At 33.7% G+C, this 72,089-nt stretch overlaps 3 protein-coding genes and 3 non-coding genes across 10 annotated transcripts; 3 read left to right on the top strand and 3 right to left on the bottom strand.

The window, feature by feature from the left end:
• Nucleotides 1-583: 583 nt before the first annotated feature.
• Nucleotides 584-7,619, bottom strand: LOC133303736 (type I inositol polyphosphate 5-phosphatase 2-like). Its single transcript, XM_061503704.1, has 11 exons — nucleotides 7,451-7,619; nucleotides 7,244-7,349; nucleotides 7,057-7,140; nucleotides 6,732-6,825; nucleotides 6,374-6,478; nucleotides 4,508-5,303; nucleotides 3,803-3,987; nucleotides 3,549-3,657; nucleotides 3,152-3,300; nucleotides 2,774-3,032; nucleotides 584-2,414 (listed from the first exon to the last, which is right to left on the bottom strand). The coding sequence occupies exons 1-10, from the start codon at nucleotides 7,478-7,480 to the stop codon at nucleotides 2,819-2,821; spliced, it is 1,872 nt and encodes a 623-aa protein (XP_061359688.1). The 5' UTR covers nucleotides 7,481-7,619; the 3' UTR covers nucleotides 584-2,414; nucleotides 2,774-2,818.
• LOC133303827 (small nucleolar RNA U61) lies at nucleotides 791-882 on the top strand. The gene has a single exon (XR_009750521.1). It is a non-coding gene; the product is annotated as a small nucleolar RNA U61 (small nucleolar RNA).
• Nucleotides 1,016-1,100, top strand: LOC133303830 (small nucleolar RNA snoR14). Its single transcript, XR_009750522.1, has one exon. It is a non-coding gene; the product is annotated as a small nucleolar RNA snoR14 (small nucleolar RNA).
• On the top strand, nucleotides 1,262-1,356 carry LOC133303819 (small nucleolar RNA Z101). The gene has a single exon (XR_009750518.1). It is a non-coding gene; the product is annotated as a small nucleolar RNA Z101 (small nucleolar RNA).
• A 22,639-nt stretch (nucleotides 7,620-30,258) lies between the features above and the next one.
• Nucleotides 30,259-35,443, bottom strand: LOC133303778 (tobamovirus multiplication protein 2A-like). 3 transcript variants are annotated; one of them, XM_061503756.1, is made up of 7 exons: nucleotides 35,341-35,443; nucleotides 34,458-34,808; nucleotides 33,534-33,633; nucleotides 33,268-33,348; nucleotides 33,087-33,191; nucleotides 32,250-32,456; nucleotides 30,259-30,764 (listed from the first exon to the last, which is right to left on the bottom strand). In XM_061503756.1, exons 2-7 carry the CDS (start codon nucleotides 34,694-34,696, stop codon nucleotides 30,657-30,659), a joined length of 840 nt encoding a protein of 279 aa, XP_061359740.1. In that variant the 5' UTR covers nucleotides 34,697-34,808; nucleotides 35,341-35,443; the 3' UTR covers nucleotides 30,259-30,656. The 3 variants fall into 3 exon arrangements, with proteins under 3 accessions (XP_061359740.1, XP_061359746.1, XP_061359750.1); XM_061503762.1 differs by having other exon boundaries at nucleotides 34,458-34,708; XM_061503766.1 differs by having other exon boundaries at nucleotides 34,458-34,719; nucleotides 35,341-35,437.
• Nucleotides 35,444-51,051: 15,608 nt separating this feature from the next.
• On the bottom strand, nucleotides 51,052-59,047 carry LOC133303717 (two-component response regulator-like APRR2). Of its 3 annotated transcripts, none has more exons than XM_061503678.1 (12): nucleotides 58,908-59,047; nucleotides 58,080-58,284; nucleotides 56,167-56,246; nucleotides 55,785-55,851; nucleotides 55,305-55,351; nucleotides 54,899-54,976; nucleotides 54,269-54,811; nucleotides 53,463-53,603; nucleotides 53,033-53,302; nucleotides 52,840-52,908; nucleotides 52,611-52,691; nucleotides 51,052-51,662 (listed from the first exon to the last, which is right to left on the bottom strand). In XM_061503678.1, the coding sequence occupies exons 2-12, from the start codon at nucleotides 58,207-58,209 to the stop codon at nucleotides 51,507-51,509; spliced, it is 1,662 nt and encodes a 553-aa protein (XP_061359662.1). In that variant the 5' UTR covers nucleotides 58,210-58,284; nucleotides 58,908-59,047; the 3' UTR covers nucleotides 51,052-51,506. The 3 variants fall into 3 exon arrangements, with proteins under 3 accessions (XP_061359662.1, XP_061359671.1, XP_061359678.1); XM_061503687.1 differs by having other exon boundaries at nucleotides 52,611-52,688; XM_061503694.1 differs by lacking the exon at nucleotides 52,611-52,691.
• Nucleotides 59,048-72,089: the final 13,042 nt, after the last annotated feature.

Genomic DNA, 72,089 nt, shown 5'->3' with positions numbered 1-72,089 from the left:
AAACAATATTATTTTGTTGTTTCTTCATCAATATGATATAAATTCATATCCATCAACCTCAAAATTATATTGTTTTGGGGTTGGAAGAATTAATAAATGGTATTTTAACAATTTTAATTTAATTTGCGTTATATGCATTTTATCAAAGGGTTTTCGTTTTGTCCTTTAACATGACACAAAATTTTTTTCTACTCATACAACATTTTGTGGGGCCCGCACTTTTTAAAGCAAAAAAAAACTAAGGCACGCAAAACGAATCTCTATAATATTACACAATCACTTTTCCTACAACATAACTTTTATAAAACCCTTTATCAAAACACTCCTCATTAGTTTTTTTAATCCCCAAAAGACGTTATTTGGAGGTTAACGGAGATAACTTTATTTCATGTTGCCGGATAAACGATAAATCCTTTTTTATATGCAGATTTATTTATAAATATATTGCGGGCCTAATGGGCCATTTCCCAATCACCCTTAGGGTAATATAGTAGATAATGACTTATTGGGCCCCCAAAAGGTAAATTTAAATCCAACCGGGTCTCTAATCCTTGTTGCTGCTGAGCAGAACCCTAGTCGTGCCTAAGTTGATGGAACCCTAATTTTCACCTATAAAATTATAGCCAACTTCATCGTCGTCGATCAGAAAACCGCACAACTGCGGGCAATTCTACTTTATTGCTTTCGTTCCTTGCATGCATTTGTCCACTGAATTTGTTCAACGGTTTTTTTTTTCCCAAGAAAATTCTTTTCAAAACCAGTAGTTTGTAATGTTCATACGAAGATACTGAGTCTGTGATGAAGAAGTAACTGTGCCAGAGGCGAGTCATCTGTTGTGCTCGTCGCTGATGGCTCACTTATCCTCTAAGAAGTTCTGAGCTCAACATCGAAACTTTTTTATTTTATTTTTAATTTTCTAATTTTCTCAAATACCACTTGTTTTATTTTAGGTTAAGTTTCGCTTTTAATGGTAGCAATTATTTTATTGGTAATTGGGTTTGATTGAGAGGGAAAAGCGAAGTGATGATAGCAATTCATTCGTCTGTCAATCCGCTGATATTCGTGTGATGTATTCATGAATCCCGACAGGTTCTGATCGCTATCTTCATTCCCTCTTTTTTTCTTTTTTCTTTTTTGTAAATGTTGTTTTGGATCCCTTTTAATTTTTTGGTCACCAATGGAATGGAGTCTATTAATACACTTGATTGAAAGTTTTTAACATTATTTTTTTCACGGTTTGAAAATTGAAATCAAAATCGTGATTGGGCATGTGATGAATCTCATTATACAAATGGGTAATTTGCGTCTGAATTAATTACTTTGATGCTATATCACCTTGGAGAACTGATGCCCAAAACTTTTGCCAATTTTCATTGGGAATAATTAGTACCTTTTGTTTTGTTATGCTTCTCTGCATTGCATTGCATTGAATGGTTTCTTTTGGGGTTGATGATTCAGTTCCTCAAAAAAGAATTTGGAATAGAGAGATGAACTGAGCCCTTCTTCCATGTTTCAAAAGATTTATTAACAACATTCATTTGGCCCCTTAGGATTAGATAAACGCAGCTCCTTATCATGAAAGGGAATTATTGCTGCCCTACTCTTTGATGTTTAAAATTTTAATGCAGCTACTTTTCACTTGTGATGCCCTCAATGCTGTCCAGAAGGACCAAGGCCCTGTTTTTCAACAATGTAATAGTGATGAAATTGTCAATGCATAGACCTAGGGTCATGGTCATTATGTTCTTTTGATAGAGGTGAAAATTAAGAATTCCCATTACCCGGTCAGAAAATACACGACAAAGAAAAAATCTACAAAATAGAGAACTCAATCATTAAGAGTGTCAAGCTCCGTTGAAGTAAATGACGAAGAATGGGGAGTTGCCTAAAGTCTAGAACTGGACGAATACAGAACAAAGAGTGACAAACAGGCAGAAACCAAGCCAGACATGGAAAGATTCAAATTCTGTGTCTCCTGCCTCTCTAACTGATATATTGCATTTGAGTCAGACATGGAATGTTTCTAGGGTAAAAATGTTTATTAGTCAAAAGATAAAACAAAAACTATTTGGACATGGAATGTTTCTAGACTAAAAATGTTTATTAGTCAAAAGAGAAAATAAAAACTAATTGGACGCGCAACTTAGAAGACCAAAATTGGAAAATCGTTGTTTACCAAATATTAAACACAGCAAAAAAAGAGAGTCCCACACAATATATCCTATTGTTTTCCTATATACATCTGCCTGTTATAACTATCTCTTCCATGTAACTGATTCAGATTCGCCAAATGAATGACTCTCAAAATGTAGGCTTCGTGTAGTGTAATCTTGAGGTCTTGAAGCTCAGTTTATAAACAGATTACCAGTTGTCTCTCATTATCAACCTGACATCCAAGTGAAGATTTTAACACCCTGCGGGAGAACAAACCATGGTGAAAGTTGTCCTATTTGAAGGACAAAGTTGAATTGCAATGTGTCTCTAAAACAAGGCTGTGCTTAATGTCTCTAAAACAAGGGCACTTGAATATCATAATCATGAGGTCACCTGAAATTTTGGTGCTTAAAAAACATCAAGAGATGGGTTCTTTGACTTGTATCAAAAAGATTTTCAACGTTAAGTGAATTATTATCAACCACATAATTTATATAAAATGCACCTTCATGGAGTAATCGACTATTATTCTTTATCTGTATTATCCAAAAAGCATTTCCTAGATAACAGCTTATGAATTGGATTGCTGAAAAGAGAGACAAGGTGTAAATATAGTTACCAGTAATTGATACATTTGCAGATACCAATCTTTGGTGGATATCTATTATGATAACAGGTCCTCATCCTCTTTAAGGAAAACCTCCGGGTGTATTGCTGCATTTGTGAAAATTAGAGCTCGTTGTAGCTTGCGGTGGTCAAATACTTCAACATCAACCGAGAAGATTGAACTAACTGGTCGATGATCTGAAAGCTTATTTTCTGCACTGCTATATTGAAGTTGCTTTATCCCTTTTCCTAGCCACAATATACGATCACACCTGTATAGTATTAACTAGGATCACTTAATTGCATCTTACTTTTGCCTAATGAATAATAAAAGATCTAATGCATGGACTAACAAAACTTTCATTGCTTTGCAATCCAAACTTGCACTTACCAGGCTGGAGTTCTCTTCTTTTCCCCTTCTTTTGGGTTCTCACCGACATATTTATCAGAATTAAATTCATACTTGTAAGTAGGTGGGAAGTTTATCAACCCCTCTTTCCACCCATCAAATACATGCCCACAACGTAATTCATTGCTTAGCTGCAAATAAGATGAAGTAATTAGAAATTCTCATTGATAAAAATCATATGCAGATCAACAAGTGGATCCAAGTTTGGTGCCAACACTTCCGACCCCTTTTGCAACTTTATAGGTCTAGATTTTGTAGGTTGCAAATTTTGAAGAAGTGATCAACATTAACAACACATTTATCCCAAATTAATTGGGATCGGTGGTGGATGAATATTATTGTGGAGACCAATGGTATGTCTAAGTTTTATAATTCTCACCTGATCATGATTCATCAGTTCATCCCACTTCTTTAGAGCTACCAGCCTTCGAACTTCCACATCCAACATGTTGATACGATAATTCAAATCCCCAAACCAGAAAATCTGACTGTTAGCAGGAAGCAATCCATCAATGAATCCAAGATGTTCATTCATAACACAATGATGTGAACTCCCAAAAATCTACCACAAGCAATATATCCCATAATAAGGTGATTATAAAAGAAAAACTTTCAAACTAAAGAAAAACTTACTCGTGAGATGGGATTGTTTGTGGTTGATCTGCATCAAAGACAGACGAGAAACAAGTGCGTCTTAGAATTTCATGAACATCTGAGTTTCTTCTCTGTTCCGCCCCATCCTTATGTCCAGAAGTCAGATGGGAACAAACAAAGCACAGACGTGACTGATAGAGAGACATACTAACTGAAACAGAACCCTGCATCAGTGATAATTTGTTATCACGTCCACTCATGTTAGAATGAACAAGTTCTAACTGTAAATGCATATAAATCGTGAGTTTTCTTATGCTCTACGTTCAAATTTGCTCATAGCCTACCACTGATCACATTGCAACACAACATAATACGGAGGACACTACTTTTTGCCTCAAAAGCTGCAACAAAAGTGAACAAATAAGACATATGGTTCAGTTTAGTTTGGTTTTATATGAGGTGCAACATAAGTGAACAAATAAGACACTACTTTTTGCGAGTTACCCTACCACAACATTATGAGTTGCTATGTGATCAGTCTATAAACTCTTGTACTGACAGTACCAGTGATCATAAAATGCATACTAGACTCAGATATGCATGTATCACGTACTATGCTGTTGAAAAGTTTTATGCTGCCTTGTTAACACTTTAGTGAAATTTCTAATGTCTTGGAATAGATTAAATATACACTTATGGTATAATGATGTCAAATTCAGTGTGAAACTTGTATTATGCCATTACCTTGTTTCCCATGTAGCCCATGAGACCAACTCCAACAGGAGAAACTTTCAAATTGTTAATGTGCCTTCTCAACCTCCTTTGCACCCAAACAGACACATATATTCCTACCATCTGCTTGCTGACAATCCGAACATACTTATGATGTGATTTCATGGTTCCTATTCCATTATCATCTTTGTTATTTGGTAATTCAAAAAAATTATCATCTTCCTCATCAGACAACATGTCAGATAATTCAGCAAGTGAATCATCAATTACCTCAGGCATCACTTGTTGCTCTTTCCAGAACAAACCCAAATTTCCAGAACTATGGTGTGAACGTTTCAATCCATTGCTGTATATTAAAGTATTATCCGTCCAGTTAAAGGATGAACTGCTAAGTACTCTACGCAACTTTGGATTGGAATCAACATGAGGGATTGCATCTAATGGACGTTCAGGCCAGTCAAGTGTAGTATGAAGATCAATGCCATATATTCTCCTCAACCTTATATTCTTTCCTATACCAATTATGCTTTTCACTTCCTCCTGTTCTAGCTCGTTGTTGTCAAAGGTTCCTAAATAGTCCTCATTCATCATATCAAGTGGATTAACATCTACACTGTCTGCTAGGACATCATCAGAAGCAGAAGTTCTTAAGACAGGAGAAGGGGGAGCACTATAACTTTTGTGTTTACTTGCAGGTTCAGAAGTTTTGTTTAGAGTTCTTCGTATCACTGCCTCCCATTTTGCGATGGGTGTGTTATCCTCTGCTCCCAGTACATTTCCAGCATTCAATGGAACTACCTCTTGGAAACTGTTTAAAGCAGTGCATTAATATGGAAGCCAATGACATAGAAGCCATCAGAAGATAAATTTTACAACCACTGTAGAGAAGTAGACTCTTAATAATATACTCGTAATAAACTACATGAACCTACTGTTAGACTCTAAATATGGATTGCGCATTTGACAATAAATTCATAAGGAATGGAAGAGAAGTTTCTCATATCAATTGAGTTAAAAAGACTAGATTCATTCTCATAAACCATATTAATGAAAATTCACCATCCCATTCTATAATAACTTCACTTATAACATGATGCAAATAGGATTCTAGGCCATTTTTTTGGAGACTTGGAACAACCTTAAATATAGCTAATGGGTGGTTGCTGTATTTCTAAGAACATGATAGCTTTGTTTTCTTCCTAAAGGAAACAATTGTTTGGAAATAAGTAGGCATTTCCATCTACAAAACATGAACCTATGATCAATCAGAGCACTTACCTAATTATATATAAAAGGAAGGTATTGTCATGAGTGGCATATTGCACCAATAAATCTCTTTTTTGGACTTATTTGATAAAAAATTATCAGACTCGCACTCTGTAAATAAAACAAAGTAGATAAATAGGGGGGAAATAGGATCATGATAAATTAACGGGAGAAGTGTTTGTCATTTTAAATGACATAAAGTTATGTCATTTTTAATGAAACTACGTCGTTTTGGTATGTTTTTACATTCTCTCTCCTTCGCTTTCTTTTTCTTCCTAATTTTATAAAAAAAGAAAATGACAAAACACACAAAAACAACGTAGTTTCGTTAAAATGACAAATAGTTTTCCCTAAATTAATCAATACACTTAACAAAAATGAAACTACGTTAATTTTATCATAAACAAGATAACTGTAAAAGTAAAGGTATGTAACCTATCAGGTTATAATGAAATGTAATCCAATATTATAATGAGTATTGCCAAAAATATCCTGAGTGATCAAATTTTTTGTCAATATGTTGAAGAAGCAAACACAGAACACACATATGCACCCTAAACAAAGTAGAAATAGCAAAGCATTAGGAAACTCGAGAAAGTAGAAACTACTTACCCAATAATGTAAATATCTGCTGGCACTTTGGTACAAAGCCAGTCCTCGATTTCAAGATCCTTCAATGGAAGTCTTCCAGCAACATTCCAAGTTCCAATTGTTACCCTGCAAAATAACCATGCATTTCATTAATATCATTAAATTAAGAGAAATGTTTTTCTCATGTTGTATGAGATAAATTGTCTCATGCAACACACAAAAAAGTGAGTAAGATCCTGTAAGAAGAAAAGAGAGAAAAGAAAAAAGTGGATTATACCCATATTTTTGTGTGTTGCATGAGATAATTTATCTCATGCAACATGAGAAAAATATATCCCTTAAATTAATAACATGTTACATAACCAGATTACCACCATACCTCACTTCCTTGGTATTTATGTACTGAACACGCAAAGTTTCTGATTTCCCTCTTCTGTGTCTCATCTTGTATCCCTTGGTATTACGCGATGCATCTGAATTACAAATATCAAATCATATGTGATGATGAATTTAACACTCTCAACTCATCAGGGGCCAAAAACAGTCAATCATTTGAAGTTCACAATACTAGTCAAGCTATTGTTGGCTTTAAAAAGTTTCTTTAATTTTGTATACCTCATGGTTAGTAACATATTGAAATTTGTATAGTAATTAGTCAATCATTTTGTATATTTCTTGGTTACTGCAAAGGAATAAAGTATTGCCTGATGTTTGACATGGGAATATGGATTGTGTTCTAAGTGGATTATCTTCACGCACTCCCATTCTTGAATCCTTAAGAGAGCAAGCTGGAAGAGAATTGAAAAAACAAAGAAGGGAAAAAATGAAACGTGAAAGAAAAAGATCAAGTTAAACAAGAAAAAGAATATAGTATAATGTAAAGCATAATACCATCATCTTCACTCTCAGTTTCAGTGTCCACTTCATCTTCACTAAAATCATTTACTTTTGGCTTTATATTTAACCATTTCTTCATCATAATGGAGGGCCAAAAGGCCTGCAATGAAACGAAATTAGAAGTTTTCAAGAATCATAAGCTGATACTTAACCTCAAACACCAGCCATAATAAAGTTTATGAGGCATGTCACATAGCTTACCTCAGAGCGTTTTCCTCTCCTTGCTTTCATTGCCTACTCAAGCTAAAAAACTACTATAACTGAACCCAAAAGCACTTGTGTACTGTGCCAGACTTTCAAAGCTCAAGCTCTTAAGTATGAAAGCAGTCACTGGCATTTGTTAGGCACTACATGGCAGTTAATATTTAAATAAGATGTCTTCTCATTTTTGTAACAACTAATAAAACCAAGTTGGAGTTATTTGAATGCACAATTGAAGGGAGATCCTTATAGAAAACCAAATAGAAAAAGACAGAAAATGCATGACTATATCAACAAGACACAACTTGCATAATGGAAAAAAAAAAGAATACTACTGGTCCTCACTGCACTTAGCTATTATATGATAATAAAACAGGAAAACATGCTCACCTTAATTGAATTTTCAATAAAAACCCAAAAGGAAGTCCAACAATGCCAAATGTCACTTTCAATAGATCATATATATATATATATAACTAACTATTTCTGAAAGATAAATCACTGAGCCAGTACCAACAAACAAAATTGTTGTATGAATAGTATTCAATGGGGAGTAGGAATGACAAATTACATAAAGTTATTTCTTTATATTAGTTTTTCATATTTAATCAAGCAACTAGTCAATAACAAAAACTAGCCCATACCATTAAAAAATCCAAAAGGGTATTTTAATTATTATTAGTGCAATAATGCCCATGATAGTATATACTAGGAAAAATGCAGAATTACCACAGCCACAAAATGCAGAAGGTACTTACATCAGCAGACACCAAAATTGATGCCGACTGAAACCGAAAAAGCAAGGATACATACAAATCAAGTGAAATATCACCACCTAAGATTTGCCAATAATCCCACAAAAGGATAATAAGGTTCATATAACGAGGAATGATCATATAATAATAATAATAATAATAATAAATATATATGCTTAATTAGCTCAAATAACTAACTAGACTAGAGTGTAAACTAATTAGGATTCATTATGTTAACTACAGCTGTAAACTCATTGGTTAGCCAGTCCACCATATTATATTATATTCTCTTAATCTTTTTTTTATTTTTTATTTGTTCCTCTTCCATGCAAAAACAGGTTTAGATAATTGACAACATTAGCATAGAAAATAAATAAATAAAAATAGAAATTGACTGACAAAACTGAAAGATAAGGCCCAGAGCGCACTATCTGTGAAGGTAACAGTTTTGAGTTTTCAACTGTAAAATCATCCATCTAATCTAATTTATGTCAAATGGACATGCAAGTTGGTGGGGAATAATAGATTGACAAGAAGATACTTCTCTCATTCGTGGGTTTGAACTTTCAATGACGTCGGTTGTTAACTTAACTGAACAAATTAAATAACCTTAGAAACTTTTGATAAAAAGTGGATTTAGTGAGATGTGGGGGGCACCAATAAATGGAGGATTAACAACTGACTAATCAAATCTTATAACTAATGAATGATTCCTTAATTATGTGATTTGATCATTGGATTCAATCGAATTTTTATTTCGTTGGAGGTTTTGTTTTGTTTTGTTTTGTTTGTATTTGATACCTCTGTAATACTTTTTGTAATGTAAAAAGCACAAACCCAACAATCTCTCACTTGCTCTTTTGGATACAAACTCGAGTTGAAAACCTAAGACCATGTAACCCACAAGTTATTATCTATCTGAAAAAAACACCACATCCCTTGTCTCAAGCTAGCTTGGGGATCTACCATCTGTTATTAATCAAGGCTCCTGATAATCAACGAATGATTATCTAATTCGGTGTTACTCCACTAAAAGCCTGAACTTGAACTTCAAGATTAACAACACTTATAACATGAATATGCATCGCCCCTTTGTAGAATGTCTATAATTGATTGATAAGTTTTTTGTAACTCAATCAATTATTTATTGGGTTTTATAAGAGTTATGTTGTAGGAAAAGTGATTGTGTAATGTTATAGAGATTCGTTTTGCGTGCCATAGTTTTTTTTTTGCTTTAAAAAGTGTGGGCCCTACAAAATGTTGTGTGTGTAGGAAAGTTTTTCTGGTCATGTTAAAGGACAAACTAAAACCCCTTATTTATTTCGTTGACTATGATAGTTTCTCTAATGGATTACATACACTGGCCAGTATCTTTAATATCCAAGTACCGAAACATACCAAGGGGACATATCCTACAAATTCCATATTGTTTATCTCATAAATATCGATAATCAAATAATCTCACTCACAAAATACCGAGTTATTGGCCGTCAATAGATCGAACATCACCCATTGGTAAATCAAAGAATGAAAACTATTTGATTACCTATTTATAATAAACTCAGGATTAAGAGTAATTACATAACTATAGTTAACTGGAGATTTGATACCTTATGACGGAAAAACAACCTTAATCAAATCTCTCCTTGATCCTTTCAATATGAATGTTAATTCACACCAATATTTTACAATGATTCGGACAAAACCATTTCATAAAATATTGCAGCTTAAATAAAGTGCCCAACTTTATTTAACAGTTATTGTGAATCTATTCATCAATTGTGAGAACCTATGATCATGTCCTCCATGAACGTATCCACATGATCATATACTCCACAATTGATCTGGACCTTGATGTTTGTAAATAGTGTGCAAAATAAATAAATAAAACCTTATTTATGAAATTCAGAAAATGATTTCACTGTTTCATTGTCTTACTCCAAGATGACAATGAAACCAATAACTCTCACGTGCTTAATGCAAGTCTGGGATCCTCCTAAGACCCAAAGAAGTAACATGCCTCTTGAACACAAGTTCAGGCAAACTCTTAGTAACTGGGTCTACAAGATCCACCTCTATTCCTATCCTAGTTGAGTAAAACTCATAGCTCTAGGTTGATTTTCTTGAGTCAATATCCACTTGAAATAACTGAATTTGTGAAAACTCAGCTTTTCAAGACTCCCACTAGAATATACCAGCATATAATCTCTCATTCTCCAAAGATACTTGAGTACATGCTTAACAATAATCTTAGTGTTCCTCTATATTCAGAATGCTACCGTCTCACTACTCCCACTGCGTGACAGATGTTTGGTTTAACGCCCAACATGATATGCATGAGACTACCTTTGCCAAAGCATAAGATATCCTTCTCATGCATTCTTCCTTCTCAGGAGTCTTTGGTTGCTCCTTAGGAAGATGAATTCCACATCTGAGAATTATAATTCTTCTCTTAGAATTCTCATGTTGAGTTTTGGCAAGAGTTTTGTCAATGTAAGTAGCCTAAGGTGATGTCAACAACTTATTCTTCCGATCTCATAAGAGTTTTATACCAAAAATATAATTGGATTCCCCAGTACTTCCATACCTAAACACTAACTTAGCCAACTCTTTATGCTTGATATTACCTCCACATTATTTCCAACAAGGAGCATATCATCTACATAAAGTACCAGAAAAGCTATTGTCTTCCGTTGGATCCTTTACATACAAATACACATCATTCATCAAGGTTCTCTCAAAATCAAAATTTTGATAACCTAATCAAAACTGATGTTTCAAGACCTGGATGATTGCTTAAGTTTATAAAATAAACTTTCACAACTTGCATACCATGTGTTTCTGCCCATTTGCTATAAACCATTTTGGTTTTTGTATGCAGATATCCTAACATCCAACTCCCAAAATTAAATCTCAAGAGTTATAGCAGCAACTAAGAGAATCTGGATAGACTCAAGCATGGCGTCTTGCAAAAATTGCCTCCAAGCTATTTTTGAAGGTTTTCACCTTCCTGTCTATCCTCTCTTTGCATTTATAGGTCCACATGCACCTAGTGGGTCTTACCCCTCTTGATGCCTTTACTAGGTACCTAACAGAGTTGAAATACAAGTATTTCATCTCATGGTTTATAGCTTGAGCAACACTTGATCAATAACATCTTCTAGTGCATTATCGTAACTAGTAGGATCAATGTTACTCAACAAGAGACAACTTGAGAGTTAACAAGGTTTTCTCCTACTACGAATGTATTGCACTAGACCTTGTGTATTTATAGATAAATCAAAGATTGGGTCAAATGGTGGATCTCCAATTTCTTGAGGATCCATTTATTCTTGATATTGTTCTTCTACATGTGATACTAATATTTCTACTAGTTTCATTTATATATTATCATGTTGAATTTCCAATTACTGTCCCCTTGTTTGTTCACCTAGAGATATATCTTTCCATTCTTGAACAATCAAGGGAACAGTGGATGAAGCTTCTAGATATTCTGAAAATTCTTGATCTGAGATGAATCTCATCAAGAATAATCTTACTTAAGAGCTTATAATTTCTCATCTAGTCCTCCTTTAAGCAAATCACGTGAGTGCTCACTTAGATTATCTTGTCCTTAAGACTAAATAAGAAATCATCCTTGGTTCTCTTAGGGTAGCCAAAAAATATGCACTCTTTCGTACAAGATTCCATCTTATTTGAGAAATAAGAAATCATCCTTGGTTCTCTTAGGGTAGCCAAAAAATATGCACTCTTTCGTACAAGATTCCATCTTATTTGACTGCTATTGTAGGACGTGTGCCGTAGCACCCTAAATCCGAATACGGTTTTATATGGGCTTGCACCCTTTCCATAATTCTTTAGGTGTCTTTACAACAAACTTTGTCGGAACCAAGTTAAGAAGGTACATCTCCTTCTCTTAGGCATCTCCCTAGAATGTTATTAGTAAGGATGAATAACTGAACACAGACTTCACAAAGTCTAGAAATATTTGATTTCTGCATACTGCAACTTATCCAACTAACGCGTTCCTAGAGTTGACAGTTATAAAACTATCCCCTCTTAAATCATGTAAGACCTGAACTTACCAGACATGTAGCCAACACTTTAGTCAGACCAAAGTGTTTTGATTTGAACACCTACATGTTATTCTGCCTCAGACTTAAACCTCTTGGAAATTTCCAAAAGCTTTAGACTTATGGCTCAGTAGGTTCATCTGTCCAAATCCAGAGTAACCACTCATATAATGAAGTACTCACCATCTCTTCTGGCTTGAACACTAATTGATCCACATACATTAGTATGTACCAATTCTAGTTGAATATATGTGCAAATTCCTTTGACCTTATAAGATTAGCCATTTTACCTTCCAAATAGGATTTACATGTAGCTTTTAGTTCAAAGACTATGGAACTTTTAGTCTCTCTTTTATCTAAAACATGTTTCCTACTTGAGGTAATGTGACTCAATCACAAAGGTCAAAGTTATGTTTCATTTGAAACTTTTATTTCTTAAGTGAATGTTCTTGTTCATCATCCTTTCCATTCAACATAATAAATTTAGGGGGGTATAGGACATAGGTAATAAAGACTATTTAAACAATGTATCAGAACAAATAAGACGAAGATGAACTTCAAAATGTAACTGAGAAATCAATTGCATTGTCATACCATGTTTTAACCAAAACAACTAACAATAATTGAATTCCGCTTGAAATTCGAAACAAATAAACAGTCACCTAAAACCATAGTCTTTTAAATAACTTGTCCTACTGCAAATGTAGACACAAGTTCCCATTTTCAAGCTTAAAATATCTATGTCCACTGCTGACAGGTATACCATGTTTGAACTACTGCAAAAAGTAATAAACATAATCAGTGATTCCTGAATCAATGATTCATTCACTGATCAGGCCTTAATATGCCCATGTCTGGTTCTTTTCATCACCTTTGGGAAAGTTTTTCTTTCAGTGTCCCTTCAGTCTGCACTTGAAGCACTTGCCTTGCGGCTTCTTCATAGCAACTGGTTTGACAACTGATAACCAAGTTATTTTGTTCTTGTTACCACCCTTGAGTTTTCCCTTGAATTTAACAAGACTTTTAGCAAAACCTGCGTTGACTGCATTATGTCTAGCAGAGCTGCTAGACACAACAAACATGTCATTAAGAGTCTGAAGCATCTCTACTCCACTCTTAACCATGTACATTTGCTTATGCAAGTGTTTGAAAAGACTGACAATAACATAATAGATAACTATCATATTTGTCATTTTCCAATCTGAGTATTGCGTCTTTGTTTCCTTAGACGCATCCTCTGCAGGTTGCTATGGCCCTTGTACTGTCAGGATAAATTTTAGCTTTCATGTTTTAGAACAATATCAAAAATTTATTTTCCACTTGGTTGGTACCATCCAGAGGTTTTTGACTCAAAATCATTTCTAAGATATTTTCTAAAAAACATATAAAGCACACAATTACAAACAAATAATGCAATAAATAAACGAAGTACAAGTAGATTCTCATAATTACTCTTGTTTATTGTTAATAATTCTTTAGGTTATCTTTACAAGGCTTACGACGGGCAAGATACTTGTAAAACTAAAATTGTTATTTGGGCCTTTGGTGCCATTATCAGAGCCTCGACGAGAGGGTTAATAACTTTACCAAACTTGAATGTAATTAACCATTGTTTAATTTCAAAATTGTCTTTAGTTTCTAAACATTGACGACGACGGGCCGTACAACATCTAACTAAAATTTTGAAACTATTAAGGTCCAATCGAATAAAATTCGATCATGCTTATCCGACGGGGCTTCACATGACCATTTTAATAATGGACCCACAAATAGAGCCCGCAGGTTTTAAAATTAAATACTTAATTTAAAACCTTCACCCATTCAATATTTTTATTTGAGAATTTTTATAAGCTCTGTTGAATTCATTGTTTAATTTCAAAATTATTTTTAATAACTTAGTATTGTCGACGTTGGGTCGTACAAAACTTTATTAAAATTTTAAAATTATTAAGGCCCAATAGATAGGCTCACAATGCGCCTGAAAGTTAAATTAATTTCTTAATTTAAATCTCCTTCCATTCAACATAAGCAAATTTTTCAATTTCCAAGAATTGTTTAAATGAGAGTAACCTTTGTTTGATTTCAAAAACTATGTAAGCAAGAGCGCCGATGAACGTGCATCACTTAGCTTATCTGAATTTTGAAATCATTAAGGTCCAAAAAATTCGGTCATGATAGGTAGCGTGTGCTTCACACAATCATGATATATGATTGTTGTATGCAGTGTGTGTTTAACACATAACCATTTTAGAAGACCCACAAATTACTCGCAAAATAAACTATTCTCTTAGGAAATTTTCTTAATTATTTTTCTAGATTTAAATCATCCAAATAGCTGATTTAATTATTAATTTAGATTGCACCAATCATAATAATTATCATTTATGAGGATAATTTGAAATCAAAATAATTTCCATAACGATAATTAAATTATTAAATTCGTTATGTACATATTTCAAAATTATTTTTCTAGATTTAAATCATCCAAATAATTGATTTAATTATTAACCTAGATTTCAAAAATCATAATAATTATCATTTATGAGGATAATTTGAAATCAAAATAATTACTATAACGATTATTTGTCTTGATGTTAATTATCCAAAATTAATTAATTCAATTATTAATCTAGATTTTTAACAAAAATCATAATAATTATTAATTAATTTTTCAGGATAATTTAAAATCAAAATAATCACATAATAACTATCATACTAGTCGCTGAAGACATAATAGCTACTATGCTCATGTAATTATACAAGTTATGCAACAATATGGCCTACTCTATATGGCATGTTATCGCAATAAAGCATGTTATCAATCATATAATTCATCCATTCAAACAAATAAAGCAATTAATTATAATAAAAACCTTAACCCATGATTTCCTAAAAAAATAAAATTACAGACTAATCAAATATGAAACATTGTGGCTGATTTGCTCCTTTCCTTATAGTTCAAAGGTTATGTTTCAAGCCTCTTTATGGTAACCATGGGCCCAAATGTCCAAAATACCAAATTTTGGCGAGAAACTCTAAGTCAACTTTCAGGAACCCTAGCTGTCACGTCTACTGCACCGTCACCCGATCTCATCTCAGCATGAAACTCCAGGGGAAGGATCGCCTTGAAGAGACGAATACGCCACCGGAACCACCGTAATCGGAGCTGCCACGCGCCTCCACACTCCGGTTTTGCACCGGCGAGTGAGACCCACGCGCAGTCACTTCAGGCGGCGCGTGAGGGCGCGTCCAGCCTCCCTTCGCGGTGCTCCGACCACCGTTGTGCTCGTCCTTCTGTCCCCTTTCATGTGATGTGGTTGGTTGCTGAAATCCGCCATCGGAAGGTCACAAACATGTCAAAACAGTGACGAACGCGCTTCTCTGTTCATCTTCTTGATCTTCTTTTATTACAATTTTGGAAGACAAATAGAAAAAGATACAAAATTGAAATAAAAATTCAAAGAGGAAATCTAATCGTATGGGATTAGCCTCCTTGTTACAACCCAAGAAAATACAAGAAAATTTCTACCACGGATTAAAGTCAAAACCATATTAAAGAATAGATTTTTAATAAAAAGAATTATAATGATACTCATGCAAATATTTGAATAACAAATATAGAACCCTAGGTGCCATATTTTACGAAGCAAAACAAATTACATGACAAATGTAAAATAAAACTAGATCCACATCCAAAAACATAATCCTGATATGATACCAATTGTAGGAGCAATTGCATCTGCTGAAGCGATTAAGATCATTGTGATTTGGATGTAAAGGATCATCATGGTTTTATAATTACCTCTTGTTGGCGCAGATCTCTCATGATGCTCCACACTCCTTGTTCCTTTGTGTGACAGTGCGAACTCACGAACTGCTGCGTCATAGCACGAACAGGTGTTTTGACAAACCTTTCAAACTATCTCTCGAGGAGGAAGGGGAAGCGTGTGAGCATTAATCAGATCTGAGCTTGATGACTTAAGTGATAGTATCTATATGGGTTCCAAGAAACTCTAGCTATAAGCTGATTGGGCTCTAAGTTTTTTGAGCTCTTCTCATACTAATAACTCATTTGAGCTTTAGTAAAAGAGAAAAACCCAACAGTCGGTTGTTAACTTAACTGAACAAATTAAATAACCTTAGAAACTTTTGATAAAAAGTGGATTTAGTGAGATGTGGGGGGCACCAATAAATGGAGGATTAACAACTGACTAATCAAATCTTATAACTAATGAATGATTCCTTAATTATGTGATTTGATCATTGGATTCAATCGAATTTTTATTTCGTTGGAGGTTTTGTTTTGTTTGGTTTGTATTTGATACCTCTGTAATACTTTTTGTACTGTAATTTAATCATGTTTACCTTTAAAAGAAAATAATTATGATAACAAGTAATTGAAAAAATAAATACTTTAATAATAAAAATAACATATTATTAGTAAATTAAAATTAAATTCAATAGAACTGAACAAATGGAGATTTCTCATGATTTTATTTTTTTTTAAAAATCAATTCGATATTTTTTTAAAATTATTTTTGATGAGGGAGCACCTTTCGGGCAGCACACTCCTTTTAAAATTTGTTAATAAACATGAAATTTCAAATTAAACTATTATATTCTGATTCCATTTCGCTTGGTGGCTGTTACAATGTGGATGTTAGGGATTAGGGATTTGAGTGATGGATGTAACATTTAGGGAGGAAAACATAATTGAAAAGGAAGATCAGATTAATCGATGTCATTTCAAATCTGGAAAGTAAAAGGGATACGAGCCACATATATGTTTTTTGTTTTTTGCTTTTTTGGTAAAAATATTTTTTGTTATTTTTAACTCATGCCAATTAACGAATAGGCAAACTTGGTAGTTCTTTCAAGAATTAATTTAACTATATATTTACTCTTAACATTACTTCGGAGCAGAAAAATTTGTATAAGAAGTCTATTTTACTCTTGTTTTTGTATCTATCTTTAGGCACTTGTAACTACTGAGTCCTGAATTTTTTTCTTTTAATTAATTTTTTTTTTAGGAACAGTTACTTTATGGAATGGGGTAATAACTAATAACACAATACAAAGATACACACGGTGATCCAATGTGTAAGGGGCAGAATAGAGTTTCCCGATGAAATAAAAATACGATCGGCTGAGAAAGATTTTTAAAGATTATATGTGAAAGAAAATTCCCACTTGAGCAAACTACCAAATTGACTATGAGAGAATGATGTTGGAAATTTTGGCTTGGAGGAAAAAAAAAAGTAATGACACCTACATGCATTATTTTTTGTTTTTCGTTTTTCTATTTAAATTTTGACTTTAATGTTTCTACGGTGAATGTAGATAATATCTACATTCACTCTTAAAATAATATTGTTTTTTGAGTTAAAAAATTAAAAAATTATAATGAGAAAGATTATTATAAACCTGAAATAAATTATAATTACAAAAATATCTTGATTTCTGTTACAAAACGATATCGTTTTGAGCTCAATGTAAATAAATTATATACATTGACTGCAGAAAAAATAAACCTTTAAATTTTTAGATTGAAATAATTTATGTAGTTTGTGCATCAATTAATTAGCGAGAGAAAACAGTTTTAAAATATCTAAATATTAAATGGTGCATGGGATTTCATTATACCGATACATCATTGGTCTTATTTCTTAGCTGGTATTTGAGTTTGAAAATGTTTTTGGACCAAAGTCATGGATCTTACATCATCTACTAATAATAACCTCCTAATAAATTAGGATAAGCAAATAACTGGCTTGACCCGATCGATCAGATTGGTAGAATCGAGAACCGGACCCTTAACTGGTCATGTTTTTTGTTTGAATCGGGTTTTTGAAAAGGGTTTTATTTTTCTTATGTTGCATGAGACAAGTTGTCTCATGCAACACACAAAAAGTGGGTGGGACTCGTTTTTTTATTTTCTCTCTCTTCTTTTTTAGTGGGTCCCATTCACTTTTTGTGTGTTGCATGAGACAACTTGTCTCATGCAACATAAGAAAAATAAAACCCTTTTGAAAATTGTAACAATATATTTCACACACTCTTTGAATTTGAACTTGGCATCTAAAGGAACGGGTGTAACATGCTAATTAATAAGTCAAATTATTTGGTTATCGTATTACTTCTATTTATATATTTATTATATATTTTTATATAAATTTAATTTAAATGGTTGAACCAGTGACTTATTAATCTGATATCCCGATCGAGTCGATGATTGGTTCAGACTTAATAACATTGGCCCAAATGTTAGGTATAAGATCTATCACCTTATTACTCAATTGATTGACTCTCATTAAGACTATATATCTACAGATAATCTCATATATAAATAACATGTTAAGTCTCTCAAGTATGCATATATTCTAAACCCTACTTTCTTAGTTGTCATTATGCACACACACGTTCTTGGCTTTGAACCTTTTGTTAGAGAAATACATTATAAAATCATTAATGTAACCTCACCTAAAACTTTTAGGTTGAATAATTTTTATTATAGTATCAGAGCTTATGTGACCACTTATCAAGTGATCAAATAAGTGATCACAAGTTTGATCGTCACCGCTCCTATTCTATTAAAAATAATAATTAAATATTGTAGAGTTTTTACGTATAGGTAATATTTGATGACATTATCCACCCTTCAAGCACAATAAACTCTTGTGTGAAAGGTGTGTTAGAAAAATATAATATAAAAATCATGATTTGATCTTGATATAATAACTTAAACTTTTGAATTGAAACAATTCTTTTCACCTCTTAACCTAAATGGTAAAAATATTTCATAAGATATTTATAAAGAAAAGGACTAGAAACCTAAATAAAGACACAACAAAAATTATTTGACCGTGCCCTTTTATTTTAAGGCATGATTATTTGAAGGATGATTTAAGAACGATAGTTACAAAATTTAAAACAAACATTGCTTATGACGTGAGACAACATAAATATTGACAGTTTAGGAGTCCAAAACAATCATTAGTTCTAAATTGAAAAGGTTTCGTAAATGTTATAAAAAAAAAAAAAAAAAAGGTTTCGTAAAGAGAGTCGTCCGAAATATGAGACTTAATGATGTTATTAATGAAAGAGATGCATATACATGCTGTCTGCAAAAGAATTTGAAAATTTTAACTTGGTCATTGATCCGATTGGGTATGTGTATCTTTATTATTTGGTCGTAATTACTTGCGGTTGTCATTTGGCATCGTAGCTGCTGTCTAGATCAATCACTGAAATTCACTGACTGAATAAGCATTACGTTACGGATATGCGTTAATATTGTGCTTCCCATTCTTTTGCAATTTTTTCCTTTTCGTGGTGCATTGAAGCTGTTCATTGCTGACCTGTATTAATTAGAAAAAAACGTACAGATTCAATTCAAATATTCAACTACAAATGTGACGCGCAACTACAGTGACACATCTCCCACTGACCAAAAAAATTCTTAAACGCTCCACTGTTGAAAGTGAAAGTTGTTGACTTGCTGCCATGGGTTTGGTTCAATGAATTAGATAAGAGGGATAATAAACTTAAGCCTATAGTTTGTCAAAATCTAATTCAAATTTTGATTCCTAATGATGTAAAATTCAATTGTGGATAAGTCTTCGACACATTCTCTTCATAACAATTGTGTAGAAGAGGGTAAGATACCGTATAAGTTATACTCTCTTATAAGCTAACAAATCGCGTTTTTATTTAAAAAAAAAATAACAATATTAAATTAGAGTAAACACCCTTTTTAGTCCCTGCCAATATCTACGAAGTCCTTTTCAGTCCCTGGCAATAAAAAAGGACTAAATTGGTCCCTGAAAGTACAAGAAAATGGTCACTCTACATATTTGGGAATTTACATAAGGACTAACATGGTCCTTTTTTGTAATTTCAGGAACCAATTTGGTCCTTTTTTATTGCCAAGGACTTCGTAGATATTGACGGGGACTAAAAATGGTGTTTACTTATTAAATTATTTGTACACATGACATGTTATGTGTATAGGATGTTATTTTTAGAAGACACCGTCTGAACGCGCCACTTCTTTAAAAACAATAATATTGGACCAACTTCCACACTTGATAATTGGTGAAATTCAAATTTGGTTGAGAAAACAATTTCTTTAGATAGATAAATAGAGTTTCATATAAATTTTCTCAAATAATGGGTGAATTATTTGGTATATGCTACACGCCTACAAATAAAAATTTAATTTATTAAGTGAAAAGTGAATAAATAAAAATATTTTAAACGCCTTTATTGAAGTCTGCAGAGCAAGTTAAACAAATTAAAGTTTGGGAAATGGGTTCTTTAGAGGATCTGGCGAGTGTAATAAAACTAATAAATCCAACTTATGCATTGTTGCATGCTATGGAGGTTTGTAATGGAATTCTTATCACCCACACCTTCATGATCACCTCAATTCAATAGATGGGATTAAATCGAACCAAAAGTTATAAAGTTTCTAAGAATCCACAACACAAACATGTACCTTTAGAAAAGAACCAATGAACTGCTATATTCTCCAACTAAAACAGAAAGAAAGATAGATTTCTTTCTTCATGCATGCCAACAGAGTCATAGAAGAAAAGGACATGCACTTCTGTGATGAAATGGGTACACTCGTAGCACTCATTGACAATTTGAGATATTTAATAGTATGTACGTATAAAAAGGGGTAGAAATCATTCAAATTGATTTGTCTGATCCCTCTATATATTAATCTTTTCTTTATTTACTATGAGAAATGTTTGTTGCACATACTTTTTATCCAAAAATTTATTTGCCTCAACTATCAACGTGTACGTAAGATACGCGTAAGGTATGTGAAATAAACAAATAAAAAAATCAGTGCAACTAACATGTCTCATTTTGTTTAAAAATTCCTTCACTTGTTTACGTTTTTGGATGCTAGCAACCCACATCTTGACAGGAATTGGACAGTGACAAGCAAAAGGGAATCAATCACTTAGATTTAGTTCGCAGCTTTGTGCCCAAAAGAAACAAGCATATAAAAATGGGTTTTAGGTTTATCATGTAACATAACATAACTTCACTTTCCTACACATATATTAAAGAGGTGGGGTCCACATTTTTTCTTTCATTATTCCATTTTCTATCTCCCTTTTGTTGTGTGTGTTGGAAACAAAACTTAAATTATATAGCATAACATTAATAAAACCCAATAAAAATAAGGGAAAAGTTATTATGTTTACGTTTTTTTCATGTCTACCTTATCGATTATTCTTCAATATTGTTATATCATAAATATAAAGGAGAAAAAAATATTAGTTGAGATTCTGATCTAATGATGTTGAAAAATCATAAATAAAATAATTAGAAAGGTATGAAAAAAAGCTGATAGAATGACCTATCGTTAAAAATAAAAATAAAATAAATGGAAGACGATCCATATACTCAACATAATCCAAAATAAAGAGAACGAAGAGAGGGGCGCGGTAGATGGGGGTGGAAGGATACATCATCATTATATAAGACACAAATCGTAAGCTAGGAAGCAAACTATCCTGTTAATTGACCATTTTGCCCTTATTTTTTTAAAAAAATTATCTTCTTATCCTCTTATCAAATTATATATCAATTTATTCTTGTTTGACCACGTTGACTGCTAGTTACTCGAGTAAACCACGCAAGTGGCCATCTTAAATTTGGATCAACTAATATTTTTTATCGAAATCGAGTTCTAATGTTTTGTACACGTACAAATGGCCTTTGAATGCATGTTTGTTGATCTTTTACAATTGAGGACAGCCCTCGTTCAATTCAAAGTGTCAAAATATGATTTTCAGTATGACTTGTTAAATTGGATTATTATTTTTATTAATCCATACTTATTATATCATGCACACATATATTTGGACTTTATATATATATATAGATTTGAGGATCTGAAACAATTGAGGATAATTTTCATCCAAGCTCTTTATAACCTAAACTAAATTTACTAAACTAAATTTTATGTGCATATTTATGTTCATGTGACATTACTTCCCAAAATCCATGAAGGGGGCATTTTTTTAGAAATTTTTTTGACCAAATCCCTTCTGCGAATTCTCCATTGCATAGATATCAAAAAGTTACATAAAAAAACACCTAATTTGAACAACCGAACCCAAGGTTATGCCTTTCCAAAGTTTGCACAATTTTAGTGTATAAAGAGCTTGGATGAAGATTTTCCTCAATTGTTTTGGACCACCAAATACTCATCCCAAGTACATTTATACATATACAAGACATTATAACTTAATTTAAATAAAAAATATTTGATCCAAATTTGAGTTGTCCACTTGCCTGGTTTATTCAAGTAATTATTCGAGTAACTGGCTCAATTACTCTAATAAGTAATAACTGGCGGTCAATGTGGATAATCAGGTGAAGATTAATATATAGTTTTGATAAAAGGTTAGAATTAATATATTGTTTAAGAAGGGGACAAAATGGTGAAAAAAATTAAATACAGGGGCACACTGGTCAATCATCCCGAACTAACCCCCTTCTAACCTAAAAAAAAGGATATATGCATCTGAAAATTTCTACAATAACTTGATTAAGGTAAAAAAAAAAAAAATGATGTTTAGATACACCTAAAAATAAACACCTTACGATTATACGATTTGTAGCTTGAGTTGCTTTCTCTTCTCAAGCATGGACTGTTATTTGTTTTTTTTTTTTTTTTTTGGATAATATGAAAGGTATTACTGTTCGGAGTGAGTTCAGATTAAGGTTTTAAACTCATTTTAAATATGACACTGAGAATGATCTAACATATGCTCTCATCCCACCGGATATTGGCCAATATTCATTTACCTTACTTACCATCAACCATATGACATTACACTAGACTAGGGGTGAAAGTGGGTCAAGCCGACCTATAGGGGTCTACGGCCTAGCCAATATCAGGCCGCTCTTAGCCTATTATACATAGTCAAATAGAACAAGTCCGAGCTTTTAAAAAAATTGATTTAGAAAATAGGTGATAGGCTTTTTTTTACATACCGGACCTATAAGCCTACCGACCGGCATATATCATTTATTTATTTTAAATAAAATAAAATAATATTATTCATAGTAGTACCAAATGGTGATAGTTCAGTTGGTACAAGGGAGCTAAGTAGGTGGTGGAAGGACTTAGGTTTGTTCCCTCATCAATACTATCTTTGAGAGTGGCATAAGATTTGTACTAATCTCTACAATACCATCAGAATCAACATTTATCCAAGCTTTAATATACAACAGATATTGGCTACATAATAGATATGACTTCAAGAAAAAATAAAAGGTATAAATTTAATCAATTGAAATTATTTTATAATTTAATTATATTCGATTAAATATTAATAGAAATTTGACTTTATTTTTTACGTAGAAGGAACCAAAATCTCAGCATGTGAGATTGCTTATACGAATCTATTAAAATATTTTTTGTTTCTTAATCTTATTTTTTTTGTTTTTATTCTTTATTATTGTTTTTTGTCTTCTACATTTACAAATTGTTTGCCAACTTATGTAATCTTGGAATTGTATTTGTAGCGGAGAAAAGATGAAGTGAAGTTTTTGGCTACTGCAAGCATCATGATGTGTTTGTTGGATTCATGTAGTTATTTTAATTTACATAGTATAGATTTGTTTGTTGGATCTGATGAGATATATGTTATTTAGTTTGAGCATTTTGCTTTTGAAAGTGACTTAAATGTAGATTGTGATGAGTTTTGTTGTGATTCATGGTTCTGTTTGGACGTTGAAATTGTTATTTTTGTTTTAGCAACAAAATTTGAGTATTTTGTGAAGTTGATTCATGATTCTGCATGGAAGTTAAAAATTAACAAACTAACGGGCCAAGACAAGACAATCCATTTGTTTTTTTATAAACGGGCAAGCCAGGATAACAGTTAGACTTGTACTAGGCTCGGACTAGACTAAATTAAATTTTTTTGACATAAGCTTGGACTTTTCGAGGCAAAACTCGGCTCAATCCAGCCCACTTTCACCCCTACACTAGACAATGTTGGAAGAGTGACCATTTTGCCACACTTGGCAAAAAAAATTTACCAAACTGTCACGCCAACAGTATATTTTACCAAAATGTCACGCTGCACCCTTAGCCGTCGTTGAAGAAGTCTGAAAATAATTAAGAGAAGATAATGCGAATTAGTTATATTTTCAGACTTCTTCAACGACGGCAAAGGGTGCAGCGTGGCATTTTGACAAAATTTACTATTGACGTGGCAGTCTGATAAATTTTTTTGTCAAGTGTAACAAAATGGTCACTCTTCCGACAATGTTTGTGGTGACTTTTTGGTAACCGCAAAAGTAATGTGGCAGAGCCTTTCATCCACCTTTAAAAGAAGCAGCAATTTTTCCCTGCCCATCAAGGCCGGTTTGCTTCTGGCAGAATTCAAAATAAACACACATTTAGTATTATTTAGTTTAGATTTTGATAAAATTGATTTTTAAATAGCTATTATTAAAATAATTGATGTTAAAATATTTAATGTCTTTAAAAATAATATTTTGAAAGTGTTTATAAAAATTAAATTTTTTTTGGATGGTGTATTGGACTAGTATTGGACGCTCAAATATAAGCGCCGTGCAACCCATCAAGCTCCATAGTGCACAAATTGTTATCACTAACAAAGTAAAGTATAGTATAAATTGTCTATAAAAAAAAGTATAGTATAATTTAAGGATTCGTTTTTTCGCAATCAACGTAGATAAATTATCTATATTAAGTCCAAAATGATATTGTTTCAGGCGAAAATTAAGATATTTTTATAATTATAATTTATTTTTGGGTTATAATAGTCTTTCTCATTATAATTTTTCAACCCAAAATGACGTCGTTTTGAGAGTGAATATAGATAACTTATCTACATTCACTATAGAAACATTAAAGCCATAAACTAAATAATAGCTATTTAACATATAAGGGCATATTTGGTGCATAGTATAGGATAAGATCGGATAGTATAAGACCTGACAGTATAAGATCCGATTAAATTTTAATACTATCTATCTAACGTTTGACATAATATTGTATAAGATAATGTATTGTATAAAATAATATCATTATGTGTTTGGTAATGCACTTTATAATACTAGATAGAATAAAAATAAATATTTTTGACAAAAATACCCTTTAATCAAAAATTTATATAATTCTTCCAAATATGTCATATGATATTTTTATAAGAATCTATTAGTGTATCTAAAAGATATATTAATTTTTATAAAAATAAAAATTTCTAATATTTTAAAAATTAATATATTGAAATAATATATTAATTCTTGATAATTACACTCATTAGCGATGTTAATACATCAACCCCTTATCAGGCCTAATCTCACACCTCTTTAGCTTTTTAGGCCGGATTAGGTTATACATGTAGTAAGGGATTTTACTGTATAAACTCATACTATACATAGTCACCCAAATAACTAAAAATACCATAATGTATAGTTAAATTTATACGATTAGACCTTATACATCACACCAAAAAAGCTCTTATATCACCCTAAGGAATACTAGTCACGCACAAAGATTGCGCCATACTCACATCCATTTTCAATGTAAAAAGGGTCAGCGCCTACATGATCACCATTCACCACCACATTTGTTAACCAATAGCGAGACGACATAGAGCTAGTTCCAACACAACTTATGACCAATAACAATAATAGGAATCCTAAAGACAACCCTAGCATCCCAAAAACCTCTTAACAAGAAGATCAGAGGCCATAAATGTTAAGGTGTTGACACCTACTCACTCAAAGCAAGTAACTCATGCTCTGAAGTAGGCATCTCTGATACTGTAAATATAAGGGTTCAATAATCAAGTGCACATCGTATTCCATATACAAAAACCTACTTGCTCGAATATTAATTTGAGCGTCAAAGTGTCTTGCAGATATGAGTGACAATTTTTAAATGACCACTAACACAACACAAGAAATTCTTGTTTCGGTCAACTCATTTTTAAATTTGTATCGTGTTCGTGTTGACGAAACTTAACACATTTAAAAATTTGTGTTGTGTTGTGTTGCATGTCAACATTCAGACACGACACTCAGTGGCGGACTCAGAAAATGTTATTTATATCTGCACACTTAATGTGGAGTTAAGAGGCAATGCCTCCAGAAAAATATTTTATTTTTATTTTTTAAATGCATAAAAAAATAATATAAACAAGAAATCGACTCTTCATCTTGTCTTTCGCCTTCGTGGCGGCTTTTAAACTTTGTTCCTTTGTTTTGTTGGTAATAAGTTATCTGTAGTTAATATTGTTGCAATGGTCATTAGCTAATATTTTTTATCCATCTTTTGCATTTGATACTTTTTTATTTGTTGCGAAAATACATTTAAAAAATAATGTTATTTTGTTGGGGAAATGAAACTTTTCTAACTTATTGTTTATGGGTGTGTCTTTTTAAGTACTGATGATATTAATATTAATTATTTTTTGAGAGGTAAGCTAAGCCATGTAAAGTACTTGAGTAATGTGTGTTATGATCTACGTCATTTGTTCCATTTGATAAAACTATTCTCTGTCATTTTATACACTTGCAGGGCATGAGGGCTCTCAACATAGTTTTTTGTTGTAAACAACCAATCTACACTTGCTCATATTAATATTAATCATAAGAGTTTATGACTGCACTTGCACACACTTGCACAAAGCTAGGTCCGCCGATGACGACACTAACCCACATTAGTCTTCTTTGGTCATTCATATTGTGTCGTGTCAATATGACATTGTGAAAGTAACATTTAGTATACATATTGTTTGTATTATGTAGTTTCATGTCAACCTGCATAATAAGCAGGATACTTTGAGGTTGACGATTTATTTGTGTCATATCATATCAATCGGCAAAATAAACGTGTCATATTCGTGTTAAAATCTTTGAACCAATCTTTATTTGTATTCTTGTCAAACCTTGACCCAACACAAACATAACCTCTTGTCTCGTACGAATTGTCACCGCTACTTGCAAGTATCCTCCCCTTCCAGTTTTCTAGAAACTATGAAGAAACACATTGTACAACTAGGGTTGTAAATAAGCTGAGTTGGGCTCGACTTTGCATTAAATAGGTCAGACCTGTATAAAATGCTTTAGGTCTGACCTAATCTATATTAAAAAATTAAAGTATTGACCTAGGTCTGTTAGCCTGTTTAATCCTATTAGGTATTTAACAATTAAAAAAATAATTAAAATAATATTACTTAATTATTCAAAATTATAATTTATTTATTTTATTTAAAATAAATAATATGATATAAGCTGACATATAGACTTATAACCCCGGTATGTAAAAGAAAGCATATGGCCTGGTTTCTAAATAATTTTTTTTGAAGTCTGAACCCATTCTATTTGACTATATATAATAGGTCGAGTCTGCCCTGATATAGGTCGAGTCATAGGCCCCTGTTAAGCTGACTGACCCATTTACACCTACAACATTGAAGGCAACATCTTCGACCACCTTGGATCAATTCAAAACTCGTGCTGGGCACAAAATTAATTATGTGTGACTAGCCTAGATTTACTAGTCGGATCAGATGGTAAAGTAAAAGATTACTTTTAAGTATAAATATAGATATATTTTGAAAAGTTTTATGATTCTCATCTATGTTACACCGACATTGACATAGGACACAACAAAAAACGACACTCCGACACGTTAATTCTAAAAAATGTTAGATTTCGACACGTTAGGACACGTTCTGATATTAAATAATATTTTTAATTTATGTAGTGTATATTATTTTTAATATTCAATAATTTAGCAAAAAAATATGAAACTAAAGTTATAATACACATCAATTTTGCAAAGAAGAATAAGATGTAAATATTTGCTATTATATTTTTAAATTGAAAATCTCTTATATACTCCAGTGAGATTTATTCGATATCTATTTTAAATTTTTTTTCATCAGTTTGTTAAAACACCGATCAATTTTTTTATGATATGTAATGAAATTTCAAATATTATAGATGTCAGAGCGTGTCACAGTGTCGGGAGTATCAGGGTGTTACACGTCAGATTTTTTGAAGTGTCGGTGCAATATAAATTCTCACATTTAAAATCAATTGTATGAGTATTTTTCTTATAGAATTGATTTTATTTTTTTGGACATTAAATGGGAATCGAACTCCAAACCTAATACTTACTAAACACACCCAATATCACTAGGCTAACCCTAGTGGTGCAATTGATTTTAAGATGTTACTTTTCTAACCAAACAACATTATTCTAGCCAAACAACATTAATTACTGTGCAATCTGAGTTTGGAGACCACAAACATGATTTTCCTTCAAAACAAACAAGGCATTAGTTGGTTGCTTCCGTCAATAAGACAAACAACGCAAAAATAAAGAGATACTCCTTGAAAGTGCCACCCCACTTACCATGCAATTTTATTTTATTTTATCTATCGCCACAACCGTCCTAGTTACCATAACCACTATTATCACTCAAATTTATTGTTATTATCCGGTCTTTTTTTATTTTATATAATGGTGGTATTGGACATATAAACTACTCAAACTCTTCACTATTGTATCAATCCTAGTGACTTGTTATCATCCAGTCTTGCTCAAATTGATTTTTACCCATTTTTTAGTTAATTGGATTACGTATTTTATCCAAACATTAACGTAAGGATCTAAGCGAGCTTATTGGTTGCAAAATCAGTATTGTATCAACTCTATCAAACATGCCACTAGCATTAGGGATAAAAAAAAAATCAAATAAACTGAATTGAACAGTGAGTCGATTCGAATCACACTAAAAAAATTATATTATTTTCGATCCAGTTTAATATGTTTTTAAAATCTACTCGGTAAAATTAAAGTGTATAATACACAAGTCCAACAAACTCGATAATATTTATTTGATCAGCAATTATATACATTCACTGTTCAGAATTATGTATAAAGTTTATATAATAATGACAAATATCATATTCAAGAGCCATATTAGACATGTTTAATATAACTCGTGACGTGATCTTAATATTTGTTTAAAACGAATTTGCTCATCTTGATCTTCCAGGATGTCCTGTATCCCAAACCACCTCATATTATTTTATGGGGTTTGTTTTTCTCAGAGAAAACAAACTCTTTCGATAGACATTATAAAAAGGTGTCCATACTTTTTTTGTTTTTTATTTTTTTTTTAAATAGATGAGTCTCATATTTATTGTATCTATGTCATGAGATTAGAAATTTTTTACAACATGAGATTTCTTTTTTCCTTATTTTATTTGCCATTTTCTGGTAATCTTTCAATGTCATCTAAGGAAACACGCGGTTTGTTACACTTCAATCCAACTCAAAAGACATCGATAGCTTCAGAAAGAAGCAGTAAAATTAAATAAAAGAGTACACCTATTTTCCACAATTAAATATGAAATTCCACAGTTTTAAACTGGATGTAAGTTCCATATCCCTGAAAAGAAGAGTGTGATTATTTTATATTTTTTACGTTATGGTGCGTCATAGAAATATTGTATTACCAAAGCATTTACAGCATTTATTGCAAATAATAATAAAAATACTTGCATTTAGGAATTTACAATAAAAAACAAACCCCACGAAATATCTAATTTTTAACTTATTTAATATATTTTAACTTATTCTCCAAATATCATAAATGCCTTATTATCACAATAAGTACTAAACAGCCGCAAAATACACAACTGTACCACAAAGCTGAATTAGAATTTTATGAGGCTCTATAGTTATGATCGTCCAATAACACCAGAATTTACAGGAAAAAAATTGAATCTTTATTACAAAGAATGTTAAATCACTTTTTTGATCAAGCAATTCACGATTTTACATCTCACACTAAACCAGTTTATTGCCTCTAGTCTTGCACACTGAAAATAAACACCTGGATGCAGGTGGCACATTTTAATTTGTGTGCAAATAGGCGGCATCTCATAGACATACACACGACATAACCAATTAGCGATGACTTCAAAATAAGGGTGATAGAAAGCACATGTTTGTTTTCAAAACAAAACAAAACAAAACAAAAAAAACATGTTTGGAGCCAAGAATATTGACATCATCACGAATGACAATTAATGACTTCATTTACCCCCTAAACTGTGAACATGAGCAACAACACAATAAATTCTGATGTCTCACTCAGCAGAATGTTACACAACAAAATAAAGATGATGTTGCCATGTCATGGGAAAAAAGTGATGGACATCCAGTGCAAGTGATACACAAACTTGGCGAAAGAAAAAGATTTTTCTGACAAACTTCTAGCCTCAACGTCATTAACCACTAAAACAATACTTGAAATTCAACTTGCTGTGGTTTTGTAGCAATAGTGATCACATGATAGTGCAACGGCTCCTTTCTTCAGTTGGCTGTGAGTTTACTTGCTGGAACCTGTTTGACTCGGATGGGTTGTATGTAAATTCCGAAGTATCCAGCCCATACTGCATAAGGAGCACCATTAGCGTCAAACAGCCACATACAATGCCATAATCATTTTATAAAACAAAACCAATAATGCGATGCTTTCGATCATCTCTTTTGATACAATCAAAGATGGTCCGAAACAAGCCAATGGGTTAGTGGTGAGGGACTTAGATAGTTTGCATGTGGTTATAGATTCAAAGCCCAGTGTCATTATTGTATAAAAAAATTGTATAACAAAAGTTTTGTCCAAAACAGAACTAAGTAAACCTAGACTACAGATGTCAAAATGGCAGAGTAATTGCAAAATGCCTATGCAAAAAGGATATGTTGCTGCAGTGGCAGAACCAGCCTCCCAAGCCAGCTAATTTAACTGGTGCCAAACACTAAAATATGGAAGGTTATTTAGCACGTTGAAAACGTGGCTAATTGTCGAATTTTTAGCTAGGGCCAGAGCTCCCCCTACGCCTAATGTGGCTCTGCCACTGTGCTACTGCCTGCTATGCGTGACACCAGAGAAACATAAGAGTAAGACAATCAGGTTTAGCCATTCACGAAGACATTAAAATTCAACAGAATGATCTTAAATACTTCATGATGTCTTCACATGAAATCGCTGTCCTTGAAATAATGCTATTACAGTACGTGCAGGAAAATGCAAAATCTCATTATGATCAACAAACTTGTCAAAATGCTCTAAAATTCATAGATGGAAGAAGATTGTAGACCATCAAACTAATGAAAACAATTTGCTTTAAATTCGAAAGTGCAATAAACAATTGGAAATTTAATTACATCAACGTCAACATCACTTTCATCCCAATCTAGTTGCGGTGATGGGTTGATGGTCGATGAATCCAAATTCCAAATAACAAACAAGAAAAGAATGAAAGAATTTGGAAGTTTAAATGCGAAGGAAAAAAGAAAATTAGGAAATAGGATATCATTTAAGGATTTAATTTTGATCTACATGGTGCCAAGAAGCTGATAAAAACAAGTAGTAAGCTAAAAATGGATAAAGCTTAAACTTTTTAAAGCTCGGTGTTTTAAGAAAAATATCTTTTTTTAGTATATTATATTACTTCTAAATATAATTTAATTTTAGTTTAACATGAAAACATTAAATGCCAAATACTTACATGCATGCAAACTTTATCCAATTTTTTTTTTTTATTTGGTTTAACTTGATCTAGAAGTAAAAAGTTGAAGATTACTAAACATGAAAGCAAATTAATAGAGTAGTCAAAATATTGCTAGTGAGTGCCCATTGCCCAAGTTGAAAAACGCTATCGAGGAGGTGAGCCTGCTAACAGCTGGGGTATCTTTGGGGGAAGGAGGGCATACATAATTATACTTGTTATGGAAGAAGACAAGTGAACAATGAACCCCCTTGGTCCCAAGAGGCCTCCGCCACTGGTTACAAGAGCACAGTAAAACAAACAAATGAAAAATTCCCCATCACAAGAATAATAGATAATGTGAACTGCAGAGATAGAAGATTTCACCTTCTCCCTCATCCGTGCACTCCATGCATCAGTTCTGCCTGGACGCTGATCAATTGTGCCAGCAACTGGTACACCAGTTGCAGGACCTGCTGGTCTGTTGAGCAAAGGCTGACGGACTTGCTGCCTTGGAACGAACTCTTCATCACTATCATAATCTGCTGGCCTATTTGCAGCCCTAACAATAAGGGCTAACACGAAAAGAAGAGCCTGCAATTCCATAAACATAACCATTGGCACATCACATTCACAATGTTGGTCTCTCCTCACTCCTGGTAGTAGTATATTGGGTACAGTGGGAGGAGACTTTTCCAATACAGTACTCAAGTACAATTTAAAACGAGAAGTTATACCACATTAGACCAACAGATATGGTAAGGCATCTCACCGGCACTGTAATTCCAAAATTTAAGATTACTGAATTAGTCAAATTTGCTTATTCTAACCTTATCTATATTCCATTTCCTCTCCCTCTTTTCTTCTTGTTTTTTCTTTCTCCTAGCATAGTTTAATATTACAACTGCTTTTTCTGGTTTAAAAACCAAGTCCCTAAAGAATTATATCCCTAGAAGTCCATTGTTAATCAATAAATAAATATTCTAAAAATTTGGCCAAAAAATTCATATTTTCATATTTGGCCAAATAAACCAGTGTATTTTACTGATTGAGAATTGAAACATATCCAAAATAAGGTATTACTTCCTAACATCCGTTCTAAAAATGATTGTTTGGCTGTAGTGCTTGCACCTATTCTCTGCGAGTGCATGCACAAGGACACATGCATGTTCACAAAACAATATTGCTTTATTTTAAATGCCAATCATAACAGTTCTAGCTTACCTCAAAGATCACAATTCCAAGAGCGACCCATTTCACAATATTCCAGTTCCCTCTCAGAAATTGATATATCATATCAAAATCTCCAGTTTTGTCCGTTGGAATTTCCTGAAAGAAATATAACTATAAGATGACAAATATAATTTCTTGAATCTCATGTCATAAATTGCCAGCGACAACTTACTTCTTTCCAGCTTTTATCAAAAAATATAAAGGCTGCACATCCCAGCTCAACCAAGATCAACAATACCACCAAAACTGAATACTTTGTTGGCTTAAGGAAACTAATAACAATTCCTTTTAGATGAATACAAGCACACAATACACACACACGCAGAGAGAGAAAGAGGGTGGAAGAGATGCTTCAACTCAAGCTTTTGTATACAAGTGGAAAATTTATGATCCCATTAAATATGTTTGGCTATAGCATAAGGCATTCTAGAAGGATACAAAGCTCAAGCAGCACCCATTCCTTGTCACAGCTCCAATACAACCAAAACAAGAAATGACAAAGAGAATTACCCCAATGCCAATGAATAAGTAAATAAACCTGCCAAACATGAAATACACAATCAGTTTAAGACAGTATGAAGAAAATATAGATTGAGCTTTGTCAAATTATCATAAAAGTAACAATGTATATGTGACAATAATTTCATCAGGGTGAATACAGACAGAGACTATCAAGGACAAAATATTGCAGGTGGTCTTTTCTCGGTAATTGTTTTTGTCAAACAAATACATAGATGTCACCAGTCAGTATAAAAATCACTACATGTGGAAGAAACAAGGGTTATTTCAAATTCACAATTTCACATCTGGTGTAATAATGCAGAAAGTGAATAGAGCAAGTTCATTTGAAGTTTTTCTTCTTCAACACTGGAAAGTGGCAACAATAAGTAATGCACCAATTACACCAAATAACGATGCATACTTAGCCCTTCTAAAGCTCGAAATCTTACAGAACCACAATCAATTGGAGAGCCATTATAAAAGCTCCACATCTCACTGAACTTGACCAAATAGAAACCTTAAGACATAAGCCATGTCACTGAATCTAATTGAAGAAGTTTGGTTCCTTTGACCTAAGTAACTGATCAATTAAGAATAACCCTTTGTTTTTCTGAAGCAAGTTGGAATGAGGACTTTTATGTTAGAGGTACAATGCTAAAGAAAATTAAAACCCCCCACCCCCCAAAACAACAACAAAATTTCAGTATAAATTACTTCAGTAGTTAAAACTTTGCAGCAGCAAAATATAACCAAAGTCCAAAACAAAAGCATTCTTATTTCCTGTATACCCTACAAGTAATCAACACACATTACTCAATTTAAACGCTCGAAAAAATGGCAGGAGAGAAGCAGCATTCATACCAAGCCTTAGGCAAATCATCAAAAATATTGTCAGACAGAGACGCAGCCATCAGCATTGGTCGGCCAAGTTGAACTAGAGTTTGATCATCACCGACAGTAGAAACAGTCAAAGTACTATCCGAAACTTTACTGTATGCAACCAGCAGATAAATCCCGTAGCCCACCATGGCAAGACCAGCAAGGGTCATTAAGAAGTTCAAAAGCTTCAAAAGGCACTCCCAGCAACCCCTACAAGCCATCCTCTCCTCTACCTATAATTTCACTTCAATCCCTCAACCAGAATTCAAAAGGGTGGCCAATGACCAATATGGTTTCAGTAACAACTAGAAAATATCACAGCAACAATAAGACCTGAAATTCAGGTTCAACTTTAAGAGAGATACTAAACTTATGCTTCATGCACTACCTTCATAAAAGGCTGAAAAACAATAACAATAACAATAACTTAGTCTTTTGATTTACACATGAATTTAACAGCAGGGGTTCCAAAATAACAATAACAAATGGTCAGGTCAATTGCGCTGGCATATTCGACTCCCTAACCTTATTTTCGTCGAGCTTCGTTCAAAAACCCAATAAAAATGTTCTGTTACTGAGAGAAATAACTCTTGTTAATGTTCAATACAAATTATCTGCCCCAAATTTTTTTTATTTTTTTATTTTTGAAAAAAATGATCATGTTGCTCAGAATGCAATTGACCAAAACTTCCAACAAAATCTAGCTCAGAAAATCAAGTTAGGATTCATTCAACCAAAAATAAATTGATTAACTGGAAAAAAAAAAAAAAAGGAAAAAAAAGAGTAAACGGCGAAGGTTTTAAGCATGGAAGAAAATCGAAAATGTCGACGAAAGGTGTGATGCATAGAAGCTGTAATTACTCACAGATAGAATCGATGCTTTCTACAGTTATCGATTTACGAATAGCGCAGTTGCCCTTTTTCTGAGCCTCTTGGAATCACCAATTCACACAAAACCAAAACAGAAACAGAAAGGAAAAAGAAATGGTGACTGAAATATGAACATCACCGAACAAAAAAGGAAAGACTGAATTAAATGACATTAATGCCCTTTTCAGTCAAAACGACGTTGTTTTTGCATATAATTTCTTTTTTGGTACAAGCGTATAGTTCTTATGCACATTTGAATTTGAAAGTCGCTCATAATTTCAATTGACAAAGCAAAGCATGGTCATTATTTTCAGCAATGCATTTTAGAGTTGGTCTATTAGAAATAGTCGAAGTAATTTTTTCTTTAATATATTTAAATAAGTAATAATTCGAAATTTAGTAGATTATAATTAAATCGCTGTTCAAATAAAGCAACAGTTTTGATTGTAATTTGCTTCATAAAAATTTAAAAATATAAATTTAAAATTATTAAATAAATTACTTATAACCAATAATCATTATCTTTAGATATTTTTCTTATTTTTAAAATATATATTTAACTTTAGAAATAAAAGAGAACGTGAAGTAATGATAAGATTGTCCTCACACTATCGTGGCTAGTTGGGGTCTCTCAACTTTCTTTTTAAACTCTTTTCTATAAGCTCTCGTCATCATTCACCATTCACCGTTATATAAAAACTGCCGTTGATGGTTTTTAAAATACAGCGATGAGCGTAATGATGGTGTCGCATTGACACAATACCAAACCCCTTATAATATTAGCTTATTAGTAGTAGCTGATTGAATTATCGCTTTTTTGCAACACAAACCTGTTGTAATTTTGTTTTTGATTTCATCGTTATGACACTTTCATGATTATTTTTATTATTATTATTTTTGGGAAGGATATATTTATCACCAAAAAAGTTTACTATCTTTACAACCAATTTAATCACCATTGATTTTTGTCAATCTAATGATTATAATTTATTGAAAATAATAATTAATTAATAAATGCGACCCAATAATTTTCAATAAACTATAACGGTTAAATTGACGAAAATCAACAATAATTAAATTGTTGTAAAGATGATAATTTTTTTGGATAATAAGTATATCTGCATTCTGCACCTATTATTATTGTATCTTTGACGTATATTCAAACTCTGATCGTTATCCATACTCCACAGTAAAACATTTATTTATGGAAAAAATATTTATCCTTTTAAATGACACAACTTATATTCTTTCACTTTCACAAAAAGGTAGGACCCGTACCTTTATTTTTTTTGTCAACTCTATCTCCTCAGTTATCTATATCTTTCTCTTTCTTAAAATAACATAACTTTACGTCCTTAAAATGATAGAAACTTGTTATCAAAAAAAAATGATAGAAACTTTTCCCTTTATTTATTTGTATCATATAAAATCATGTTGCGAAGAAGCATTGGGCAGCACGATTTAAGAAAACCCTGTGGGCGGTGGGTTTTGATATTTTCCCGGATATGACATATGGCTTTGTTCCAACCTTTTTTTTTTTTTTAAGTGATGTGGTTCATATTTGTTTGGAAGGTCAAACTTTGCACCGTACAATTAGAAATTATCTATGATATTACTGTTGTACTATTTACTTAATGTATTTATCTAATAAAAAATAAGAAATGACTGTCATGCTTATCTGGAAATGAGAGAAAAATATTTTTCTATCCAAGATTTCAAGAATCATTTGTTAAATGACAGATATATCTATTACATATATACAGAAGATGATCTCGTCCAATTGAACATCGTATAGCGTAGAAATCATAAAATTCGTTATTTGTATTACTTTTGCTTTTTTATCAATTCATAGAATGTTTGGGTATTGTATTCAAAATCAAGATCAATAAACGGCTGCTTTTTAAATATTTTATTACATAAATTGGAATTGGATCTTCTCATATTACATGGACAAAGTAAATAGGAAGAAGATTGAAAAAATATTGGATTACAAAATAAAAGATACAATCATAAATTATTATAGAAAAAGGGCTTCGTGTTGATATGAGATTAATTCTAAATGATAATTATCCGGCTCTAATCCTTAAACATTCTCTAATCGTTACTTTTTGGCATTAAGATTATCTTACATGATGCTATCAAATACCCATAAGATAATCCAATAGAAGTATAACACTGTTATCGGGTTATGCAACGGCGTAATCAATAAGTCAATCAAAATTTACCCCACTAAAACGTCGTCAACGGCCTAATCCATTCACATTGCTAGGGCCCATTGTCTCAGCCGAAAGGTCCAACCCAATTCAAACGGTTGTCTAGGCAAAATCACTTTTCATATTGTTGCAAGTGATAAATTTTTACAACAATCAATTACAATTATATTTTTAGAATGTAATCGAGAGATAAAAAAAATTTAATATTACAAGTATATAACTACATACTACTCCTTGTAATTGATTGCATACAAGAAAAAAATTTGCAACAACATAAAAAGTCGGGGACTCGATATGATAATAGCAAATCAAAGTAATAACGAACGCTAAAAGTTTTATTCAAGTGATTATGGTATGAGTTCGCTTTTTATGCAGTTACTATAGATAAGTTATCTGCAATAAGTCTAATATGACATCGTTTTGCACGGAAATTATGTTATTTTTGTAATTTTAATTTATTTTAAGATTATAATAATCTTTATATTTATAATTTTTTAAAATTTTAATACCAAAATGACGTCGTTTTGGGAATAAATGCAAGTAACTTATCTGCATTAATTGCAGAAATATTTTTCCTTATGTTATATTACAAATTATTTTTACAAAATATTTTTGGAGACACTGAGCATACACAGCCTTTTAAAAAGAGTAATGTCATGTGACAGCATAATGAATTTCCACATTAAGATCATGCATTAACCTTTGATCCATAAGGATCAAATAAGATAATATTATTTATGAGAATAATGTTTATCATGTTGTAAAAGATAATTTTATTTTTTACACATATATAAAAATATATAGGCTCTATATTTTTTTCTCTTTTTTCTTTTCATATGAGCTCCATATATTTTTTATGTATATATAGGACATAAAATTATTTCATATAACATGAGACACATTACTCTCATTATTTATATGCAATCTTCATTTTTTTTATTTAAGATAAAAAGTATATGAAGTGTTTTTTTAACTTTATTATTATAAAAAAATAATAATAATTGATATAAAAAATAACTCTTTGTTAGCCAATTTTTCATATTATAGAATTATCCCCTCGAAACATGTCAGAATTGTTTGACTTGGAAAATAAGTTATAAATAACAAATAGCTGGTGACATAGGGCCTAGGAGTGTAGGTAAGTAAGCACGTGAGAATATATGGTGGGAGATTGTACCACTTTTCAACCTACTCCGACTGAAGTATATGGTTTATTGAATACAGTAAATTTAAACTTTCATATTGTTAATTAATCAAATAATTATACATTTAAACCGGATTTTTTCAGCGAAGTAACCATCTAAATATGAAAAAAAATTTAATCCCCATATAATGTCGAAAAATCAGTGCTATATTCATTTAAATTATAACACAAACTAAACTACTTATATTAGTTTTTGATAGCACATAAGAGAGATGTCATAAAAATAATGATCTATATATGAGTTCGTTTTTTCTGTAGTTACTGCAGATAAGTTATCTGTAGTAAGTCTAATATGACATCGTTTTGGGACGAAAATCATGGTATTTTTATAATTTTAATTTATTTCAGGGTTATTATAGTCTTTATAATTATAATTTTTTAACATTTCAATCTCAAACGACGTCATTTTGAAAGTAAATATAAATAACTTATCTGCTTGCAGAAATATTTTATTTATATATCATAGTTTAAGTGTTTTTGATCAAAGAGGATCATGATTAATATAATATTTGACATTAGCAATATATATATATATATATATATATATATATGGAAAAATGTTTGTCATTTTAAATAACATAAAGTTATGTCATTTTAAGAGAGAGATATACAAAAAAAAATATTTTTTATTTAAATTTTAAATTAAAAAAAATCACTCACTTTCTCTCTCCCATGATTTCTATTTTCTGTGTCTATCTCTCTCTTAAAATGACATAATTTATGTCATTTAAAATGACAAATACTAATCCTATATATATATATATATATATATATATATAATATCTGATATCTGATAATCAGTTGTGTCCACGAAAGAGACAATCACAAATTATTATATGCAAGAAAGGCTAGAAGGCAAGAAAACATGGCGTATGTGCATATTAAGGGTGTGCATGACAACCTTCCCGGAATGAGTTTTTTTATTATTTTTATTCCCGGAAACAAAAATGGATGAGAATTGCATTTGATTAAACCGGTTTACTTTTTTGTTCCCGGGATAAATCGGATTTTTGTGTGTGTTGGGAAACAAAAAAAAAGAATCAAAAAATTTCTGCTTCTCTGTTCCAAGGCACAGAAACAGAATCAGTTTTGTCTCGCACTCTCACAACTTCATTCCCGCTCACACGCGCCCACAACGAACGATCACGGGCTTCAACCGTATCATCATCACCCATCCCTTTAGTTCTTCGTCTCCTTCTCTTGTGTTCCCAGTTGCACGTCTCTCTCTTCACACAAGAACAACATGTATGCTCCTCACCTCTTTGTCTTGAATGAATCTCGGGTTAATGGTAGGATTAAATGCTTGTTTTGTAATTTAACTTTTCTTCTTTTATGACCTGCGATCAGAATTTGTAGTTGCAAATTTTGGGATTTTTGAAATTGGGGTTAGGGCTCTTGAAAGACTTTTGCAAATTTTGAGATTTTTGAAATTGGGGATATAAACCTCATGATTTCACAACGTTGAAGGGGCTCCAACCTTGACGTTCAGTACCAAACCAATGCTATCAATTATCAACTTTCGAGGAGTTCTGGGTTTGAGAAAAATACTTATAAGACATTTTGTTGTTGATGTGCACATAATCTCTTGGATTGTAATGACACTATTTATGAAATGGGGGAGATATAAATGGTTTTTGAGGGATAGGTTATTATTTTTTCTAAGTGTTTAACCATTTATCTTAAAAATTATAATAGCAATGGCATTGTGATACATGGTGATAGATTTGGACCCTTGTGTCTTAATGGAAGTTGTAGATCCTTTTCTTAGCTTTCCATAGAGACCAAGATTGGGTAATTTGGATGAGTACAACTCAAGTTATGGGTAGAATACCATAGGAGGTCAGATTGCCCTGTTTTGGGTGCTTGCTCCAGAACAGCCACGCTATGAGCGTGAGATTCACGCTCTAAGCGCCAAACTCCCAGACTGCCCACGCTATGAGCGTGATATTCACGCTATGGGCGTGGGTGTCCTGGAAAATTCAGCACCTATTTTCTTAGAAAATGCGTAACTGGGGCTACGGTGCTCCGATTTGAGTGCGGTTTGAACCCATGCGTAGCTAATAAAAAATCCTATAATATATTGGACAAATGGAGACCATAAGAATAGTATAGTAAAATTCTCAGATGAATAAAGAGTGTGTATGTTTAGCGTTTAAGAACAATAAAAGTGAGCTTTAAGCCTTGGTGGTCTAAGGGGATCACTTGGCAAACTATGGTAGTAATGTATGGCGTAAGTAAGACTTACAATAAGAATTCCACATGTAGTTTAAGTTATAATCACATTGTGGGAATTGTTTTAAGCACGGAGTTGGTTCCAATTAAAAACGTTTACAAATAATAAGGAAAAAGTTTATCCGTATTTAATTCAATTTTGTGATTGTAACTGCGCTTAATGTCGTACGTAATGATAACAAACCGGTTCTAGAACGGGTGTTACACTGGCTAGAGGGGTGCTCACTGTTTTGGCTTTGTCCATGCTGAATCTCTTCAGAATCTTCTCAATATACTTCTTTTGACTCAGCCACATTAGCTTCTTGTGTCTATCTCGGATGATCTTGATTCTGAGAATCTGCTTTGCAGGGCCGAGGTCCTTCATTGCGAAGGATGAGCTCAACGTCTTCTTCAGAGCGGCTATCCTCGATTTGTATTTCTCTACAATAAGCATGTCATCAACATATAACAACAAAATCAGAAGATCTCCGGCCTCATACCTCTTCACAAATACGCAGTGGTCGGCCTCAGTCTTCATAAACTTGTGATCAGTCATGAAAGATTCAAATTTCGTGTACCACTGTCGAGGTGCTTGCTTTAAGCCGTAGAGGCTCTTCTTCAACCGACATACTAACTCTTCTTGTCCTAGAGCTTGGAACCCTTCAGGTTGCTCCATATATATCTCTTCTTCTAAATCACCATGAAGAAATGTCGTCTTCACGTTCATTTGTTCTACCTCGAGGTCCATCGAAGCCGCCATGGCTAACACAGTTCAGACCGATGTCATTTTTACCACAGGAGAAAAAATCTCCTCAAAGTCTATTTCTTTCTTCTGATTGCAGCCTTTCACCACAATTCTGGCTTTGTATCTCGGCTTATGGCCGTTCTCTTCATTCTTAATTTTGTAGACCCATTTATTTTTCAGAGCTCGTCTTCCTTCAGGAAACTCGGTTAGCTCATAAGTCTGATTTTCATGCAGAGACTTCATCCCGTCTTGCATTACCTTTTTCCATTCTTCATTGTCTAAGCTCGTCACAACCTCATCATAACTCTGAGGCTCACCGTCTTCAGCAACAACGGTGTATTCATCATGTGGGTACCTTGCAGAGGGTCTTCTTTCTCGAGTTGGATATCTCGGCTGTTCTTCAGCTTGAGAATCCAGTTCATCATTCTCATCCCGGATCTCATCATCAACTCGGACCTCGGTATCTTGGTCATCATCAACTTGTTGCTGGTCATAATTTTCTTCATTCTCTTGATTTTCTCCCCCTACTTCAGCTCGGACAAGAGGGATGGGTTCTTCACGTCTGACAGAAACCCGAACTTTAGGCTTTGAGATGTCATGAATGGTCTCATCTTCATGAAATATCACATCTCAGCTTCTCACTATCTTCTTGTTGATTGGATCCCAAAGTCGAAAATCAAACTCGAATTTTGGTGAACCGAGATAAATACATTCCTTTGACTTTGCATCGAGCTTCGTCCTTTCATCTTTAGGGATATGCACAAAAGCTCGACATCCAAATACCTTCAGGTGATCATAGGTCGCTTTCTAACCTGTCCAGACTTCTTCTGGAATTTCTCCTTCAAGTGGCCATGATGGTGAGAGGTTGATCAAGTCAACAGCAGTTCTGACGGATTCTTCCCATAATGATTTCGGCAATCCAGCATTGGACAACATACTTCGGACCTTCTCTTCAATAGTCTTGTTCATTCTTTCAGCAAGTCCATTCAGCTAAGGTGTCTTGGGGGACGTCTTCTCAAGTCGGATCTCAGTGGCTCTACAATATGCATCAGATGGGCCGCGGTACTCACCACTGTTGTCAGATCGGATCACCTTCAATTTCTTGCCAGTCTCCCTTTCCACCATAGCATGAAACTCTTTAAAGGATTGGAGTACATAGTCTTTAGTTTTCAACAAATATACCCACACTTTGCGAGAATGATCATCAATAAAAGAAATAAAATATTGAGCTCCTCCAAGGGATCTCTCCGACATGAAGCAAACATCAGCATGGACGAGGTCAAGATTATACATGTGTTGCCTGGATTGGTCCGGCTTCACAAACGAAACTCAATGCTTCTTTCCAGCTAGGCAGTGCGTACAGCTCTACAACGCTTGCTCTTTCAACCCGGTCAATAATCCTTTCTTGTTCAGAATTTGGAGCCCTTTCACACTCATATGGTCGAAGCGCTTGTGCCACATCTCCAAGTTATGTCTTTCTCGAACAGAATTGACTTGTCCACCATTTATCTTTCTTTGCATCACATACAAGGAGCCTTCCTTCTTACCTCGGGCAATAACCAAGTTTCCTTTGGCCAGCTTCCATCTATCACTGCCGAAGTAGTTCACTAACCCGGCATCATCAAGCTTGCCTACCGAGATTAGGTTCAATCGCATGTCAGGAACATGCCTTACATCTTTCAACACAAGTTGGCATCCGACATCCGTAGTCAGAGTTACATCACCGACACCAACAATCTTGCTGGTCACTTGATTTTCCATCTTCACGACTCTAAAATCACCACCTTGGTAAGAGGAGAAAAAACCTTTGTGTGGAGTAACATGGAAGAAGGCACCGGAGTCAACAATCCAGGTGCAGTCATCATAAGCAACATTCAAATAATTATCCTCACCTAGGAGGAATATCTCGGCATTCGAGTTGGCAACCACCGCAGTGGTGGTCTTGTCTTCCCTCTTCTTGGGAATAATCTGATCCGGCTTCACAGAGCCGTTCTTCTCGTCATTCTGTACTGTCCAGTAGTCTGGCTTCTTATGACCTGTCTTTCCACAGTAGAAGCACTTCAATTCATATTTCGGCTTTGACCGACCTCTAGACTTTCTTCGTCTGTCACAATCTCGACCCCGGCTCTTGCTTCTGCCCCGGGAGTCGGATTTATCTCTGTTCTCAGCAACATTGGCCTCAGACGTGCTCGAAACACCTCATTCCCTTCTCCTTGCTTCTTCATTCAGGAGGTTGTCTGTCACGACATCTATCTTCAATTTTCCTTTTGGAGCCGAATTACTCAAAGTCACCACCAGAGTATCCCATCTTTCTGACAGCGAGCTCAACAGCAGCAAAGCTTGCATCTCATCATCAATTTTCATCTCAGCCTTTGGCAGCTGATTCACAATACCTTTGTAGGTGTTGAGGTGCTCAATCATGCTCATGCCATCCTTGTATTCCAACTTCACAAGTTGGCGAACCAGGTGTGATTTGTTCCTGGGAGTTTTCTTTTGAATCATGGACTCCAATTTGTTCCATAATTCGTATACGTTCGTGAACTCGGACACGTGCTCAAAGAGACTTTTGTCGATGTACTTCCTGATTGTAGCTACCGCCTTACGACTCAGGATCTCCCACTCCTTATCGATTTTTCCTACCAGTCTCTCATCAAGGGTAATGGGCTCATGTAAATCTTTGCAGTAGAGATGATCTTCCATCATTAGTCTCCAATAAGCAAAGTTGTCCGCGATCAGCTTGAACATGTCTCCATCATGTGAGATTCCACTGGTCTCCATCTTGTCTCCTTCAGAACCCGTCGAACCCGGGCTCTGATACCACTGTTGGGTCAAGTCGGACTCTCAAGTCAATTGCGGAAGCAAAACAGTAAAATGCAAGAAGAGAGAGATGGAGAAGAACACAAGCAATTTGTTTAACGTGGGAAAACCTTCTCCAATGTGAAGAAGTAAAAACCCACGAGACACTAGTCCAGAATCAAACTTCTACTATAAGAATAATGGGTTACAACAATCAAACATCCCTAGCCTTTCACTAGAGGTACAATCAAACTTCACCAAGTGTGGTGGTAATATCAAACGTCCTTAAAAAGATCTCACTCAAACTTCTCTCTAGAGGTATTCAAACTCTTTTTCTCATCTTTTTTCTCATATCTTTAAACCTCACACACTATAAGCTTATATAAGGGAGGGAGATGATTCTAGACATTGAACCACTCAACGGATGTGTCCCTTGAGCCTTGCACCTTCATTTATAGAGAGACATTGAACCACTCAAAGGTTATGACCCTTGAGCCTTGCACCAAAAGTGGAGAGTTCCAATAATTACAAATCAAATTATAAAAAAAAAATCACATATCAAATTATAAAAACAATTCATAATTACACAAATTTATTAGGAACAAAATTTACTTAAAATTTTCAAAGTAATAAGATCGATGTTATTTTAACAAATAATAGTTATTTATTTAAAATTTAAAATATAATATAAAATAAAATTAGTAAAGAAAGTGCAAATTATATATACATATATGAAATTTTCATGTGATTTTTATACACATTTTCATGTGATCTTTGATAACATTATTTCATGTGATGTTAATGAAAGCTTATTTCATGTCATGTTAATGAAAATTGATTTCATGTGGTCTTTGTGAATAAATTTTTTATTTTTTATATTTTTATTTGATTTGGGCCTACAAACTTTAGTTTGCAACTTGGTAGGCCTTATAAGTCGTATTCGATTTTTTTAGTTTTTTATAATATGGCAGGCCATAAATCAAATACTTAATAGGCTAATAGGTCATTATAGGTTCCAAATATTTTACATAGGTTTAGGCTATCAAAGCTAAATTTTGGCTTAACTTGACCCATTTATACCCCTAGCTGTGACCTGTGAAGAACATTAACATAGAGGGACAACAAACTTCTCAATTAAAAATAAACATGGAATAATCAGCGACAAATGTCTAAAATCATTTAAATGACATTGGATCCACATAAATCATTTAATTAGTGTTTAGATATTTTAAAAAATTTAAAAATACAAAAAAAGAAGTTGTTATCAATTTTTTTCCATAATTACACAAATCTATTAGGAAAAAAATTTACTTAAAATTTTTAAAGTAATAGGATCGATGTTATTTTAACAAATAATAGTTATTTATTTAAAATTTAGAATGTAATATAAAATAAAATTAGTAAAGAAAGTGCAAATTATATATACATATATAAAATTTTCATGTGATTTTTTTGCACATTTTCATGTGATCTTTGATAACATTATTTCATATGATGTTAATGAAAGCTTATTTCATGTGATGTTAATGAAAATTGATTTCATGTGTTCTTTGTGAATATTTTTTTTTTTTTATATTTTAATTTGATTTGGGCCTACAAACTTTAGTGTGCAACTTGGTAGGCCTTATGAGTTGTATTCGGTTTTTTTAGTTTTTTATAATATGGTAGGCCATAAATCAAGTATTTAATAGGCTAACAGGTCAGTATAGGTTCCAAATATTTTACATAGGTTTAGGCTATCAAAGCAACTTGGCCCATTTATACCTTTAGCCGTGACCTGCGAAAAATATTAACATAGAGGGACAACAAGCTTCTCAATTGAAAAGAAACATGGAATAATTAGCGACAAATGTCTAAAATCATTTAAATGACATTGGATCCACATAAATCATTTAATTAGTGTTTAGATATTTTAAAAATTTTAAAAATACAAAAAAGAAGAAGTTGTTAATGGATATGTATAAGAAATTTTCATACTCCATATATATACATATATCTTCATTGATTTTTCTCTTTAACAGTTTCCACTAATTAATAACCAAAATTCACATTCTTGTTGTGAAATAAAATACAAAAATACCAATAAACAATTCAATTCCATTACCAATAGCAACTGTAGCTCTACATTAAAATAACTTTTTTTTAAAAGGTAAACGTAAAACAACACTCCATTTTTTTAAAAGAAATAAAATCAATAACTACAACCACACAAAAAAAAGTTGTTAATAAAATAAAGGGGGCGTGAATTTCACTCATGTTAGAAACACCCAATAAACAATTATGGTCAGCAAAGACAAAGAATTTCACTTTTATAAGGTTTGAAACTATAAATCAATTTTTTTCGCCAACGGACAATATAATTATCAATGCATATTCCAAGAACAGGTATCAGTAAAATGTTGAAGAAAGGAACGAAACTTCGTGCCTTGTCACAGAATGACTGGGTTCCGGGTGGTGAGTGCGAATAAGAAAAAAGTTAGAAGAAAACCTCAATTGGAAAAAGATGAAAGAAGAAGATATTAAGAAGAAAGAAATATGTTATCTAGTCGTACATGAAAAACAGCTTCATATCTTCATCTGGTACCACTGTTACAATTTTAGCTAGGGTCCAATTATAATTACTTATATAATTATATACACGAAGGAAAGTTCTCACATTTGGGAATTAGGTTTTTGACTATTCTTTGTGTGCAATAACCCAAAACACAATAGTTCAATGGACCTTCATATTCCATAATTATAATCCGTTTAGTTTTTAACACTGTCTTACCGGTAAAACATAGTTATAACATGAAAAATAATTTTTTTTTCTCTCTTCACGTCAGCTGAAGTGATTGAGGAAATAGAAAAAGAAAATATTGTTTCATATTATAACTATGTTTTACAGGTAAGATATAGTGTCAAAAATTAAAAGGATACAACTTTGTGTACTTTAAAAGGACAAACCTTTTCTCCTACTTTTAAATGTGTTTAGGGGTGTTAACGGGCCGAGCCGAGCTTTGATCTTAACGAGCCAAGCCTGTATTTAAACGTGTCAGACTGGCCTTAGCCTATTACCTGTTACAAATATAATATTGGCCTGTGGCCTGGTTCGTTTACAAAAAATAAAAGCTTGTCTTAAGCCTGTGGCCTGGTTTATTTATTAAAAATAAAAACCTTACTTTCCAATTTGCAGCAGTATTTAACCCATTAATCATGCACTTATATGTATTTTTAAAAAAAAATAATAGTTGTTTCTTTTATGATAAAAAAACATATTAGTATTAAAAAGTCAAATTAACAACAGAGCACCTTTGCTTTAAGTTTTGCTTTTTCTTAATTTTCTTCCACGTTTGAACCCCACCATCAACTTTAGTTTCTTTTTTTTTGTCATTTTTAATCTTTCTTTTCCTATATCTTATATTTTCATCTTCATGAATCATATCTCTTGTTCACGGAGATACAAAGTAGATCTCCCATCTCGCCACCTAGCATACCACGTCGTCCCTTTCCTGACTGCGCTGTCGACGCCCTGCTGCAGCTGCAAGTAGATCGCCGTCCACGCCACTGCTGCAGCTGCAAGTATCTTGGTGAGTTGGTGGTTCGCATGATTCATGTCGGTCCAGGGAAGAAGAAGATGGTGGCCTTGTAGATCTGCGTTTGTTGGAGACGATTATTTGGATCGATTTGGGAGAACTTGGTTGAGGAGAGAGAGCGTGCAGAGAAGAAGTTTTTTTTGGATACAGAAAAGTTTAGGTGGGGTAGGGTGGCGCAGAGAGTAAGTTTGAAGTAGATGATGGACTTTGTCAACATGGTGAAATAATTAATATAAAAAAAGAATATTATGACGGGCCAGCCTCCAGGCTCCAAGGCCGGGCTCACACATAGAAGTCTGAGACTTTTTAAATAAAAAGGCTATTAGTTGAGTTCAAGTTTGTATCCAATTAATAAAATAGACGGGCCGGGTCAGGCCGAAGCAGGCCGGGCCTAAGGCCCCTGACGGGCCCCTAGCCTTTTTATCACCCCTATACGTGTTTATTTGGTTTAATTGAGTCCATATTTTGAAATAGATTAAGTTTAGAAGTCTTTCTTTTTTAAAATAATAAGAGTAAGAATATATAACATAACTGATTAGAATAAAGCAGAAAAAAAAATATACAGGATAAAAAATAAAAAAAGGTAAAACACAAAAATAACCATACTATACATGTTTCTTATTATTTGTTTGCATTTAGATGGTTTGTTGTTACTTTGTATTGAGTATTTGATTTTCTATTTAGGTGGTACCAAATTATAATTTTTACCTTAATTATAATAAGTAAAAATAAAACAAACAGGTGTCAAGGCACTTGCTGGATTGGATGTGGCTACCCACTGATTAGGTTTGCATTGCTTTCTTTCTATCTTTCTTCTTTTTTTTCACTCTTTTAACTTGAAGAAACTTCCATGCACCTTATTACATGGAACTTGTTAACAGATAAGCTTCTAAAGTCGTGATTAATAAATTGCTCCCGGAAGAGTAAGGAAAAAATAGCTCCCAAATACCGTGTTATGTTTTGGTCCAATGCTTTCTAACTTTAACTTTACAATGTTTAAAACACTCAATTCAGAGATTTCAAAGTGTTTCATCATGCTGGATCAAGGTTGTCTGCTCGATCTATGGAATAGCGGTATCTGTGGGGGAGACAGTCACAAATGATGGCAGCGTAGAAACAAGGGGCTAGAAATCAGAGAGGGTATGTGTGTGCACAACAATAGGGGTTAGGGTTTCAAAAGAAGATACGTGTGAGACTTAAAGCTCGTAATTTATTTAAAAAAAAAAAAAAAAGCTCGTAATTTGGGTCGACACAATACGACACGAATTTGAAAACCTTCCACACGAACACAACTCTCTTATTTTGCTAGTCGACACGACATGAATAGATTGCAATCTTATAATGTATTGCTTATTATATGGCTTGACACAACACGACACGACATCAATAGCCTATCAACCACAAATTGTGTTACTTATTATGCGACACGATACGATAAGACACAAAAAAATCTATTTACGACACGGCGCAACATAAATAACCTATAAGAAAATTAATATGGGTCAATTTTGGGTTCACGAGTTGACACTCGACAAGACACAAATTTTTTCAGGTCAAGTTTTGCTTACCAAACACGACACGAATTTGAAAATAGGTAAACCCAAACATGAATTTTTCGTGTAGTGTTCATGTCGTGTTAGAGGGTCGTGTTGAAAATTATCACTCTTACTAAGATTTAACCTTTTATTTGTAGAAAGCTTACCTAATATTGGATGGGAGGCTCGCATGCCCATTAAGTGAGTCCAGAATAGTTACCCCCAACTCGATAGTCCAAGAATGATACCAGGTGATGACAGAACATAGAGACTAGAAGCCAAAGAGGATGTGTGTGTGTGTGTGCAAAGTGACCAAATAGGGGTTGGGGTTTCAAGAGAGCATATCTCTAACCGTAAGGTTTAACACAGTATTTTAAAACTCGGGCCAGTCATTGACTCGGTCGAGATACTGAGTCGGTGGTTCAATCGGGTTCACCTAGATTTCAAAATAATATATAATAAATATTAAATATGAACATTATGTCCAACAAATAAAAGTGGTCTATTGGTAAGCCTTTCGATCCTCAAACAAGGGGACTCAAGTTTGAATCTCGAAAACCAATTCAACATCGATTGAACCCAGTTTTGGTTCGGTTCAAACCGGGTTAATCGGTTCGAGTGCATAACTGATCGGATGACCAGTTCAAACCGATAAGGGCACCAAGTTACTAAAATCTAAGTCGATCCGACCGGTCCGAATCGGATTTTAAAATAATAGTTTAACCCTTTATTTATAAAGGAATTTACCTAACATAGAATAAAACCCATTATTCAAAGTTGATGAGCCCATTAAGTGGATCCGGAACACAAACCAATGCATGTCCCTCGATAGACCGATTCGGTCACATGCTTTTTTGTGGAATCTTAATAAGCTTTTGAAAAGAATATAAAACTTGGAGGTAATCCATGGTATAAATGGCTCAACCCATTTCGTGATTCATGATTCATATAAGCAGCAGGACACATTTATGGTTCCAATGACCATTGAGGACAGATGCACTCTTTGCCTTGTGTTTCTTTTTCATTAAGGCAAATTGCAATATTAAACATACCTAACTTGCTAATTTAATAGATAGTATTTCATCAATCAGAGCCGTTGATTTCATTTATGTCATGTCCAATGACACCACTAGGCCAAAAAGATAACTTGATGCAGACATAAGGATTAACAACTTCAGAAACAACTCAATTCTGAATTTAGCAAACAGCTGAACAAATTCAATTAAAAGAGAAGAAGAAGTTAGCATCCCTCAAAGCTTTGGACTCATCTTTATTCACAACATTATCCTATCCTCTCCATTATTAGACACCTACACTAGGCACCCCACACCCAACAACACCGACAGAGACCTATCATTGTTATGTGTATACTTTATGACCCCCCCCCCCCCCCCCCCCCCCCCCCCCCCCCCAAAAGTACAACATTTACAACCATATCTCCATCACAAGTTTATGTATCAGCATCTATTTACAACCACAAAATTTTGTGGAATGCATCAACAAACGCGTGGCCAATTCTCAACCAGCCAAGTTGCCCACCGGTGTCATGCACTTCTTTGTTCAAATTTTTTTTATGGTTTGTTTTGGCATGTGGCGATGGATAGGAACAATGTCTACTTGTTTTGTTGCATCATGATATGGTATTATGGCCTGACAATCGACACTCAACAGCATAGGAGAGACCTCAAAGTGGTAGGTGATGAGCTGGGGACAAAATAAAACAAAAAAAAGTGGTCCCAACAACTATTCCCAGCCAATCTACTAGTTGGAACCAGATAAAATTGAGAAACAAAATAATTGCAACAGTGTTTTGATCTGGTGGAGTCATGTAGTTTGTCACCATCAGAACCAATCTTAGGTGGCAACACATCTCTGGTACATGTCAGCAACCCTTGCTGCCAGGAAGGATGTTGGAAATTCCTTGTCTGGAAAGCTCAGCAACCACACTATCTATGGAAGGAGGTTTGAGACCCAAGGGCAAGGGTAGCCATGGCTTATTTATTGCCTCCTTCACAACATTGTCAACAACCTCCTCTGCCTGCATGCATACATGGTAACACAATATATCGTAAGAGTTCATGGGGAGTTTGGACTTTAAAGCATCACTGAAGTTACATTCACATGAAGGAATTTGCATGCACGGTTATGAAACATTTAGGTCAGTTAGTTAAGACTCAATAGTTTCAGGCCCGTTTCTATGCAAGTTTAATTTGTACAACCATGTGATTCAGCAATCAAAGAACGTTGATCATAATCTAGTATGCTTGATTAGACACAAGATACATGGTATTTTCATACTCTACAATGCAATTAGATGATTGGCATTTGTTATGGAATATATCCATATCCTAACTACCTATCCATGAATCCCTTAATGGATAATGATACAATTATCCTAACAGCATAAGATGATAAAGATAATGAAGATAAAACCCTTATCCCTATAAATAAGAGGTTAAGTCCTACATCAACTGGGAGATCTACACAGCCCAAGCCCAAGAGATAACCCCTATAAATAAAAGGCTAAAGACCCTCAGTTACACATACTGAACTCATCTACTACTACTGCCAATACTGTGCACACACCCACGTCTTGGCTATAAGCCTATTGCTTGTGAACAGTGATTGAGATATTGGCTATAAGCCAACCAAGATATCTGTCTATAGGATATCTCTGAGTGCATACCATACAATATAGTTTTACGGATCTCTAGGACCGAACGACATTTATAACCATGGCTGTTGTAAGATACATGCTTAGTAGAAAAGATTTGAAATATAATTCTCAATGTCAATGTACCATTTAAGCAAGTAAAAAGCATTAAGGTTTTCATGATTTTTAATCTTTTAAGTATTTTTAAGTAGAGTTACAATTTCATCACAACATGGACATCCGTTGAGCGCAAACCAGAATGTATGAACTGGCGACTTGCCAATTGGCACTATGATGAAGTAGAAAGACACTAAAAGGAAAGTATTGCATTACTGGATAATGCTCAAAGGAACTTAGTGGCATGCTAAACTTGTAATCCGCTGCATTAGCATCGCACAATGCAGGCATATTCTGCTGTTTGATGAAAAGATCTGATTAGCATCACTCTGGTAAATAATTTAAATAACTAGCAAAGGAAAATTAGGCAGGCTGGTTACTCTAATGATTAATACACAAAATAGCATAAATACAAAGTTAAGATCTTCAGTTCGCTGATACTCACCTGAGAGTAGGAAAAACAAGGAGCTTGAGGAGGTGGTAAAACCGGGCAGCCCCATGCATCTGCATGCACCTGCAACATCAAGTGATCACATGTCAAACTGCATTCATAATTTCTACACCACAAGCCAGAGAGGAGGTTGCTAATATAGAAGAAAAAATCCATATACTCCTTGAATTTTGAACAAAAATATTACCCCCGGAAATGGTTTCCAGTGCCAACTTTCTGTAGGCTGCCACAAGGGATAACCAGGAGAGCCCCAAATCTGCATGCCAGCCATTTGACTGCCAGGTTGTCCCCACATAGGATATACAGGAGCCAGAGAAGGTGTGTGATTAGAATGATATGGAGGATAGGCCATAATTGGTCTTTGAAGACAATAGCTTCTTTGCATTGAATCTCTTTGATTTGGCCATTTCCGACCTCCTTCCTTGGGCAATATTTGTCTCTTATGCATTCTATATTTCTGTTTTATAAAAAATAAAATAAAAATGTTAGTAAGTGTTACTTAAGAAGATATATGAATATCCTTTTTATTACCAGTACCAGATGAGGTGTTGAAAATAGCTGCTTACTGGTTTGGAAAAGAAAGTGATAAACTACAAACCAGTAAGGTAAATAAGGACCTGAAGATGGCTTGCCACATTATGCCTTGTCAAACCCTCCACTTTCATTAGATCCAATATTCTAGAAGGAATGGCTTGGTCAATGCCTAGTTGTTCCACTGCCTTCACAAATTTTTTGTGCATGTCAGGCGTCCAGTCTACCTGAAGACCAAAACCAAGTACCAAAATGGTGTTCAGATAATCAGAATCAGCGGATCACTTATACTACAAAGGAAGAACCTTATATAGCAACATAAACAATGTAAAAAGCAAAATAATATAGAAATATCTTAAGACCAGATTGAGGACACAGCTGGTGAAATTACAGTTCATCGAAATGATGTTGGTGAAATATTTCATAAGTTTGAGAACTATGCCATCATGTTCAGGTTTAATAATTATTTGTATGTGGATAAAAAATTTACTGCTTTGATCTCAACAATCTGCAGAAGAATTTTGCCATAAGTAGACAACATTCACAACACATTCTACTTAAAACTGATACAGAAAGAGATTATAAACTCCATTGAAAGAGTCCTTTCTAAGATTTCCGTTCAAAGACTAGTTAAGATTTGACAATTCCATTATAAAGTTTCCTTTTATCACTTCATGAATATGGAATGGAGATATGTCTGAGTTTCCTTGATTAACTCCAAGCATGCAGACACAATAAAATGGGAACATTGGCAGATTAAACAAAACTTAGGAAACATTTTTTGGTTATATGTGGCATACAGTCATAGTAATTTGTAAGCAAACAATACCAGCAAGAGGATCAGACGAACAGGAACATTGTAAGAAGTATGAATAGTCATAAAGCAGCTTACTTTCATCTTCTTCCTATTAGCTTTTATCTCACATGAATCACTATGAACACCGGCTTTATTTGAAGATTTTGTATTGCTGTCAGTGTTTCTGAGAGCCTTTCTATTTTGTGGATGTGGAGAAACCACACTCTCACCCTTAGAAGCATCAGCAAAATCCTCTTCCTCCTTAACCAGAGTATTTTCAGATTCCCTTTGTTGAGGAGTACTTTCAGCATGCAAATTTCCACATGTAGTTTCGACAGATTTAGACTCTCCATCATGTTCCCCACTTTCTTTTTCAGTTGAGCAATTAGTCTGCTCTTGGCAATCCCCATCATCCAGTAATCTTCCCCCCTGTTTCAATTGTGGGGTTGAAGGAGCTGGATATTTATCACTTCCAGGACACTGCTCATGGTCTTTATTAGTAAACCCGGATACTTTCTCTAAATCAATTGAGATTCTACTTTCATGTTGTTCATTGTCTGTTTGGAGCTGCAACATGGACACTACAGATTCTTTGAAAGGCTTTAGTGATTCAGACACACTTGCCCCAGCATTAAATGCCTGCTCAAATTCAACCACATCAGGAACTATTTTGCTCATAATATGTTAACAGTAAATGCCAGTGTAATGTCACCAATGTTTACAGACCTTGTGAACCACATGTTGCCAGATATTTCTGAGCTTGTCCTCAGAGAGTGGTTTCCTAAGGAACTCAACTGCGCCAAGCTTTAAAAAAGAAAATGGAGCAAGTAGTCAAGAGGTAGTCATCAACAATCCGAACAGAATGAAAATTTACTGTCTAATGAGTTAAAGATCATATTCCAGGTAAATATTGAATTGAAAAACCACATAAAAACTGATTTTCTTAGTGCACTAATTTTTAAGGGCAAGCTCAAAATTTGGTTTATAATTTGAAAGAATCAAAAGGATGAATTAACATAATACAGAAAAGAAAAATGGCAAAACAATGAAATAGAAGTTTGAATTTAGCTCAAAGAGTATAACAATCATATATTGACCCCCAAATAACAGGACGGCAAAGCCAAAATCTTACCGCTATACACTTCATCATGGTGTTCAGGCAATCATTGTTTGAAGTCACTACATCAAAAATTGAAAGTATCACAGGACAGAAATTTTACAGCAAGCAGAAAACATCCTTGAAGTATACTTTTTCCCGTATTTTCCATGTTGGGTTCCCTTCTAGACCTTTCATTAGTTCGGATTGGTAAAAGCTACTCAAAAAGAAGTTGTTGCATGATATAAAAACAACAGCAAGCAACAATCACAAGACAAATAAAAGAAAAAGAGAGGAAAAAAAAAAAACTTACAATTATTGCTATTACCCAAAACCTATGTATAGTTGATAGCAAAATTTGACTGGAAAGCCACAACGATGTTTCTCATTTGGAACTAATTTTGGTCCAGACTAGATAATTGACTTGTAAAGGCCATTAAAACAGAGTAAATCTTGGAGGTTTAAAGAACTAGAAGATTTTAAACCATCAAATTTGGGCTTGCTTTCAGTACTTACTAATGGTTGGCAAGTCCTTGGCATTCTCAAGAAATTTGAAACCTCCCTGGGTACTGCTTGAACTCACCTGCAATTGGGATTGATACATGTGGTTACAATAACATCATCAAAGCTGAATTGTTTTAACAACCACAAGCTTAAGGTATAGAACTTAAAAAATTCCAAGATAAGTTGCCACTTTGACAGAAGTATATTGTATTGCCTAAAGTTTGGCAGCAACTAAATCTAGTCAAGACTCTAAAGTATCCCCAGAGGTGTTCACTTCATTTTCAACAAGCATACTAGACAACATACTTTTTATGTTTCTTTTCTATTTAAATTTTACAAATTACAACTACTACATTATAATCTGTCATTTATATAGAAAATTAAAGTTCATTACCTCTACTATGGCAATGTGGAAGTCTTTGGGCCTACTTGAGATTGCTGACAAGGCTTCATTCTCATGGAAGAATGTAGAAACTGTACAGAAACACTGAAGCTTACTGAACTAGTTAATGGAAAGGGCAAGCATGTAGAGGAAACAAGAATGAGGGAGATTTGGGAGAGTGGGAGTAGAGAAAAAGAACCATTTTGACTTCAATAACAATCAAATTATGCTCAGGTTGGTCCTTAAGATATAATTTCAATTATAACTTGCTTTTATGGAAACTTTTGTTTTCCATAATAAATGCTTTTCTTCTGCATCCAAGTCAACTAAAAGCCACCGAGTGTAACAGAATAGTTTAGATTCAGTAGTTCACAAATTCAGATAACTGACAATTCTTTTATACTCAATATCTTTACAAAAGTGGGAATGCCCAAGGCCTTATAAACCCCACATTAGTTGTCCATACAACCAATGTGGGGACTCCAAGTCTCATACCTTGCAAATGGATCCTAACCAGTGTTTTAAAACTCGGACCGGTCATCGACTCGGTCGAGGTATTGGGTCACTGGGTCATTGGTTCAACCGGGTTCAACCGGATTTACTGTTCACATATTAAAAAAATATAAATATATTACTTATATTAAAAATTCACATAAGAAAACTATCAATGAGCTTCAAAAAATAAATTGGTTCTCAATGATAGCAAATATTATATACTTCTAGGCTTCTAGCTCTAGACTATATCCTAACATTGGATTAAAATTGCAATGTAAGCTAAATGCACCTTTTGTGCCTTGACATAACACAAGATAAACTAAATCATGATAACAAATGGTAGGCATGAAATATACACTAAGGAGAAAGTGTCCAACGTTGAGATGAGACCATCAGTGTTTATCCCCCCTTAACTTATTGAGATCATTATAAGATGCAACTAAATTACACAAAAGAACTGCACTAATCCAAAATACCTTCTTATAATCACTTTACTTTTTAATCAAATTTACAACAAAATATGAGCATGATTTAATTAAAGAGTTCTCAGCAACCAAAAAAAAAAGAACGGGGTCAACCGGTCTAAACCGGGTCACCAAGTCAACTGGTCCAAACCGAGCTGAATGCAGAACCAATCCAAATGGCAGCTTGAATCGCGAAACCCACTGGGTCATTGAGACCCGAGTCGACCCGGCCGGTTTTTAAAACACTGGTAATAACATTCCACCACCCGTCCAAGGGTCCAACCCAACCCCAAGGTTCCAGTTCCAAGTTCCAATCTGGAAAACATGTGCTCTAATACCATTTGATAAGAATCATGGAATGCACCACCCTAAAAGCTAGCTCAAAGAGTGAAAGTGTTCAAAGCCTTATAAACCCCACATTAATTGTCCATTCTCCAAGTCTCATACTTTGCAAATGGGTCCTAATAGAAAACTTTGGCAGCTTAATAAGCCATGCGATGAAATACCATTCATGGGAGCGAAGTTTGTGTGCTCCGGGACCAAAAAAAATTTGGTGGAACTGAGGTGAGAGAAAAAGAGAAAAGGTTGAGGAAAGAGGAGAGAGAAGAAAGGAAAAAAGAATTTGGTACAGTGTCAATTTTTTAGTGGAAGGATCACGGTGGTCCTGGACCATATTAAAAAATTCCCATTCATGGAACCATTGAGCGAAGAAAAAGGAATAGAGTATTTTTGCAAATTTTATATACAGCCTTCAGTGCAACTAAAATCTGAGACCACAATTTTGCAAATGACCATATAAGGATTCTAAAGCAATGACTCTTTGCAAGATGCCAATGTACAGAAAGATGGGGGACCAAGTGACCAACTTTACCCTCTATGTACCGTAAGTGGGATTGATAGACCAAAATTTCATGTAGATGGAGAAGTGAGACTCGTCAAAATTAGAAGGAATCCAAAATGTGTTACCATTATAGTCCATGGCCTCAAGCCTTGTTCTTATCTCAGAAGCAGAAGTGTTGTCTCCCTCAAGGAGAAGAACCTTGAGTCCCTTGGGAAAATCTTTCCATTCTTGTAAATCATTGGCAGTGCAGACCATAGCTGGCTTGGCATCGTTTCTCAGTCCCCCAAAGAAAGTAACAGATCAATATTGCCTATCAACATCCAATTCGTTCTGCAAAATCCATGAGATCACAAGCTTGATTCAGTGAGCTAGACTTCAATACAAAATTACAGGAATTGAAAAACAAAACAAGTGGAAACTCCGTTGCAAACAGAAATTTGTTTAAAATGGTAAAAAGCTTCCAAATAGCTAGCAGATAATGCAGAACACTGGCATGGCATATAAAGATTAACCCCAAAACTAGGTTCACATCAACACTGACATGACCACTAATCATCAATGATACAGCTGGTAAATCACAAAACAGATTCCCACTAGGAAGCACTTTCTATGCAAAACAAAATCAAAAGCCTTTCTTTTGTACTCTAAAGATCTCATTTACCTGGTGGCACTCTAAAGACCCAGGTAATTAAGATCTAATGAATGAGAAGAAAAAAAATACAACAAAACGGGTCAGGTAGAAATCCAAGCAATTTATAACAATGAACCCAGAAAATATGCAAGAAGCTCAAATGGTTACACATGCACGCACACTTTTTTATCCAAAAAAAATAATCTGAATTCTCCAAAATGAACACATGAACTGAGAGAGAATCAGCATGCACATAAGAAAAGTATATGAACTGGGAGAAAGAAAAAAAAAAAAGTGTTCCTGGTGAAGCCATTTTCACTACCTTGGCAGAAAAGAAAGTGGTTCTTGAGTCCAATGCTTAAAAGTTATGATCTTTATGCTGTTATTACATTGGTAATAAAGAGAAGGGGGGAAGAGAGAGGAGAAGGGAGGTTTAAATGGTGTGTTTGGAGAGTGCCTGTGGCTGTGGCTGTGACTACTGAACAGTTGCCATCAGCAGTTGCGGACCACACCACATGACATGAGAAGAACCTCTCAATGAACCCTTGTGCCGCTTCTTCTAGGGAGCGTTTGGTAAGCGGGATTTTGAGAGATTTTTGGAAAACTGAATTTTTTTTAATTTTAAATTTTCAGATATTATCATAAACTGAATGCAAAAATTATATTTTAAAAAATTGAGATTCTCGGACAAATAAAAATTTTTCTTGTACCAAACGCTCCGTAAGGTTAATATAATATTCCAACACTATCCTTGTTCCCTGTTTGCGTTGTACACTTCTCCCATATATGCTATAGCTTGAATAGCACTAATACGGAACACGACGTACGAGATATGACGTGACATAATAACATATTAATTTTAAAAAATACTGTATTTTGATAAATTAAAACATATTTTAATATTAAATAATATTTTTAATAAATATAATATTATTTATATTTAATATATATAACGGTTCATAATAAGTCATATAATTAATCAAATATTCAAATTTTATAACATAAATATAAAACAAAAGTAATTTTTCATATTTTGTGTCAAATTTCATAACAGAAAAAATTGATTTATAAATTAATTTTTTATTTTTAGTTAATAAAATAAAATTTAGACCTAAAAGAAAAATATGTCGGATGCGTGTTGAAACGTTGACTGCGTGTCAGAAAAAAATGACCGCGTGTCAAAAGCACATGTCGGAATGTGTCAGAACAATAACCGCGTATCTAAAAATATTGATTGCGTGTTAGAACATAACTTGTCAATGTGCAACACGTGTCTGACAAGCAAATTAAAAAAAAAAAAGGCCATATCGGTGCTTCTGGGTGTACAATAAATGAGTGACTCCGAGAGTTGGTTGGAGTGGTAAAGTGAATTTTGATATGGATTAATTGTGGGGTTTCTTTTCTTCAAGCTCTGGATAATTAATCTTGTAAATATATGGATTTTTTTCTCTCCCCGAGAGGTAGGATATACTAAAATTATGATTCGTCTCAAAAAAATAATTAGAATTGAAAATTTTATATTTATCCTTTCCTTTATATATACTCACAATTTTGACCTAATTTCACTATAAACACAAAATTGTTAATTACAATATTATGTAAAATTTTAACATAAGAAGTAAAATAGCTCAAGTATAAGAGAAATCTTTTATTGGTCCCGAAACACTTTTCAATAGGCCGAGGAGAGAGCGAGGAAAGAGAAAAAAAAAATTCTCCCCACATAGCACCCTCCGGATGAAAGGCGGATCACTTTAAATTTTCCCCAAGTATAGCTAAATTCGGGATTAAAGGTATGTTTACCAGTTTGCTTCTGTTGGTAATTTCTAAACCGGAGTTTTAACAATTTTTCCACTTTTTATTCCCACCCAATAATGACCAAGTATAAAAGAGAAGGTTGTAAAAATAGTGCGTACTACTACTAATATTCCTCACCTGCTTGCTTGTTTTGCACACAAAAACTGAAAAAATAAATAAAAAATTATCATTCAGGTTTCCAGAAAATTTTATGAATCTATGCTTTAAAATATATTAGTTATAGTTAAAAATTAAATAATTATTAAAATTAATTATTTTTAACACAATTTTAAAAAATAAATTTAAATCACATTATGATTGGTAGTTTAATACCTAATTATAATCATACAGTTACCAATGTTTTATTTATAAGTTTATTGAATTTTTACTCGTCTATACTGTTATCTTTTCTGATTTGTGTTAATTTATTTTCAGTTGTACCTTCATAATTTGAATTAAGCACAATTTTGTAACGTTCCTAATTACGAACTTTTCAATTTTTCCAAAAACACACTACACAAAATATGCGCTTTTAAATTATTGAATACATTTTATGTTTTTATTTATAAAAATATAATTAAAGTTTGGGGAAATGTTTGTCCTTCTTAAGGATATAATTTTGTGTCATTTTATATCCTAACCGTTGATTTTCGTCAATCAACGGTTATAATTTATTATGTCAAACTTATTAAGCAATTAGTAATTCACAATAAATTATAATTATTGATTGACAGAATGATTAAGATTTAAAATGACATAAAATTATATCCTTTAAAAAGATAAATGTTTTCCCTTTTGATTCTTACAAGAATATAATGTCACGAACCCTCAAATAATAATGTGATAATGTAAAAATAGCTACATTTCATGTTCCCAAAAATATTTACAATGAAAACTAAGCCCACATTTATTAACTATATAAGCAATGTCATGGTATTAATTAAAGAATCTAAATTAAAATAATAAACACATAAGAGTTTACTTATATGTATATGAATTAAGATACTGAATACTATTTACCAAAAAAAAATAAAAAAATTACTGAATACTTAATATATCGACAATATCATCTTAATATTACGTTTCAAAATTATTTTTGACAAAGATTAAAAAATACTTAATATATTTTTGACAAATCCTTTGCCCGATAAGAATCACAAAGATTTTCGCCTCGCTGATCTAGTTGTTGTTGAAGACAATGGGTGATATTAAAAATCACTAAGAAATTTGAACACATATATAAAGCATATGAGATTAATATTGATGAACATAGTGCAATGTATAAAATAAGGAACAGATTTATAGTATGTTGAGTAAAGAACAAAATGAACAATGTATGCAGGATAGTGTAAGAAATCAGAGTCCACAAAAAGTGTCTCCTTAAGACAATTTGCCCCGTCACTGATGCCATAGGTTGATGAACACTTGTCTCTCAAGATAGAAAAGAAAGCATCTTAATTTTGGTGGTACTACCAGTTAACAGCCCGAACGAGCACAACAAGATGCTAGAGGAATTGCACCGGAAAATGGAAGGAAGTATGCAGAACCGGATGAAGAAAAAAATTCGGCAGAGTAACAGTGCAGAAAATTGGATTATTTTTTTGGGGGTCAGGGTCTATTTATAGACACTGGCCGGACATGATAAACCGCCGTGACGGACGGCGACCAAGCAGTGTGACCGGTGACCGGTTCGGTTCGAATTTTAACTGAACGCACCAGTTCGGTTCAGAATGAAATCGAAAGGTAAGAACCGGTTTGGTTCAAAAACCGGTGGAAAGAACGTTTGGTTTCGAAAATCTGAAGGGAAGCAACATATAAGGACAGAGATATTTTTGGACAAAAAATTAATAAAATAATTTAATAAAAAACTATTTTTTATTTCACACACCAAACCGAGTCGGCCGGCCGGACAGACAGCGGCAACACGCGTGTTTGGTGAACCAAAGGCCACCTAGCCCCTCTCCCCTCCACAAAAGTGTAATGCCCCAAGGGGCAATTTAGGAGTGTGAGGTGGGAGCTTATAAACTCTCTCACCTCTTACTAGTTATCCAATGTGTGACTTCTTAAAATCCACACACCCCTTCAACTTCCCTCTTTTCTTTTCTTCCTTAAACCCACTTCTTATTCATAACCCATAGGATATATATATATATATATATATATATATATATATATATATATATTGTTTCTCAAGTTACTTGAGATAACTTTATCTCTGATTACTAAATCATAATCGTACAGAGATGGATTAATGGTGATAAAGGAAGAGAGAGAAAAAGGATGTCATAACCATTCAAAGATTAATCAATAAATATAAGGAAATAAATAAATAAAACGACATAGTTTTGGGCTGGCCAGAGATAAATATATCTCAAGCTCCTTTAGAAATATTTCCCTATATATATATATATATATATATATATATATATATATATATATATAGGGATAGGATCCTTTGACACTGGTGTCAAATTTAAAGTTTTACACCTCATCTCAGAGCCGTTAAATCAAAAGAGATCAATGGTGTCACATGCTTGCAAATCAGAGTCATTAATCTTTTTTGATCTAATAGCTCTCAGATAAGGTGTCAAACTTTACATTTGACACTGGTGTCAAAAGATCCTACCTCATATATATATCCTTTGACACTGGTGTCAAATTTAAAGTTTTACACCTCATCTTAGAGCCGTTAAATCAAAAGAGATCAATGGTGCTACATGCTTGCAAATCAGAGTCATTAATCTTTTTTGATCTAATGGCTCTCAGATAAGGTGTCAAACTTTAAATTTGACACTAGTATGAAAAGATCATACCTTATATATATATATATATATATATATATTTTTCAACAATCCCCCCATGGATAAGAATTCAATTCATCATGACTAAATGCATAAGAATATAAATGCAAAGTGTAAGTTCCTCAACGAGAAACAATTGCATCGAGATAGGTAGAGTTACCTTTGAACCTTCTCTAGTGAAACCTATCGGATATACTCGGTCAATCGGTGGTCTTGGCAACTTGAACCGTCGACCTTTAGTGTATAACTACACAATAAGAGTCACACAATTGCTTCTCTAGCATTGTTGGTCCTCATTGTTGTGCCCATTTTGGCCCTAGGACACCTGTCTGGTTCTGTGAGTGTTCTAGAGAATTGGCCATTATAAATTCTCATAGAAGCGGCCCTCACTTCACACTCACATATGTGATTCATTATGCTGTAACTCAACGTACATCATCTGAACACATCAGATTAAGATACCATTAAAAGTTAAATGCTTATTGATGCTCTCCGGCAAGTATACCGATCGCACAAGTAATATAGAAAGTAAGTAGAGTATCGTCTCCACAGGGATTGTAAACCAAGTACTACAATAACCAGTCCCCTTAAGTTGAAAAACTCGGTTTGTTGTTTGGAAAAATTGCGAAATGATTTTTAGTAACAATAAGGAATAAATGTAAAGACTTGTTTTTATATTTTTTTATTTAAGAGAAATAAAACAATAACAATGAGAATTGATTTTAAAAATATAAAAAGTATTGTAGCTAGAGCGCACTCACCTTTTGATCCCCACTTCTTACTTTGGATTGATTTACAATATTAATTTATAAAATTACTCGGATAAATTATTATCTAAAATAATTAGTTAAATCTCAATCCTTTGGCAATTTAACCCTTTAATCCCCAATTGGAATCCTAATCCCTTAGCAACCTCTCATGAAAATTAAGCGATGAACTCTATAATTTAGGCAGCCGCAATTCAATACATATCTATTCCTAGCATGCATACGAACCGTTATCCTACCCCCTTTCAGGATGAAAACCCCAATATCCCTATCTGGGGTTCTAACCCTCAACTATTATCAACTATTAGAGTGATTAATTCTAATAAAGAAAATATCAAATACGCACAAGGTAGAGATAAAGATAATTATATAAACGAGCAATTATAAATCAATTCGCGTAACAAGGGTTCACATAGGGTTTGTGACCCTAACTACAATAAAAGAAAACTAGCCAAGCATAATCATGGCTAAAAATAATCCAATATTCAAAAGCATAAAATTAAGGAGAAAAAAGAAGAAGAACTTGATCCTAGGAATCCCCTCAGAGCTCTGCCGTCGTCTCTCTTCAGAAGAATAGGTCTGAATACCTAATTCTGTCATAAGGATCCTATTTATATGACTCTTTTTCTTCTCTCAAAAATACCCCCACGGTAACACGGTATTATTTTCCCGCAACCCGGCGCCAGTTGGCGCCACTTCGCGCCGCGCTTCTGTGCAAAATTGCAAAGTCGGAACCAATTTTCTCGTACACTGGCGCCAGTTGGCGCCATCCTTCACCTTTTGGGCGCCAACTAGCGCCACTTCTCCTCACTTGGGGGCGCCTAGTTGCGCCATCTCCTTGTAATTTGGGCGCCTAGTGGCGCCATCCAATTATGTTCTTCTGGCGCTGGTTTGCTTCATGGCGCCACTTAGCATGAGTTTGGCGTTAAGTGGCCCATTTATACTATGCAACACGATGCAACATGGAACTTTCCTCTGTGTGGAGTCGCGTCAACAGGCTTTTTATAATTTGTAATTTTCTCTCCTTTTACCTGTAAAAACACAACCAATAAGTGAGAAATATTATTATAAAGAAAGAATCAATATAATTAGCAAATATGTATTTAAGTTGCTCTTTTATGACTCAGTTATTATCAATTTTAACATGGAAAAACCACACTTGCCAGAGGCACATCACTTACTCTCATAAATATATTGTCTTGTCATAGGAATGAGTATGAGTTTAGAAACTCCACAGTGTTAACAGTCGATCATCACTTAGTTGTCTCTTCGAACCTAGTTCATGGGATCTCCACTCGTCAAGGTAGAGTTACCGCAATGATCAACATTTGATAGGCCTTAAACCCATTCCTGTCGACAAATTCTCAACTTGCTCTCTAGGAATCCCTTTAGTTAACAGATCCGCTATGTTCTCTTTAGACTTCACATAGTTAATTATAATGATTACATTCAAGGGTAGTTGTCTTACGGTATCATGTCTAGACTTTCCTTTGTACATGACGTTCTTGGCCCTTCCAATAGCGGCTTAGCTATCACAGTGTATTCATACAGCTGGTACCGGTTTTGGCCAATTATGAACATCCTCAATAAAATTACGAAGCCATTCGGCTTTTTCACCGGCTTTATCTAAAACAATAAATTATGCTTCCATGGTTGACCTTGCAATGCAAATTTGTTTGGACGATTTCCAAGACACAACACTCCCACCTAAGATTGTTGTTTAGAAGACAGTGGGTGATATTAAAAATCACTAAGAGGTTTGAACCCGTGTATAAAGCATATGAGATTAATATTGATGAACACAGTGCAATGTATAAAATAAGGAACAGACTTACAATATGTTGAGTGCAGAACAAAATGAACAATGTATGCAGGATAGTGTAAGAAATCTGAGCCCACGGTAAGTGTCTTCTTAGGACAATTTGCCTCATCACTGATGCCGAAGGTTGATGGACTTTTGTCTCCCATGATAGAACGGATTGCGTCTGAAGATTGGTGCCACTACCAATCAACAGCCCGAACGAACACAACAAGATGCCAGAGGAATTACACCGAAAAATGGAAGAAAGTATGCAAAACCAGATGAAGGAAAAAATCCAACAAAGTAACAATGTAGAAAACTGGATTATTTTTCTAGGGGGATCAGGGTTTATTTATAGACACTGACCGGACACGATGAACCGCTGTCGGCGAACCGCCATGACGGAATGCGGCCAACCAGTGTGACCGGTTCAGTTTGCATTTAACCGAATGCACCGATTCGAATCAGAATGAAACCGAAAAGTAAAAACCGACTCGGTTCAGAATGAAACCGAAAAGTAAAAATCGATTCGATTCAAAAACCGACGGGAAGAAACGTTTCGTTTGGAAAATCTGAAGGGAAGCAACGAATAGGGACATGGGTATTTTTGGACAAAAAATTAATAAAAAAATTTAATAAAAAAATTATTTTTTATTTCACACATACGTATGAACCGATTCGATCCGAGCCGAGTCGGTCGAACGGCGGCAGCGACGCGGGCGTTGTGGACCAAAGGCCACCTAGCTCCTCCCCCTCCACAAAAGTGTAGTGACCCAAGGGACAATTAGGAGTATGAGGTGGGAGCTTATAAACTCTTTCACCTCTTACTAGTTGTCCAATGTGGGACTTCTTAAACCCACACACCCCTTCAGTTTCTTTTTTGTTTTCATTTTTTATACCAAGACTTGCTAATTATGTTATTTACTTGATCCTCAAAGTTTTTTTCCTCTATTTTTTAGGTCCTTCATCGTCGGTAAACTTTGGGAGGCATAGGTTGATGGCAAAATCAACTCGCTCGATACAGAATTGAACCTCTAACGCTATTTGTACGTGGGAATCCAAAAATAGACTCCCCATCTTCTTCTAGAATATGTTTTTAACATATTTTAACCTTATAAACATCTTTCCTATATCCAATTATATGTTTATGTAATGTTAAAAACCATTTTAAAATCACAAGGGAGTGGAAAATTTTCATTTCTGGAAATTTTTCACTTACAATCAGGGAAGTATCTTCGAGTATTCCAATACTTGATGAAGTACTCAAATACTTTCATGTAGGAAAGCTAGTACTCGAGTACTGGATGAGAAGTATTCGAATACCTTGCAACTAAAACATATATTCCCTACAGCTTGAAGCAAGTTTGATCACTATTTTTACATATCTTAAGCTTGTTTTGAGAGTATTTACACTAACATTTACATATCTTGATATCATTTTCAAAGACTATTCATTCTTAAGCTCATATTGTGAAGAATTATACATATATTTCTTCAATTTATATTAGACATACTTTGAGAGTGTATAATCATTTTTACACCTTTTCTTACACTATGATTTCGAGTTTGAGGGTAATGAGACCCATAAGTGTAAGGTTTATAAACACATATGAAGTTTGGAGGTTAATGTAAGGTCGCGAAGGACCCATAAAACTTAGTTTAGTTCGATTTGGTTTTCTTTGCCGGATCAAATTGAACTGGAAAAAATAAACTAGTTTATATTTTTGAACCAATTCAGAATTGGTTTTGGACAAATTTATAACTTATTTTTGAACAATTATGTCCTGGTTTTGTTTAGAACCAATACTAAACTAGTTTTGTTTTAAACTAATTTGAATTGGTTTTGAATATCCCACCAATTCATCCGTGACCTAACAATTCAAGCTTATGTTGGTCGATTCATGTTGATTACCTATTATATAAAGAAAATTTGAAGTTATCACATTCCCAACCTTTTTAAGTTGATTTCCAAGAAATAAGCACCCATTGAAGCTTGACAAATAGTGAAAAAAATATCAGACTGTTTGTTCAAGGTTTAGACGTAAGTCAGAAGTGATGATGACTTAACCAATATAAATAGAGTTTGTAATCTCCTTAACCCTAACTCTTTACCTGTAACACTTTAATTACTTCTTTGATATTTAAAATGGTCTAGTATATATTGTTTTATTATGATAGTTTGTGTATAATAGGTTGGTTGAATATGGTGATGATCAGTTAATGTATCAAACTTTGTTTGAAATAAAAAATTTGAAAAAAAGAAAGAGAAATTTGCTCAAATTGTATAACACTCAACTCACCCCCTCTTAAGTATGGAAGTCACATTCCTATTAAGGGTATCAGAGTTTGGTGCTCTGTAACATCCTTTGATTATTAACCGATAAATGTTACCTACATATTTTGAACTCTAATTATATATATATATATATATATATATATATTGTATAGAAGACTTAGAATGTAATTCTTATTGAAATTGTCTTTATTCTAGAATATCAAAGTTCAAACAATTAAACCAACATAAGGTATTAAGTATTTCTTACAAAATAAAAATACTGCAACCAAAATATAATAATAGTCTAATACAAAACTTCATAACTAAATAAATATGTACAGTTTGACCTTGCACACTCACAACGCTTACTTTAGTTTTTATCCTCCACATATAAAAATACAAACTTATCAAGATATTTATCCCAATGAAGATAACAATATAAATTTTTTTTGCATAAGTCTATAGTTTCCAGCCATAACTTAGTAGAAAAGTCATCCATGGTTTTAAACAGTGTTGTTAAACCCGACCCGGGCATCAACCCGGTTGGAGTACTGGATCACTGGGTCACTGGTCGGACTGGTGGATCACTGGTCATACTGGTTGACCCGAGTATATATAGATATATAAAAATCTATATAAATGTGAACATATAAATTCAATTATATTCTCCATATCTAAAATGAATTACACAAGGTTCACTAAATAAGCTCAAAAACATGAAGGATAAATAAATAAAAATGCTCGTTATGACTATGTCAAATTAAATTGCAACTCAGAATCCCCATAAACATACCTCTCAATTGCATTGAACTCATATTTTTCAAATTCAACTACATTAAAATGACGTATGTCACATTCTCTAATATATTATTCCGTAAATTGCTTCAGTATTGGAAACTAAAATCTTAAGTCATTATAGAAGAGTATACTAGCAAAATAAAATTACAAAAAAATTTAAAACGAGTTCTACATTTTTTTCTGATAAGATGATACAGTTTTGGTTTTTAGGTTTTTTTTTTAAATGCATGACCCGAGCGGGTCACCGGGTCACTGATTTTGACCGGGTTTGGCCGGTTTTGTCCGGATTTGACCAGGTCGATGCATGACCGATCCAATGCTTGACCCGAATAGGTGTAATGACCGGTTAGCCAGGTTTCGGATCGACCCGGACGGGTCGGGTCGAGTTTTACAACAGTGGTTTTAGATGAATAATGTTAACATCACCAATATATATATATATAGGTAAAGCGGATGAACAGTGACTGCACTTAAGGATTGGTGCAGCCACACACTTTAACTATGTCTTATCAGTAAGACATAGTTATAATATTAAGTTATTTTTTATTCTCTCTTTAGAAATTTAACTATGTCTTGTAATACATAGTTATAATATTAAAGCTATTTTTTCTCTCTCCTTAGTAACTTTTCAGTGACTTGTCGGCTGACTAGGAGAGAGAAAAATAACTTTTATATTATTACTATATCTTACTGGTGAGACATAGTTAAATTTCTGAAGAGAGAAAAAAAATAACTTTAATATTATAACTATGTCTTACCGATAAGACATAGTTAAAGTGTATGACTGCATCAATACTTAAGTGCAGTCACATTACAAATCACATGCACATATTTAGATTACCTTCTAAGAAAAATCTCATAAACTCTTTACACAAACAAACATGTGGATACCTTCAAAAGGATCCCTTAAAAAGAAATTATAAGTAGGGATGTAGATAGATCAATCGGCTTGTCAGGGTATTACAGCTTGGCCTGCCTTTATCTTGGCTTGGCTTGACCCTCTTTAAAAATAGTACAGGTTTGAGCTCATTAAAAAACTTATTTAAAAATCAAGTCACAAACCTATTTTAAAAAGTCTGCCCTCTAAGACTCTTAAGCCGGCTCGTATTTTTTAATAAATATTATTTTATTTTATTTTAATAAAATAATATCTTATTATTTTTCAATAAAATAATATATTGTTATTTTCCAATAAAATAATATTTTGTTATTTTTCAATAAAATAATATTTTGTTATTTTTTAATAAAAATATATTTTTAATTTTTTAACTTATGTTTTAGAGGGGGTGCAATGTGCCATTTTTTAAGACTTGGTAGGATTGATAGACCAGGTCAAGCCTTGTAAACAAGTCCGACTAAGCTTATAATTTGGCTACCACATTTACATAGGCTACCCCATTTAGGCTAAAGCCTAGATTGACATGGCTTATTTATACCCCTAATTGTAAGTTATAAAATTTGACAATAAAAGTAAGAACAATAATATCATTATAGTAAATTGCAAATTATGACGTCATTAATATTACCAAGTTGATTATTTAATCCTTTTCATAAAACATCGTCTGTGTGTAAATTGCAAATTAAACATCTAACTGAAATACCTCAATAAATAGATAACTGAATGTGTCTCTAGTCACGGGACTACAACACGTAGACCGGGCAGATCCTGATAGTTTACACAACTCAATCCAACTAACACATCGTCAAATCAATGTGGCATGGACAATCCCCATGCTCACCAAATAACAGTATACTCATAAGGTCTCTGTACAAACATCAAGGTAATGGATAAGGCATAATCACTAAACAGGTACATCAGCATAATCAGCACGCATATCAATCAACTAAGCTCTGGTCTCCTGTCGCTAGAGGTCTCAACCCCTGGGTTACCTGAACCTGAAATATGTGCCTCAAACGTAGGGTGAGATCTCTAAATAGAAATCTCAGTAAGGCAAGGGGTCCTCAAGGATTTCTCCAATCCAAGCTCACTTACATGTGCAATATAAGTTCAAAAAGCAATATACAATATCAGTTCCAAAATCATTGCAATGCAACAGATAATCATGTCATGTGTGTCAAGATATTCTACTCGCCAGAGAAATGCAGGATTTACATACGTCTATTGCCTACATTTAGTGCAAGACGCCACTTGCACCCACCCACAGAATCACCGTATTGTATGACGCCACATACTCAGGCTTACCGTCTAAATGGAACAACACATGCATATTATAAGGCCCTTGCACTTAACAGCTCAAAAGCATTTCAATCATCAAAACATGAAAACACATCATGCATAAAACCATCCCCCATGGGGCATGGTGGAACCAACAATGGCTAAACTGAGGACACAAAAACTTACCTTGCAAGCTAACTATCCAAGCCAAGCTCACACTAGCTCAATGCCCACAAACAGCACAATCACAATCTTTTTATACAATAATTAATCATCAATAATCATTGCTCAAGATTTCATACGTGATTAAGGCTTTCCAACTCATTTTAAGTCATTTCATGCAACTTCTGCAGGAGGTATTCGAATACTCCCCGATGAGTATTCGAATACTCCAAGTCTCCATAAAGTATCTGAATACTTTCACTTAAGTATTCGAATACTACAAAGTATCCGAATACTTTTCACCCAGTATTCGAATACCACAAGATATTCGAATACAAATCCCACAGTATCCGAATACTATCCAGTATTCGAATACTTCTTCATGGGTAACCGAATACTTTTCTTCCCAGAAAAGTATCTCAATACTCCTCCAAGGAGTATTCGACTACCAAGGGATAAGTATTCGAATACTACACGAAAAGTATTCGAATACTTATCAGAAAGAATGTAGAAACTCGAGCATTCTTCTGCATAAGTCCCATTTTAAGTGTCCAAGCTCGATTGGGAGTTTAATGACTCATTAAACAGATGTTCATTAACATGTTTAGGGCTCAGAAACACAGTCATTTACTCAAATGATCCAAGTTTTACTTTTTAATGGATTAATCAAGCTTAAATCGTAAAAATGACAAAGACTATGGTCATGATATACCTCAAGCTCCAAAACTCCGAAAATGAGACACACAAGGGGTCCTCTACACAGCACCACAACACTGACTTAGCAAAGACACGAATTTGACCACCAATATTGGCCCTTTAAGCCAAAAGATCACTTCTTGGCACCACAAAAGACATGAACATGGCCTCCACCATGGTAGCTCATGAACTCAGCCTCCAAACAACACAACTCAGAAGCTAGAACTCACAATG

The sequence above is a fragment of the Gastrolobium bilobum genome, unplaced genomic scaffold, assembly GCF_033153095.1.
Source record: "Gastrolobium bilobum isolate Gb01-03AN ecotype WA unplaced genomic scaffold, APGP_CSIRO_Gbil_v1 utg3318, whole genome shotgun sequence".
Taxonomy (NCBI): domain Eukaryota; kingdom Viridiplantae; phylum Streptophyta; class Magnoliopsida; order Fabales; family Fabaceae; genus Gastrolobium; species Gastrolobium bilobum.
This window is presented reverse-complemented; position numbering and strand designations above follow the sequence as displayed.

Excerpts from the sequence above, each read along its gene's own strand:
- LOC133303736 (XM_061503704.1), bottom strand. The coding sequence starts at position 7,480 with ATGAAAGCAAGGAGAGGAAAACGCTCTGAG. Across the intron at positions 7,141-7,243 it reads AACTGAGAGTGAAGATGATG|CTTGCTCTCTTAAGGATTCA; the intron begins GTATTATGCTTT and ends ATTCTCTTCCAG. Across the intron at positions 3,301-3,548 it reads AACTGATGAATCATGATCAG|CTAAGCAATGAATTACGTTG; the intron begins GTGAGAATTATA and ends TCTTATTTGCAG.
- LOC133303717 (XM_061503678.1), bottom strand. The coding sequence starts at position 58,209 with ATGGTCTGCACTGCCAATGATTTACAAGAATGGAAAGATTTTCCCAAG. Across the intron at positions 54,812-54,898 it reads GGCAACATGTGGTTCACAAG|GCATTTAATGCTGGGGCAAG; the intron begins GTCTGTAAACAT and ends GAATTTGAGCAG. Across the intron at positions 52,909-53,032 it reads ACTGGAAACCATTTCCGGGG|GTGCATGCAGATGCATGGGG; the intron begins GTAATATTTTTG and ends TTGATGTTGCAG.
- LOC133303778 (XM_061503756.1), bottom strand. The coding sequence starts at position 34,696 with ATGGCTTGTAGGGGTTGCTGGGAGTGCCTTTTGAAGCTTTTGAACTTC. Across the intron at positions 33,634-34,457 it reads GATGATTTGCCTAAGGCTTG|GTTTATTTACTTATTCATTG; the intron begins GTATGAATGCTG and ends CATGTTTGGCAG. Across the intron at positions 30,765-32,249 it reads GTGCACGGATGAGGGAGAAG|TATGGGCTGGATACTTCGGA; the intron begins GTGAAATCTTCT and ends CTCCTTATGCAG.